Below are 72,089 nucleotides of genomic sequence, written 5' to 3' on the forward strand. Positions count from 1 at the left end.
AAATATCTAAGAATTCGCTTCACCGCCACTAAGTGACACTCCTTAGGATCGGATTGAAATCTAGCACACATGCATACGCTAAGCATAATGTCCGGTCTACTAGCACATAAATAAAGCAAAGAACCTATCATTGACCGGTATGCTTTTTGATCAACGGACTTACCTCCTTTGTTGAGGTCGGTGTGTCCGTCGGTTCCCATCGGCGTCTTTGCGGGCTTGGCGTCCTTCATCCCAAACCGCTTTAGCAGATCTTGCGTGTACTTCGTTTGGGAGATGAAGGTGCCGTCCTTGAGTTGCTTCACTTGGAACCCAAGGAAGTAGTTCAACTCGCCCATCATTGACATCTCGAATTTCTGCGTCATCACCCTGCTAAACTCTTCACAAGACTTTTGGTTAGTAGAACCAAATATTATGTCATCGACATAAATTTGGCACACAAACAAATCACCATCACAAGTCTTAGTAAAAAGAGTTGGATCGGCTTTCCCAACCTTGAAAGCATTAGCAATTAAGAAATCTCTAAGGCATTCATACCATGCTCTTGGGGCTTGCTTAAGTCCATAGAGCGCCTTAGAGAGCTTACACACATGGTCGGGGTACCGTTCATCCTCAAAGCCCGGGGGTTGCTCCACGTACACCTCCTCCTTGATTGGCCCATTGAGGAAAGCGCTCTTCACATCCATTTGGTACAACCTGAAAGAATGGTGAGCGGCATATGCTAGCAAAATACGAATGGACTCTAGCCTAGCCACAGGAGCAAAAGTCTCCTCAAAGTCCAAACCTGCGACTTGGGCATAACCTTTTGCCACAAGTCGAGCCTTGTTCCTCGTCACCACCCCGTGCTCGTCCTGTTTGTTGCGGAACACCCACTTGGTTCCCACAACATTTTGCTTCGGACGAGGCACCAGTGTCCAAACTTCATTGCGCTTGAAGTTGTTTAGCTCCTCTTGCATGGCCAACACCCAGTCCGGATCTAGCAAGGCCTCCTCTACCCTGAAAGGCTCAATAGAAGAGACAAAGGAGTAATGCTCACAAAAATTAACTAATCGAGATCGAGTAGTTACTCCCTTGCTAATGTCACCCAGAATTTGGTCGACGGGATGATCCCTTTGAATCATCGCTCGAACTTGGGTTGGAGGTGCCGGTTGCACTTCTTCCTCCATCACATGATTATCTTGTGCTCCCCCTTGATCACACGCCTCCTTTTGATGAACCTGTTCACCGTCTTGAGTCGGGGGATGCACCATAATTGAGGAAGAGGGTTGATCTCGTTCATCTTGTTCCTGTGGCCGTACTTCTCCAATCGCCATGGTCCGTATAGCGGCCGTCGGAACATCTTCTTCATCTACATCATCACAATCAACAACTTGCTCTCTTGGAGAGCCATTAGTCTCATCAAATACAACGTCGCTAGAGACTTCAACCAAACCCGATGATTTGTTGAAGACTCTATACGCCTTTGTATTTGAGTCATAACCTAATAAAAACCCTTCTACAGCTTTGGGAGCAAACTTAGAATTTCTACCCTTCTTCACTAGAATGTAGCATTTACTCCCAAATACACGAAAGTACGATACATTGGGTTTGTTACCGGTTAGTAGCTCATACGACGTCTTCTTGAGGAGGCGATGAAGGTAGACCCTGTTGTTGGCGTGGCAAGCAGTGTTAACGGCTTCCGTCCAAAAGCACTCGGGGGTCTTGAACTCTCCTAGCATCGTCCTCGCCATGTCGATGAGCGTCCTGTTCTTCCTCTCTACCACACCATTTTGCTGTGGTGTGTAGGGAGCAGAGAACTCGTGCTTGATCCCTTCCTCTTCAAGGAACTCCTCCACTTGAAGGTTCTTGAACTCGGACCCGTTGTCGCTCCTTATCTTCTTCACCTTGAGCTCAAACTCATTTTGAGCCCTCCTGAGGAAGCGCTTGAGGGTCCCTTGGGTTTCAGACTTATCCTGCAAAAAGAACACCCAAGTGAAGCGGGAAAAATCATCTACAATAACTAGAACAGGTCCGAAGAGGTCCATATGCAGCAGCTCCAGGGGTCTTGAAGTGGTCATCATGTTCTTGCTGTGATGTGCTCCTCCCACTTGTTTACCTGCTTGACAAGCTGCACAAGGTCTATCTTTTTCGAAATGCACGTTAGTCAAACCTATCACGTGTTCTCCCTTTAGAAGCTTGTGAAGGTTCTTCATCCCCACATGTGCTAAGCGGCGATGCCACAGCCAGCCCATGCAAGTCTTAGCCATTAAGCATGCATCTAGACCGGCCTCTTCTTTTGCAAAATCAACTAAATAAAGTTTGTCGTCTAATACACCCTTAAAAGCTAGTGAGCCATCACTTCTTCTAAAAACAGACACATCTACATTTGTAAACAGACAGTTATATCCCATATTGCACAATTGACTAACAGATAGTAAATTATATCCTAGTGACTCTACTAAAAACACATTAGAGATAGAGTGCTCATTAGAAATTGCAATTTTACCTAACCCTTTTACCTTGCCTTGATTCCCATAACCGAATATGATTGAATCTTGGGAATCTTTATTCTTGACGTAGGAGGTGAACATCTTCTTCTCCCCCGTCATATGGTTTGTGCATCCGCTGTCGATAATCCAGCTTGAACCCCCGGATGCATAAACCTGCAAGGCAAATTTAGGCTTGGGTTTTAGGTACCCAACTCATGTTGGGTCCTACAAGGTTAGCACAAATATCTTTAGGGACCCAAATGCAAGTTTTGTCTCCCTTGCATTTTGCCCCTAACTTCCTAGCAATTACTTTTCTATCCTTTCTACAAATTGCAAATGAAGTATTCAAAGCACAATAAATTGTAGAAGGTTCATTCACTACTTTCCTAGGAGCATGAATAACATTCTTTCTAGGCACATGATGAATAGCATTTCTCCTAGACATATTTCTACCATGCATAACATGAGAACTAGAAGCAGTCATAGCATAAGAGTCATAAGCATGTGAATCAAACACATCATGACCTCTAAAAGCATTTCTAGAATATCTCCTATCATAGTACATAAAAGCATGGTTCTTTTGCACATTACTAGCCATAGGGGCCTTCCCTTTTTCCTTGGCGAGAATGGGAGCCTTATGGCTTGTTAAGTTCTTAGCTTCTCTCTTGAAGCCAAGTCCATCCTTAATTGAGGGGTGTCTACCAATTGTGTAGGCATCCCTTGCAAATTTTAGCTTATCAAAATCATTCTTGCTAGTCTTAAGTTGAGCATTAAGACTAGCCAGTTCATCATTAAGCTTGGAAATTGAAACTAGGTGTTCACTACAAGCATCAATGTCAAAATCTTTACACCTAGTACAAATTTCAACATGTTCTACACAAGAATTGGATTTATTTGCTACTTCTAATTTAGCATTTAAATCATTGTTGACACCTTTCAAAGTAGAAATGGTTTCATGACAAGTAGATAGTTCAAAAGAAAGCATTTCATTTCTTTTAACTTCTAAAGTATAGGATTTTTGTGCCTCAACAAATTTATCATGCTCTTCATACAACAAATCCTCTTGCTTTTCTAAAAGTATATTCTTTTCATTCAAGGCATCAATTAATTCATTAATTTTGTCTATCTTAGATCTATCTAAGCCCTTGAACAAGCATGAATAATCTACTTCATCCTCATCACTAGATTCGTCCTCACTTGAAGAAGCATAGGTAGAGTTACGAGTACATACCTTCTTCTCCCTTGCCATGAGGCATGTGTGACGCTCGTTGGGGAAGAGGGTTGATTTGTTGAAGGCGGTGGCGGCGAGTCCTTCATTGTCGGAGTCGGACGAGGAGCAATCCGAGTCCCACTCCTTGCCTAGATGCGCCTCGCCCTTTGCCTTCTTGTAATGCTTCTTCTTTTCCCTCTTGTTTCCCTTTTCCTGGTCACTATCATTATCGGGACAGTTAGCAATAAAATGACCAAGCTTACCACATTTGAAGCATGATCGCTTCCCCTTGGTCTTAGTCTTGCTCGGCTGTCCATTGCGACCCTTTAGCACCGTCTTGAATCTCTTGATAATGAGGGCCATTTCTTCTTCATTAAGACCGGCCGCCTCAATTTGCGCCACCTTGCTGGGTAGCGCCTCCTTGTTCCCTGTGGCTTTGAGAGCAAAAGGTTGCGGCTCGTTGATCGGTCCATTCAAGGCGTCGTCCACATACCTTGCCTCCTTGATCATCATTCGCCCGCTGACGAATTTTCCTAGGACTTCTTCGGGCGACATTTTGGTGTACCTGGGATTCTCACGAATATTATTCACCAAATGAGGATCAAGAACGGTAAAGGACCTGAGCATTAGTCGGACGACGTCGTGGTCCGTCCATCGCGTGCTTCCGTAGCTCCTTATTTTGTTGATAAGGGTCTTGAGCCGGTTGTATGTCTGAGTTGGCTCCTCGCCCCTTATCATCGCGAACCGTCCAAGCTCGCCCTCCACCAACTCCATTTTGGTGAGCAAGGTAGCGTCATTTCCCTCATGAGAGATCTTGAGGGTATCCCAGATTTGCTTGGCGTTATCCAAGCCACTCACTTTATTATATTCATCCCTGCACAATGAGGCTAGAAGAACAGTAGTAGCTTGTGCATTCTTATGGATTTGCTCATTAATGAATATAGGACTATCCGAACTATTAAAGTGCATTCCACTATCTACAATCTCCCATATGTTAGGATGGAGAGAGAATAGGTGACTACGCATTTTGTGGCTCCAAAATCCGTAGTCCTCCCCATCAAAGTGTGGGGGCTTGCCGAGTGGAATAGAAAGCAAATGTGAATTTGAACTTTGCGGAATACGAGAGTAGTCAAAAGAAAAGTTAGAATTAACCGGTTTCCTTTGTTTGTCGTGGTCGTCGTCCTTTTGGGAAGAAGAGGACTCATCGCTGTCGTAGTAGACGATCTCCTTGATGCGTCTTGTCTTCTTCTTCTTCCCATCTCTTCGCTTGTGGCCCGAGCCCGAGTCATTGGACTTGTCATCCCTTGGCTCGTTGACGAAGGACTCCTTCTCCTTGTCGTTGATCACAATTCCCTTCCCCTTAGGATCCATCTCTTCGGGCGGTTAGTCCCTTTCTTGAAGAGAACGGCTCCGATACCAATTGAGAGCACCTAGAGGGGGGGGGGTGAATAGGTGATCCTGTAAAACTTCAAAACTTAAGCCACAAAAACTTGTTAAGGGTTAGCACAAGTATGGCCAAGTGGCTAGAGAGAACTCAAAACACGATAACCACAAGAAAGCAATCACAGAGTTGACACGGTGGTTATCCCGTGGTTCGGCCAAGTACAAAACTTGCCTACTCCACGTTGTGGCGTCCCAACGGACGAGAGTTGCACTCAACTCCTCTCAAGTGATCCAATGATCAACTTGAATACCACGGTGTTTTTCTTTCCTTTGATCTTTTCCCGTTTGCGAGGAATCTCCACAACTTGGAGTCTCTCGCCCTTACAATTGAGTTCACAAAGAAATACGGAGTAAGGTGGGAATGAGCAACGCACACAAGACTCGAAAATCAGAGCAACAACACGCACACAAGTCGCAACAAGAGCTCGCAACGCAACACAAAGAGTTCACAACTCCACAAGAGCTCTATATGCTATCACAATGAAACGAATGAGTGAGATTGATGTCTTGGTGCTTAGAAGAGTTGTAGGAATGCTTGGTGTGCTCCTCCATGCGCCTAGGGGTCCCTTTTATAGCCCCAAGGCAGCTAGGAGCCGTTGGGAACAAATCTGGAAGGCCATCTTTGCCTTCTGTCTCGTGGCGCACCGGACAGTCCGGTGCACACCGGACACTGTCCGGTGCCCGATTTGTTTCCTTAAACAGCGCATCCGACCGTTGCTGTCAGAGTCAGATCTGCGCACCGTTGGCGCACCGGACATGTCCGGTGCACACCGGACAGTCCGGTGCTTCCTTCCGACCGTTGGCTCGGCCACGTGTCGCGCGCCGATCGCGCGGCCGACCGTTGGCCCGGCCGACCGTTGGCTCACCGGACAGTCCGGTGCACACCGGACAGTCCGGTGAATTTTAGCCGAAGTCGCCAGAGAAAAACCCGAGAGCGGCCTCTTCGGCTGGGGCAGCCTGGCGCACCGGACACTGTCCGGTGCACCACCGGACACTGTCCGGTGCACCACCGGACAGTCCGGTGTCCCAGACCGAAACAGCCTCTTGGCTGTACACAGCCAAGTCTTCTCTTCTCTTCTTCTTTCTGTTTCTAACACTTAGACAAGATGTTAGTACACAAAACCAATGTACTAAGGCTTAGAAACATACCTTTACTTGTGATTTGCAACTTGTCCATCCATGGGCATATTTTCACATTTTGGCACCTGTGTTTGCACTTAATCACCAAAATACTTAGAAATGGCCCAAGGGCACATTTCCCTTTCACTCTCTCAGTCTGCCCACTGGTTTGGGGGTGGTAGGCCGAACTGTGAAGCAACTTGGTACCCAGGGATTTATGAAGTGCTTCCCGAAACTTGGCTACAAATTGCGGTCCACGATCTGACACTATAGACTTTGGAACCCCATCCAGACTAAGAATACGAGCAATGTATAATTGGGCATAGACAGCAACCGGGTGATCTGTCTTGACTGGCAGAAAATGGGCTATCTTGGTAAGTCGATCAACTATAATCCAAATAGAATCATACCCTTTTGCTGTCCTGGGCAATCCCACAATAAAGTCCATGCTTATATCCTCCCATTTCCATGTTGGGATAGGTAACGATTGCAATGGACCAGCAACTTTCATGTGTATGGCCTTGACACGTCTACAAGTGTCACATCTTGCCACATAGCGTGCGATTTCAATCTTCATCTTTGTCCACCAATAATGCCGTTTTAGATCATTATACATCTTAGTGCTTCCGGGATGAATAGAATAGCGACTAAGATGTGCTCCATCCAAAATTTGCTGGCAGATCTCATCATTTTTTGGCACAACTATGCGGTTGTTAAACCATACAACACCTTGATCATCTCTTCTAAAGCAGTTGGCTTTACCGGCCTCCATTTTCTCATGAATGTGTTTCATTCCCTCATCATTTCTTTGCGCGTCAATTATTCTTTGCAGGAGGACTGACTCAAGCTTCAAGTGATTTGCAGTTCCATGTTGTATCATTCCCAGGTTCAACTTCTCCATTTCTTGGCATAACGTAATGTTAGAAGTCTTCATCGTTAGACAATGGCAAGAAGCCTTGCAACTTAACGCATCTGCCACTACATTAGCTTTGCCTGGGTGATAATGAATCTCCAGTTCATAATCCTTAATAATCTCAAGCCATCTCCTTTGTCTCATATTAAGCTCTGACTGGGTAAAGATGTACTTCAAACTTTTATGATCTGTATAAATATGACAGACATTCCCCAGCAGATAATGACACCATATTTTTAGGGCATGAACCACAACAGCTAACTCTAGGTCATAAGTTGGATAATGTTCCTCATGTCGGCGCAACTGCCTTGAAGCATAAGCTATCAATCGACCCTCTTGCATTAGAACACAGCCTAGACCACTCCCTGATGCGTTACAATACACATCAAAGGGCTTTTCAATGTCCGGTTGAGCTAATACCGGAGCAGTGGTCAATAATACTTTCAGCTGCTCAAAGGCTTCATTACATCTTGAAGACCAATTAAATTTAGTATCATTTTTCAATAAACTTGTGATTGGTTTCACAAGCTTGGAAAAGTCTAGAATGAATCGGTGGGAATAACCAGCCAGTCCAAGGAAACTTCAGACTTGATGTACAGTGGTTGGGGGTTTCCACTCTAAAATATCCTTGACTTTGCTAGGATCCACCGCAATCCCCTTGGCAGATAATACATGTCCCAGAAATTGGATCTCCTCCAGCCAGAATGCGCACTTAATGAACTTAGCATATAATTGGTGCTCCCTTAAGCGCGTTAATACGATCCTCAAATGCCGAGTATGCTCCTCTTCATTCTTAGAATATATCAAGATATCATCAATGAATACCACCATGAATTTATCCAACTTGGGCATGAATACCGAGTTCATAAGATATGTGAAGTGGGCAGGAGCATTTGTTAGTCCGAAAGACATAACCAGATATTCAAATAATCCATACCGCGTAGTGAATGCGGTCTTGGGTATATCTTCGGGTCGGATACGGATCTGATGATAACCCGACCTGAGGTCAATTTTGGAAAATACCCGAGCTCCGATAAGTTGATCCAATAGGATGTCAATCTAGGGAAGAGGGTGCTTATTCTTGATGGTGACCACATTAAGGGGTCTATAATCCACGCACATCCGAAGTGTTTGGTCCTTCTTCTTGACAAAGATGGCTGGACAACCCCAAGGTGATGAACTTGGTCAGATGAATCCTTTTTCTAGTAGATCTTGTAATTGGGTCTTGAGTTCTGCCAATTCATTCGGAGGCATTCAGTACGACCTTCTAGAAATAGGAGCCGTACCGGGCTTCAACTCAATCACAAGTTCTACATCTCTTTCTGGAGGCAATCCAGGCAGATCTTCCAGAAAGACGTTCGGGAATTCACATACTACAGGAATATTTTGGATCTCCGGTATGATGGCTTCATATACTCTGCCAGTTGGTTTAGCTGGAATAGCTACAGGGATGGACAAGAGAACCTCTTCTTGGCCATAACTCAACCTGATGGTTCTCAGATAAGTGTTGAGGATAGCTTTATGTTGGACTAACCAATTCATGCCTAGAATTACATCTATATCTTGGCCTTTTAGAACAATCATGTTTGTAGGAAAGTCCCGTTCAGCCAATGTTATAGGCACATGGAAAGCCACTTCTTTAGTGAATATTTGTCCCCCAGATGAATGAATTATAAACCCTTCCCTTGATTCATTGTATGGAATGCAATGTTGCTCCACAAACTTCATGCTTATGAATGTATGTGAAGCACCAGAATCAAAAAGAATAACTGCAGGGTGATTGGCCACGAGAAACGTACCCATCATAACCGGTTCTCCTTCCGGTGTCGTGGCCACTTGCGTATAATAAATCCGCCCAGTTTTCTTCATATTTTTGCCCGCGGTATTGTTCGCCGCATTTCCCTTGCCTTGAGCGGAATTCCCTAAACTCTGCTGATTATTTGATATGTTCTGCTTCGAGTATGGACAGTCCTTGATAAAATGCCCGAACTTTCCACAATTAAAGCAGCCTGTTGAAGAGCTTTGGAGAGCAGGAAAACGAGTACCAGGGGCACCTGGCTGATTTATTGAGGTGGGGGCAGCAGCAGGACGGATAAAGACCGGTTGTTTGAAGGGGTCGGAGGGTCGACGTGGTGAAGAACGATTCTGATTAAAAGGTCGGATTACCAACCTTTGTCTCTTCTCAGGCCCCTGGTTGGGCCTGTCGCCTCCATAGCCCTTTGGTTTTCCCGGGCCTACATATTTGGCTTCAACTGCCAGCGCCGTGCTTACAGCCCTGCTGTAAGTAAGGTCGAGGCAAGTGGCCATTTTCCGCTGCAACCGGTCATTGAGGCCTCTCATAAAACAATTTTTCTTCTTCAGATCAGTGTTGACCTATCGATGGCATACTGGGATAAGTGGTTGAATTTATTGAGATACTGAGTGACAGTATCTCCACCTTGTTTGAGCTTCATAAATTCTTCTTGTTTCATATGGAGCACCCCATCAGGAATATAGTGCTCCCGGAAAGCCAGTTTGAATTCGTCTCAGGTAATTTGATGACCAGCAGGTTGGATAGCCACAAAATTTCCCCACCAAGTGCTGGCAGGGCCTCGCAACTGTTGCGCTGCAAACAAGGGCTTTTGAGTCTTCGTGCACCGGAGAAGCCCAAACTTTTGTTTGATAACCCGGATCCACTCATCTGCTTCAAGAGGATCTTCAGCATTGACAAACAGCGGGGGATGCGTTTCTGAGAAATCCAGATATGAAGTTTCGCAGGATCCTTGCGGATACGCTCGCCCGCCTTGCTGTTGCATTTGTTGTCCCGCCATTTCCCGCAGAAAGCGGGTGTTATCGGCTGTTGCGTTGACTAAGACAGCGATAGCCTCAGCCAAGGTTGGGGGTACTGGTGGTGGGTTAGGAGTAGCTTCCCTCCCACGGAAGGTTCCCGCACCATCCTGTCCACGAGTCCTGGACGACATCTGAGGCAAAGAACATTTGAAAAATATAATATGCCAAAGCAAACCATCCATTTTACATTACTTAAAAGAGTAATGATACATACTCAAATTTACAACAGGATTACATTACCTATTACACATTATCACTATTTTTATACTACACTATTCTAGCTTCTTATCACTTTTGGTAGCTTCGTTGTCGGGCGTAGGAGACCATTCGTCGACCAAATTCATTGAAGGAGGAGGCCTGAAAAGGTCCAGTTCCCCTCCAAGGGCTTCACCCGTTGCTCCAGAAGGTCTGGCTTCCATCCTGACAGGATCCGCAGGTACGTTAGGGTGCAGATGTGAATACAATACATGAACTTTCTCATGTAGTGTATTACAGTAAACCTGCAAGTTGTCCACGGCTGTGCTAAGCTCCTCCACGCGGGCTCGAGCTTTGGCTTCCTTGGCCCAAGCAAGTGAACATGAGTTAACAGCCCAACCGAGCGGTAAATCTCGTTCAGCAAGTTGGTCTTGCAGGTGGCGGATGTCAGTTCTCAATTTGTTTATTCGCTGACCATCCTTGACCCATACTTCGTTCCTGTGATGGAGCTTCGATCAAAGCTGTTCTACTTGAGCTTCCAGATCTCCGATTGGATCATTGCTACCACTACTACTGTCCTCATGCCTTGGAGCTAGTTGATGGCGAGGTATGCCAATTGGCCCGGTAGACTTGCACGCGGTTTTTCTTGTGCGCGGCGGCATATCTCCATGAGGGGTAAAATCTTATTAGTATAGTTTTTAGTATGATGCATGTATAATTACAGAATCAACCTTAGTTGATTCACAACCTTCTATACATTGCACTCTACTATCTGGTCTTTTAAAATAAGTGCTTCACAAGATGGTTAGAGAAGAAGGAAAGAAATTTTCTAGATAAGTCTTTGAAAACTCTTTTTGAAAATGTCTCATAACATCTGCAGAGATGGGCTTCGCTCCGTTACCAGCTGTGACAGAACCTCCCAAGTCATTAGGCCCACCTACAGTTGTCCTTGTCCAACAGACCTCAGACAACCCTGCAGGTGCACCTGATCACTTGATAAGTTCGGTATCTGAATTTCTTACCTTGCCCAAGAGCGTTTCACCCGTCACGCAGACATTACAATACATCAGAGGTACGAAAATGTGGAAGCAGTTACAATAACTTACTTTATTTTAAAGTAAGACAGAGTAATATTTATTACAGACCAGGACAAATATAAGAGTGTTGAGTATTATTATTACATAACCTGGGAGGCAAAAACCCTTCCTGAATAAACAGTAAAAAGTTTTTCTTAACGGAGGACCCTTCCTCCAGCAGCTTTAGTCTTGATTTTCTTCTTTGGGCACCACCTTGGAACAGAAGCAACAAAAGTTTGCTGCTTCTTCACCTAAAACAACATGGGACAAAGCCCTGAGTACGAAATGTACTTTCACAAGTCTTACCGTCAAAATAAAAGACTCTCAAGGATATGCTGGCTTTTGGGAGTCAAGGTATGGCTTATCAATAGTCAAAGACTCTGTTTGCATAAATGCTTACTAATAGTGGATCCTTAAAAATCCAGTTTTATTAGTCAGGTTAAGTAAAGTTACCTGTATCTAGGGTTCTTTCTACCCTAGTTTAAGCACATGACCTATACTAGCCAATTTCTTTTCAACCCTTCTTATTCACTGGAATGCTACGTGTAGGTTAGTGACCAAGTCTTCATGTCCGCGAAGTTACGGTGATCCAAATCGATTATACTCGGCTGAGGATCTCCAATCACACAACATATGTAGCACTTAACCCTTGCATATGTCAACTCGCCACCGGGGTTCTTAAGACCAGATCAGGTTCACGCCAACCGAGAGCACAGATACACCACCGTCGAGCCTCTTGCCACGGAGGGTACACACTACTCTCGCCATCTCTCCACTCCCATTGCGTGTTATCTTATTCTGGTATTAGTCTACCCGAGGCAAAGCTTACCCATGATGAGGCTTGTGACCAGTTAAAGGGTCCTCAGTCAGCAGGCCTACATCGACAAGGTCCTTAATCAACTCAGACGGAGACACTACACCGAGACTCTCTTCTCGTGCAAGTCACCCACCCGGTCTCTGCTTTATCATTTCAAACCCAAAGTTTGGTACCTGGCAGTAGTACATCTTTTCCGATGTTGAACCCATCATGGCCATGATGGATCCACCATCAAGTTTTGTTTTTGAAAAACATCCCACCCACTTTGAAGCATCATCTTTTTGTGAAAAAAACATTTTGTTTTCTAGAGCAAAGCTAAGCATAAGAAAAAACCTTTTTGTAAATCAGGGATTAAGGAGAAGTAATCAAATTCCAAGGAAGGAAATGCATCAACTGGTTTAGCACACAACTCCTATCACCTAATGCATCAAGTAAGTGAGAAAGATTTCAAAATAGCAAGGAGGTGGCAAATGCACTGGGGCTTGCCTTGAGTGATAGGTGAATCAGGCTCTGTTCCGCAGATATCAAAATAAAAGCAGTTTCCTGCCTGAGGTTCTTCAGGTGGTGGTGGTGAAGTCCTCGCTTCTTCAACTTCTATTTCCTCTTCGTTCTCTAGATATAACCATATATAATCATGAATGCTCATGTAATGCTCATGAAAATGCTAAGATAATAAAAGTTTATTATCTAATGTCTTGAATATAACTTTTGTGGCGGAACCGCCCGAATTATTCCAGCTTAAGTGCCCAAGTCGCACCCATAAGGGCAGCAACACACTTAAACAGGAATAACCCGTCAGTCCCTCGGATCTAGTCCGATAAAGCCACTTATCCAGGATCGAATACCACTAGCTCACTCGAAGGTGAGGCACAGAGAAATACAATAAAACATAATACCACAAATTTAATAAGTATCATTAGTGATTACATTATCGGAGTTTCAGAAATAATAACCATAAATTTTAATGCAGCGGAAATAACTAACGGAGAAAACCGAGTAACATGGCGAAGCCTGGCCACGCTACTCCTCCTGGTCCTCTCCTGCGGAAGCAGTAACCCACTCGACCATCTATCCCGGTGGCGGGGATGGAGGTCAAGTCACACCATCAACCAATCAACCTAAGGAGTACCTGCAAAAATTATGCCACAAGCAAGGCTGAGTATACTAATACTCAGCTAGACTTACCCGGTGTGAGGAGTCTACTCCTCTACCTCTAGACATGCAGCTGTTTGGCTGAGGGGTTTGGTTGCCAAAAGCACTAGCTGAGTCTAAAATCATGTTTTAGCTTTTCAAGTTTTAGTATGATCCTTTTTAAACTAGATGAGTACCTAGCTACTCATACATGATATCAAACATTTTTAAGCAATCAACCTTTTTGCCAGTCAACTCATTTCCACTTATTACTCAATGTAGCAGCATGGATCAAGCAGTCTCATTAGCTGCGAGAAGCAGACGATTCGAATCGAGTTTTTATCCTTGCAAGGTAAACCTAAACACACGACATGTAGGGGCACTCTGTCCCCACACATATCAACCGTCCCCATCGATTCCCTGGCAACAGATCAGGGCTCACCGCCTTGGCGTACAATGCCTCACTGACCCCGACTGGCCGTCGTGCAGTGACCGCACTTGTACCCACCATAACCGGAATGGGAGACCTCGTCTCAGGTCGCGTGAGGGGATATGTCTGCGGGCAGGTTCACTCAGGTACTAGGCTTACCGATTTACCATATTTCTCGGTATGTGTTTAGTACGTTCAAACGCTTGACTCACGGTACCACACCTTAATCCTTATTCCAATTTCCGTCTCGTAGACAACGCATCCCCATGGACCGTTGTCCACAGACCACCATCATTATGATATCAAAATGGATACAACCAATTCCTGACCTCGCGCGAGTGCTAGAAAAATCACTCGACTTCTACCGAGATCCTAATTAATAAAGCAGCTACTCGACCTAGCATACTAGTATTCATCTCAATAGGATTCCTGAGATCATGCAACTAGGTTTCCAAACAACTCCTACACTTAAGTGCACATTCAATCCTACAATCATTAGGTGTAGTAAAATAGTATATAAAACAGGTTATGCATAAAACCGGGGCTTGCCTTTAATTTAACACTTATATAGTGTTTGCTGGGGGAGGTACTCGCTTGGCGAGCATCCACTGTTTAAGTCCATCCTTCCTTGGGTCGTCCATCGACTGCACCTTGTGGGTGGCACCACCTCACTGGCTCGATCATCATCTCTCGGTCCTATATGAGATGCAAGATGCATATGGATGAATATAATGAAAGTAGCACAAAAGTAGCACAAGATATACAAAGACACAGTGGCGAACTAAACATTAATTTGGAAGACACCGTAGACAACCATATGCTAGCATTCGTTATCTAAACGTTATCGGCGTCCAACACTAACACCTTTAAAAAGACAATACCATTTTATTTATTTACGCACACAACTACGACATCACAAGTAACCACACACACTAGCGTTAGCGCACTACATATCGTCGAGCGCACAACATTAACACCACTAAAAGACAACAAACATTTTGGACAGTTACGCAACACAATACTACATCACAATTTACTAGAGAAAGAAACGCATAAAAACATGACACATATGTTATCTCAAGCTTAGCCATGGTAATTCTATATGAATTTAGTGCCAACCAATCATTTTTAGCCAAAAGGGTGAACTAACAATTAAATGGGTGCTTGCAGATTTTTAGGACAGCAGCTACTTGTTTTAATCATAACTTTTTAAATATTAATCCAAAACTAGCAAACTAAGATTTTCTGGAAAGCTTAGAAGGTGCTCTACAACTTTGGTATTTTCATCACAACATGATTTAACACTTAGCAAGGTCAAAACATGCCAATACAACAGTGCTGTCTAAATTTGGACAGATTCAGACTTGCAACTTCAAAAATCCACAACTGAAGATTTAGACATCCAAACAAAGTGATCTTAGACTTTCTGGAAAGCTAATTAAATGTTCTACAAATTATTTATAAACATCACTGGCTGGTTTAATATGTATCGAGAGTAAAATACACTATGAAGGCTGTGCTGTCCAGAACTGGACAGATTCAGTCTTCAGACTTTAAACATCCATAACTTAAGTTTCAGACCACTAAAAAGAGTGATCCAAGACTTTTTGGAAAGCTCAGCAAAAGTACTAAATAACTTTTATAATCACTAAGAAGTGATTCAAGGTTTAATCAAATCAAACATTACAGTTTTCGAAATCTGTCCTGACAGAGGACAGAACACAGCAACCAGTTTGTAAAGTTCATAACTCTTAAACTATCAGGCCTGTGTTTATGAAATTTTAACACAAGCAAGATAAGAAAAGCATCTACAACTTTCTTATAATGACCATGACCAGATTGTAACATTAAATTAGGCAAACAATGCAGTTTCTGAAATCTGTACAGAATTTGGACAGATTCAGTTACTGAATTTGTAAAAATCCTAACTCCTAAACGATCAGACTTATGCCTGTCAAATTTTAACACTAGCAAGATAATCAAGTTATCTACCACTTTTCTATAGCACATATCTACAGAAAACACAATTTAGTTCATCAAACATACAGCACACCGAAAACAGTGCGTGCAGTCCAAAACAGCAGTCAATAAATTTCAGCTCCTATATAATTCAAGAATCAGTCGTGTTCTAGAGACTTGAATTATTCTAACACTTCACCGTTGATTAGAGTTAAATTAGTCAAATTAGGACCATCAAGTTGACTCATAAATTTTATCCAAGTCATTTTGTGCGCTAGATTTACCATACTCAATTAACCACGCGTTCTCCACGATAATCAACATCGAAGCGCTTTTCACCCAATAATTTGCATTTTAGCTTAGACCTCCCATGAGCACTACTAATCTTCATCCACGACCATAATCATACGTATTTAGACTTCAAAAGCAAATCACCGTGACTACGAGCTTACCTAAACCCATCTATTAATTCGGCTAACTAGCGCAACAACATAGGCCACTATACATCCGACACGTCGGCTTGCCTCTTATTATCGCCATTCGAGATGACCCATATATAACAATCATTTAACGAATTTGACTCCTACTCAACATTAGTTGGCGAATCTCAGCATACGACTTAGCAACCCATTTAGACATTGCAACTCAAAACATGGGTGGGAGTAGGTTAATTAACGTTTCTTAACCTTTTCTCAACTTAAACAAGACAACACACAAGTCACTTAGAACACCATATTTTAGGGGGTCTAACATAGAGGCATTAACGTCTGGCATAAAACTCCATAAGACTTACTTGCTACTGAAGGACCTAAAGCACTTAGGTGCATATGTTATCGGATTGTTCTTCAATTTTAACCAGGACCGACTTATGAATGCTACTTGCTTCCCATAATTCTTGGGCTGCGATAACACTCGTATAAGACATCTAATCGATCAACAAGACATTTATTTATCCAAAGGGGCATGGAATGTGATGATTGGCAAAGCGAAGCATCACATTGCCATACCACAAAAATCATGACAACACCGAGATACTACCCACGAATCGTTTGAAAATTAAACTTACTTCTCGCCTGCCACTACATCACCCTTAATCGCACAACCATCATGAGCATCCTTCACACGATCATATAATAGTGATCGAAGCGTCGTGTCACAATACATACATCTTTCCTCGTTGCGAGTATAACCACATCGCGGCATATACCCGCACACCTCAAACAAACATCTCACGCCACCACTACTATATCACACCACGGCACTCACACACCTACGTGCACTAATTAAATCCTCGCATCCCATGTATTTCCAGCTTACTCACCACATTAGACAACACAACATGTTTTCTTACCTAACCGTGAAGGCAACCTTGCTACGGCATATAACCAAAACATTTTTATACCCACACACATTCCAACACCAATGTACACCACATCGACCAAAATATACTTATACAAACTACAAATTGCACACATCAAACAACACATCGCATAAATTCCTATCGAAATATAAAAACATCCGAGTTCTTTTCTACTTCTTTTTCTTTCGCCACGAACTTCAATCCATACCAATACATTTTCTTACACATATACACACATGCACAACATCGACCAAGCTTAAACAGATTAATCCACAAAATACCAAGTGAACAACCTGGACGAATCGAGGCTAGTCACATGGGCTGTCCACAAGGCTTGGCGTTTCGTCGAACGAGCCAAGCGCGAAGCACGGTGTCGACCACTAGCTGCGATAACACAAAACATTGTTGACGACAGTTCCTTGAACATCATAAACGCCGGAAAAACAGCGAGGACAACGGGGTTCTCACCGAGGGTCGACGGCGTCGTGGACGGAGCTGTCTACAACACCAAGCCTTTCATAGGCATTTTGTCGAGCACTCGCAGGGCATGCGCAGCGCGGGGCTGCAGGGGGTGGCGCCATGGGGAGGGAATAGTAGGGCTGCTGCTGGGGAATGCCCATGGGAGGAGGGGCTGGAACTTGGGCGCCGGCCATGGAAGTCGCAGGTGGCGCCATGGGAGAAAGGAGCTGTGGGCGCCGAGCAGCGAAGGGGAGGACGCCGTTGGAGGAGGAAGGAGAGCGCGGGGAGGGTCGTTGGCTTCCTGCGCGACGTCCATCGCAGGGGGATCCGGCCATGGAGGGAAAAGACCATGCTCCCTGCGCGCTGCTTCATAGAATGGGGAGCGCGAGCAGAGGAGGCCGGATGGAGCACAGGGAGTTGGATTCTATGGCTGTTGGCCGAGCTCCTAGCAGTGGGGATTGCTGGCGACCGCAAAGCAGAAGGGGGCGCTGGGAGAGGGAGAGCAGAGGCGCCACACCATGGACGCCGGCGAGCTCGCTGCTCGAGCTCGGACCAGAGGAGATGCCGCGCCCTGGCTGGAGCAGAGGTGGCGTTGGGGGAAGAAGACAGCGTGGGGAGGAGGAAGAGAGTGGCGGCTGAAATTTTTTGAGGGGTGGGAGTGCAAAATTGCCAAGTGCAAGGGGAGAGGGAACCTATTTATAGACATGGGCTAGGGTTAGGGTTTCTTAATGGGCCTAATGGGCTAGAATGGGCTTGGCCCAAAACGCTAAATCGTGCCGCGCTAATTTATTTTCCGGAATAAAAATGCTCTCGCGGAATTCGTCGCTACGGAGAAACAGAGCGAAAAGAGTTCGGACGAACGGAAGGTTGAGCGATTAATTCGACCGAGAGTTAGATTTGAATTTGCTCGAAAATAACTCCCTACATGTGATTTGAAAATAAATCGTCTTGAGATACGGCCGGCTTTCGGATTTTTGATTGAAGGAGACAAACCGCGATATTTAAAAATCGTCGCCGATGTTGATTTTTTTTAAATCGGATTGGATACCGAGATATTAAGACGAATCGGATAAGAAATTATTTGAGGACAACCCATTGGAGATTCCGCTTTTGAAATTTTCTCGCGCACTATTTTAGAAATAAATGTTTCTCTCAAATTTTGATCGGCTTTGGATTTTTAGTCGGAGAAGGCGAATCGTGACATTTTAAAATTGCTGCCAGAGTGGGTTTTGAATTCGGTTTAGACACAAAGATACTAGGCTGAGTCGAGTAAGAATTTATTAGAGGACGATATACTGAGTATTCCGTCTGAGAGTACGGACCCGGATTAAAATAGTCGGACATCGATCGAGGTTCGAGGAATTAGACTCGGGCTCAGATCAAATAACAGTCGTCGGGAGCTTGATTTAAAGAGCTTCAGATGAGATTTATAAATCAAGATTGACCATCGAGTTTGCATTCGTTCCACGAATAAAAGTTTTAACACGCTCCAAAATTGTTTGTTTCTCGCGATCGAATAACTCCGAATTCGGTGAACTTCCATGAGAAAGCCTGATAGACAGAGATAGACACGATCGAGAAATAGAAATTTTCACTGAGCATTCAAGATTAGGATAATTCTTCCGACATAACCCAAATTAGACACCTGGGGTGTCACAGCCTTCCCCCCTTAAAAAGAATCTCGTCCCGAGATTCGAATGAGGATATTCAAGGGTGGAGAAGCATGTAACTCCCAGACTGAAGATAGAGGCAAATTCATGAGATGGGATTTGACAAGATAATGAAGATAGATTTGGATAGAATATCGCGGCATGCTGAGACAAAATGCAGCGATCACTTGAGAGAATGTCCACAAAAGATAGCACATCAGTATAGTCTCGTAAGGGATCACAACTATTAACCACGATACCAGCGCGTGCCGAGCAGCTCAACCATGTGTGCACCATAGTAGGCTCTCGGTCTCGTCGCGGCACTATCAGTTGTTAGCCATAATACCATTACCAAACACAACCAATGAGAAATCCACATAGCACAGATAGATGGAGCCCATGAGAGTATGGCTCAGAAAATAAGAATGTGACCGAAGTTGAAGCAGAGATTGCTGGCAAAAAGAGCATCACATGAGAATTTTCTTCAACTCGGAGAACTATTTTATGATCAACACGTAGATTATCAGGCCAGAGATTAGTACAAGATGGGATATGAGAAGGAAGCACTCAAGAGATCATGTTGATGAACTTGTAGAGACATGAGAGAACCACAAGATGACAACAACATCCCTTGAACCAAATGGATACATTGTTTAGAGATAAAATTGATAAAATAGTGTCATGATCCTCGGAGAAGGGGTATGAGAATGACCAGAATTGAGAGATTTTGGCAAGATCAACATCTGATACTTGAGAACGGGTTATAGCAGATAACCAGATAACGGGCAGAATCATTAAGGGATCCAGAGATTCGGATGAATAAGCCACAACATGATTCACAAGGAAAGAGAGTACTAGATCCAGGTGATAAGAGAGGTCGTCAACAAGATCAGCTGGATGATCAACAGGAATGCTATGAAGTTTTAGGTGCAAGGATTTATGGAAAGAAACATGGCCTTGATAGGGTTTGCGCAACTAGACACCAACAACAAATATATTTTTTTGACACAGGTGCACAAGGAGACTTGGGTTGGTCTAGCGGTCAAGCTGTGGGGGTCTATAAGCTGTGCAGGTGTAACTTCAAAGGTAAAACACTCAAGGGGGCTAGAAAATACCAACACAAGTAGGATTTTTTTTAAGAAGGTTTCACTTGCTAAACTCAAGGTTGTTTGGAGTGGGGGGTCTTTTTATGGGCAAAACAAGCAACATTTTTTTTTGGCAAAAAGGGTTAAACAATTGCAATACCACCTAGATAGCAAGACAAGAGAAACACATAACACGCCTAACATGATTTACCAATCCAACACAAGGTAAGGCATTTCTTATAGCTCCTAACATAACAGTACATTACATTATTCACAAGTTCTTATTATTGGAATAAAGGTGAGAGAAGCATGTTGGTGCACAAGAGACAATGATGCGACAATCATGATGCATGCTCATTCTAGTCGTCTTCTCAGACCTAACTACTTTTCGGGTGCTTCTACAGCATCCTTCCTAATAGTAGTAGTAGCCTTTATGGCCTATATAAATAGCCACCTAGCTACCCATCTATTTCCTAAGGCTTCACGTCCTAGGTCTAACTTATCGTCCTGATATCTATCCAACTTTGGTTTCTAAGCAAGTTTTACTTTAGAAAAGGTTGGTAATCATGACTTATTGACTTCTCTGTACTGGTATTCGCTCCGATACCAGCTGTGGCGGAACCGCCCGAATTATTCCAGCTTAAGTGCCCAAGTCGCACCCATAAGGGCAGCAACACACTTAAACAGGAATAACCCGTCAGTCCCTCGGATCTAGTCCGATAAAGCCACTTATCCAGGATCGAATACCACTAGCTCACTCGAAGGTGAGGCACAGAGAAATACAATAAAACATAATACCACAAATTTAATAAGTATCATTAGTGATTACATTATCGGAGTTTCAGAAATAATAACCATAAATTTTAATGCAGCGGAAATAACTAACGGAGAAAACCGAGTAACATGGCGAAGCCTGGCCACGCTACTCCTCCTGGTCCTCTCCTGCGAAAGCAGTAACCCACTCGACCATCTATCCCGGTGGCGGGGATGGAGGTCAAGTCACACCATCAACCAATCAACCTAAGGAGTACCTGCAAAAATTATGCCACAAGCAAGGCTGAGTATACTAATACTCAGCTAGACTTACCCGGTGTGAGGAGTCTACTCCTCTACCTCTAGACATGCAGCTGTTTGGCTGAGGGGTTTGGTTGCCAAAAGCACTAGTTGAGTCTAAAATCATGTTTTAGCTTTTCAAGTTTTAGTATGATCCTTTTTAAACTAGATGAGTACCTAGCTACTCATACATGATATCAAACATTTTTAAGCAATCAACCTTTTTGCCAGTCAACTCATTTCCACTTATTACTCAATGTAGCAGCATGGATCAAGCAGTCTCATTAGCTGCGAGAAGCAGACGATTCGAATCGAGTTTTTATCCTTGCAAGGTAAACCTAAACACACGACATGTAGGGGCACTCTGTCCCCACACATATCAACCGTCCCCATCGATTCCCTGGCAACAGATCAGGGCTCACCGCCTTGGCGTACAATGCCTCACTGACCCCGACTGGCCGTCGTGCAGTGACCGCACTTGTACCCACCATAACCGGAATGGGAGACCTCGTCTCAGGTCGCGTGAGGGGATATGTCTGCGGGCAGGTTCACTCAGGTACTAGGCTTACCGATTTACCATATTTCTCGGTATGTGTTTAGTACGTTCAAACGCTTGACTCACGGTACCACACCTTAATCCTTATTCCAATTTCCGTCTCGTAGACAACGCATCCCCATGGACCGTTGTCCACAGACCACCATCATTATGATATCAAAATGGATACAACCAATTCCTGACCTCGCGCGAGTGCTAGAAAAATCACTCGACTTCTACCGAGATCCTAATTAATAAAGCAGCTACTCGACCTAGCATACTAGTATTCATCTCAATAGGATTCCTGAGATCATGCAACTAGGTTTCCAAACAACTCCTACACTTAAGTGCACATTCAATCCTACAATCATTAGGTGTAGTAAAATAGTATATAAAACAGGTTATGCATAAAACCGGGGCTTGCCTTTAATTTAACACTTATATAGTGTTTGCTGGGGGAGGTACTCGCTTGGCGAGCATCCACTGGTTAAGTCCATCCTTCCTTGGGTCGTCCATCGACTGCACCTTGTGGGTGGCACCACCTCACTGGCTCGATCATCATCTCTCGGTCCTATATGAGATGCAAGATGCATATGGATGAATATAATGAAAGTAGCACAAAAGTAGCACAAGATATACAAAGACACAGTGGCGAACTAAACATTAATTTGGAAGACACCGTAGACAACCATATGCTAGCATTCGTTATCTAAACGTTATCGGCGTCCAACACTAACACCTTTAAAAAGACAATACCATTTTATTTATTTACGCACACAACTACGACATCACAAGTAACCACACACACTAGCGTTAGCGCACTACATATCGTCGAGCGCACAACATTAACACCACTAAAAGACAACAAACATTTTGGACAGTTACGCAACACAATACTACATCACAATTTACTAGAGAAAGAAACGCATAAAAACATGACACATATGTTATCTCAAGCTTAGCCATGGTAATTCTATATGAATTTAGTGTCAACCAATCATTTTTAGCCAAAAGGGTGAACTAACAATTAAATGGGTGCTTGCAGATTTTTAGGACAGCAGCTACTTGTTTTAATCATAACTTTTTAAATATTAATCCAAAACTAGCAAACTAAGATTTTCTGGAAAGCTTAGAAGGTGCTCTACAACTTTGGTATTTTCATCACAACATGATTTAACACTTAGCAAGGTCAAAACATGCCAATACAACAGTGCTGTCTAAATTTGGACAGATTCAGACTTGCAACTTCAAAAATCCACAACTGAAGATTTAGACATCCAAACAAAGTGATCTTAGACTTTCTGGAAAGCTAATTAAATGTTCTACAAATTATTTATAAACATCACTGGCTGGTTTAATATGTATCGAGAGTAAAATACACTATGAAGGCTGTGCTGTCCAGAACTGGACAGATTCAGTCTTCAGACTTTAAACATCCATAACTTAAGTTTCAGACCACTAAAAAGAGTGATCCAAGACTTTTTGGAAAGCTCAGCAAAAGTACTAAATAACTTTTATAATCACTAAGAAGTGATTCAAGGTTTAATCAAATCAAACATTACAGTTTTCGAAATCTGTCCTGACAGAGGACAGAACACAGCAACCAGTTTGTAAAGTTCATAACTCTTAAACTATCAGGCCTGTGTTTATGAAATTTTAACACAAGCAAGATCAGAAAAGCATCTACAACTTTCTTATAATGACCATGACCAGATTGTAACATTAAATTAGGCAAACAATGCAGTTTCTGAAATCTGTACAGAATTTGGACAGATTCAGTTACTGAATTTGTAAAAATCCTAACTCCTAAACGATCAGACTTATGCCTGTCAAATTTTAACACTAGCAAGATAATCAAGTTATCTACCACTTTTCTATAGCACATATCTACAGAAAACACAATTTAGTTCATCAAACATACAGCACACCGAAAACAGTGCGTGCAGTCCAAAACAGCAGTCAATAAATTTCAGCTCCTATATAATTCAAGAATCAGTCGTGTTCTAGAGACTTGAATTATTCTAACACTTCACCGTTGATTAGAGTTAAATTAGTCAAATTAGGACCATCAAGTTGACTCATAAATTTTATCCAAGTCATTTTGTGCGCTAGATTTACCATACTCAATTAACCACGCGTTCTCCACGATAATCAACATCGAAGCGCTTTTCACCCAATAATTTGCATTTTAGCTTAGACCTCCCATGAGCACTACTAATCTTCATCCACGACCATAATCATACGTATTTAGACTTCAAAAGCAAATCACCGTGACTACGAGCTTACCTAAACCCATCTATTAATTCGGCTAACTAGCGCAACAACATAGGCCACTATACATCCGACACATCGGCTTGCCTCTTATTATCGCCATTCGAGATGACCCATATATAACAATCATTTAACGAATTTGACTCCTACTCAACATTAGTTGGCGAATCTCAGCATAAGACTTAGCAACCCATTTAGACATTGCAACTCAAAACATGGGTGGGAGTAGGTTAATTAACGTTTCTTAACCTTTTCTCAACTTAAACAAGACAACACACAAGTCACTTAGAACACCATATTTTAGGGGGTCTAACATAGAGGCATTAACGTCTGGCATAAAACTCCATAAGACTTACTTGCTACTGAAGGACCTAAAGCACTTAGGTGCATATGTTATCGGATTGTTCTTCAATTTTAACCAGGACCGACTTATGAATGCTACTTGCTTCCCATAATTCTTGGGCTGCGATAACACTCGTATAAGACATCTAATCGATCAACAAGACATTTATTTATCCAAAGGGGCATGGAATGTGATGATTGGCAAAGCGAAGCATCACATTGCCATACCACAAAAATCATGACAACACCGAGATACTACCCACGAATCGTTTGAAAATTAAACTTACTTCTCGCCTGCCACTACATCACCCTTAATCACACAACCATCATGAGCATCCTTCACACGATCATATAATAGTGATCGAAGCGTCGTGTCACAATACATACATCTTTCCTCGTTGCGAGTATAACCACATCGCGGCATATACCCGCACACCTCAAACAAACATCTCACGCCACCACTACTATATCACACCACGGCACTCACACACCTACGTGCACTAATTAAATCCTCGCATCCCATGTATTTCCAACTTACTCACCACGTTAGACAACACAACATGTTTTCTTACCTAACCGTGAAGGCAACCTTGCTACGGCATATAACCAAAACATTTTTATACCCACACACATTCCAACACCAATGTACACCACATCGACCAAAATATACTTATACAAACTACAAATTGCACACATCAAACAACACATCGCATAAATTCCTATCGAAATATAAAAACATCCGAGTTCTTTTCTACTTCTTTTTCTTTCGCCACGAACTTCAATCCATACCAATACATTTTCTTACACATATACACACATGCACAACATCGACCAAGCTTAAACAGATTAATCCACAAAATACCAAGTGAACAACCTGGATGAATCGAGGCTAGTCACATGGGCTGTCCACAAGGCTTGGCGTTTCGTCGAACGAGCCAAGCGCGAAGCACGGTGTCGACCACTAGCTGCGATAACACAAAACATTGTTGACGACAGTTCCTTGAACATCATAAACGCCGGAAAAACAGCGAGGACAACGGGGTTCTCACCGAGGGTCGACGGCGTCGTGGACGGAGCTGTCTACAACACCAAGCCTTTCATAGGCATTTTGTCGAGCACTCGCAGGGCATGCGCAGCGCGGGGCTGCAGGGGGTGGCGCCATGGGGAGGGAATAGTAGGGCTGCTGCTGGGGAATGCCCATGGGAGGAGGGGCTGGAACTTGGGCGCCGGCCATGGAAGTCGCAGGTGGCGCCATGGGAGAAAGGAGCTGTGGGCGCCGAGCAGCGAAGGGGAGGACGCCGTTGGAGGAGGAAGGAGAGCGTGGGGAGGGTCGTTGGCTTCCTGCGCGGTGTCCATCGCAGGGGGATCCGGCCATGGAGGGAAAAGACCATGCTCCCTGCGTGCTGCTTCATAGAATGGGGAGCGCGAGCAGAGGAGGCCGGATGGAGCACAGGGAGTTGGATTCTATGGCTGTTGGTCGAGCTCCTAGCAGTGGGGATTGCTGGCGACCGCAGAGCAGAAGGGGGCGCTGGGAGAGGGAGAGCAGAGGCGCCACACCATGGACGCCGGCGAGCTCGCTGCTCGAGCTCGGACCAGAGGAGATGCCGTGCCCTGGCTGGAGCAGAGGTGGCGTTGGGGGAAGAAGACAACGTGGGGAGGAGGAAGAGAGTGGCGGCTGAAATTTTTTGAGGGGTGGGAGTGCAAAATTGCCAAGTGCAAGGGGAGAGGGAACCTATTTATAGACATGGGCTAGGGTTAGGGTTTCTTAATGGGCCTAATGGGCTAGAATGGGCTTGGCCCAAAACGCTAAATCGTGCCGCGCTAATTTATTTTCCGGAATAAAAATGCTCTCGCGGAATTCGTCGCTACGGAGAAACAGAGCGAAAAGAGTTCGGACGAACGGAAGGTTGAGCGATTAATTCGACCAAGAGTTAGATTTGAATTTGCTCGAAAATAACTCCCTACATGTGATTTGAAAATAAATCGTCTTGAGATACGGCCGGCTTTCAGATTTTTGATTGAAGGAGACAAACCGCGATATTTAAAAATCGTCGCCGATGTTGATTTTTTTAAATCGGATTGGATACCGAGATATTAAGACGAATCGAATAAGAAATTATTTGAGGACAACCCATTGGAGATTCCGCTTTTGAAATTTTCTCGCGCACTATTTTAGAAATAAATGTTTCTCTCAAATTTTGATCGGCTTTGGATTTTTAGTCGGAGAAGGCGAATCGTGACATTTTAAAATTGCTGCCAGAGTGGGTTTTGAATTCGGTTTAGACACAAAGATACTAGGCTGAGTCGAGTAAGAATTTATTAGAGGACGATATACTGAGTATTCCGTCTGAGAGTACGGACCCGGATTAAAATAGTCGGACATCGATCGAGGTTCGAGGAATTAGACTCGGGCTCAGATCAAATAACAGTCGTCGGGAGCTTGATTTAAAGAGCTTCAGATGAGATTTATAAATCAAGATTGACCATCGAGTTTGCATTCGTTCCGCGAATAAAAGTTTTAACACGCTCCAAAATTGGTTGTTTCTCGCGATCGAATAACTCCGAATTCGGTGAACTTCCATGAGAAAGCCTGATAGACAGAGATAGACACGATCGAGAAATAGAAATTTTCACTGAGCATTCAAGATTAGGATAATTCTTCCGACATAACCCAAATTAGACACCTGGGGTGTCACAACTTTCCTTCACGGATCTCCGAAAAACTAGGGTTTTTGGAGTCTATAGTGAAGTTCATAGGGCAGGGGGCTAGGGTTTTGGGTTCTAAGTATCAAACATGGTCCAAATCATACCAAACTTTACCCAAGGCTTCTAAATATTACTTAAAGCTTGTCTAAAAAGTTTGATGAATTTTGGGATTATAAATTACTCTATAAAATTCCAGAAGTATGGATTTTGGCTATTTTAAATGCCCCAAAATTCCTTATTAGAACTAAAATCCTGAAACTATTTTTATAAAATACTATGGAAAATTAGGAGCCTAGTAAAATTGGTCTGGTATTTTTAGCATTTTTCTTCAGTTTTGTAGAAATTCTTAAACCCTGTTAGAAAAAGAAAAGGAAAAGCAATGAACATTGTTGGACTGGAACTGGGCAGGAGCCGATGAGTATCACGAGTGTATATAGGTGCTGAAACACGATTAAAACGAGCAAGAGCAAACCTGAGACGAGCTGACCACGGGGCGCGGGGGAAAACGGCGTCGCGACGGTTCCAGGTGGAATTGGGAGGTGAGATTAGGGCTACACGACCGTAAAGGACTATGGTTTCACCGTGCACTACCAATTTTGGGAGAGGTGGAGAGGATTCCACGAATTTGGGCTTCAACTGAGCTCACTGATGGAGATGTGAATACCTCGTCGTGGTCCATGGTGCTATTTATAGCCACGGCGGTCCGGCTAACGATTAGCGACCGTGGATTGCATTGTTCACGCATGGATACCATGTAGAGAAGAGGCACAATAAGGGAAAAATGAGGCATGGGTGACACCGCGGCGGAAGCGACCGAGCCACGGCGACCGCCGGTGGGATATCTCCGGCCACGCACGACTGAGTTCGCGGGATGGTGCCACGTCCGAAGTTATCTCTCCGCGATCAAATCCCTTTCACCAGATCACTCGAGCACATCTGATTCAACAGTGCCTTAGATCTTTTATCTGCGTTCTTCAGATATTTGCAGAGTTTTGATCTTCAGCGTTTTACTGAACCGACCACCTTCCATCCTCTCTATCTCCTAATTCTTGTTAAGAACAGGGTGATCTTCATTAATAAAACTTGTTCACCAAACAACAGTCTTTAAGTTTACTATAAGGTTCATGGTTCAATTCTGTACAGATTTTCAGATTTGGTGCTCTCAATTCGACTGCATTTCATTGGGGCCATACCTATCTGAACCCAATTTTCAGATTTGCCCAACTTACTCGACATCACAACTTCACCCTTATTTATCTCCAATTTCTGTTGAGCACCAGTGATCTTTCACTTAATCAAACTTGTTCTCCTATGATAGCTCTACAAACTTCATGTGTTGACATAGGGCAAAATCTTCATAATTTGGAAGATATAGGGCTTCAAAGTTGAGCCAATTCACTGAAATTCAGACATAGCCATTGGAGCACAAATGTGGTCTTTTTGCAAATAAGCCCAAAACTTATGGTTTCATTTGCAAATCTCCAAATATTTGAACCATATGACTTAGGATACCCTATTTCCATGATTTTTGCACTTAGGTCCCAAAATGTGCACATTTTGCATATAACACCTTAGGGTTTCAATCTAGGGTTTTCCAGGGGTCTATTAGGACTTTTGGTACTTCTAGGGTTCTGATGCTACTTAAGTCCATCCATGGTGACATTTTATGATCATTACCAATAGGTTTTAAAACTTTCCCTTATTTAGACTTTATTTACTCTTCTGAGTCCAGTTTAGGGTTAAGTATCCAATTCTAGGGTTTTACCCACAACCAGTCACATCCACACAACTTGTTTGAAATTTTTGCCTAGTAAATGCATTCTAGGTGTAACAAACACATGATATGCCAATGCTTATGATGTTATGCTCAGGTTTTAATGGCAGTAACACCATGGGTGTTACATTTTCTTTCCAAAAGAAAACATCATTAATACCATCAGGGATCCAAAAGATTTTAATATTAAATTCAACCACTGATTAGACTACGATATTTGAATTGTTATGATGAACATTGTGCTACTTGTCACTTCCGGTAAGAAAGTTTCTATTATTTATTTAGTAGCTCTAATTTAAGTATATGAATCTATGAGTATAAATTTCTTGACAACTTCTAAAATTCATAAAAGGTTGACTACTCATCTAGTGTTTTCATCACTAACACATGGTGATGCGTCACGATGCCCGATCTTCACGACGTAGGATCAATCTTCAGATAACTAGCTTCAAAGAAGCCAAGATAACTTGCTGCAAGCAGCGATAACTAGTGCAACCTAACAAATAAAACTCGAAGCCAACCACCGTCTTTAACCGGCAGCCTGAATCAAGGATTCACCCAACCACACTCTCAAAGAACCAACCAACACAGCCTACAATCAATCGAGGAGACCTCGAAGGGAGTAGGAGCACCACTTGGGAGCGGATGAAGCCGCCGCTTCTGCAATCCCGCGAAGGAATTCACAAGAGCAAAGGGGTAGAGATCACTCTCAATATTTGTTAGCACACAGCTGAACAAAGGGGGTTCTGTTTTAGATTATCAAAAGCTGCCTTACATCATAGACATAGGGGGTATTTATACTAGTAACAACCAGCCTTAGAGAGGTATAAACATGAAACAAAAGTATTTTCACGTGCTAATGTGAAGGAGCCTCTTCGGGAGATCTGCAGAGCTGAATTCCGCGTGGCTGTTTGACTTCTGCGCAGTCTTCAGTATTTTGATAATAACTTCTTCTAAGAATCTCCAAATGACGTGGGGCTGGATGCGTTGGAAAGCTAACTTGATAAGATTTCTCACCATGTATAGCATGCTTAATGAAACTTCGTAGAATGATGCAGTTTAATATGAAAACTTGGTCATCAAGCAGACTGTTGACCTTCTGACCAGTCAGCACTAAAGTAGGTCGGCTGCCTTTCTGGTAGATTTGATTAAGTCGGCCTTAGAAGCATTGGAAACTAGACTTCAAGAGCTTTCCAAAAAGTACTTATGGGCCTTCATAGCTTTTGGGAATCAAAAGATATAACAGTTTCTTCTGGACGGTTCTGTAGCGCTGAGCTGACTCGGACATAGCTCTTCTTGCTGATTCACCTTTGATATGTTTTGTCCTTCCTCTTTGGTAAACCTAAGTAATATCAGCATACACGACTTAGGTAGCATAAAATTCTCATTAGTGTTTAATTGAAATTCATAAAGTAGCGTGTGCACCTCTTGCTGTAGCTTCTTAGCTCGGCTACGTGTAATTGGTCTATCAAAGACTTGGGTTGGTGATGATGTTGGTTGTTCTTGAGTTGATGTAGTATGACTTGGGGGTTGTAACGTGTTGCTTAATGGCGTGGTCGTATCACATGGTCTACCAAATTCTGTCATTCTTCTTTCTGATCTAGAATTCTATCATAAACATGATTAATACGTTAATTCATCACACATATACTCAAAATCAATCGTTTACATACATGAATTCCAAATCACAAATTTTCCAAAACACAACAAATAATTACAAAATTCATGAATTAGTGCAAAACATGATTTTGGAGTTATTAAAAAATATTTGGGTTGTCTTCAACCTTGTGATGAACGGAAGGGTTCGGTCGTGGTGAGGTGAGGCACGGCCAGAGACGGGCAAAGACGGCGTGGACGGGGCTCGGCGTTGGGCGCGGACAGCGAGGTGCAGATGGTCCAACTGGGGTGCTGCGTGGTCGCGTCGACGACGGACGGTGAGCGCGGACGGAGCTCCGGCAGCGAGGGGAGGAAGAGCACGGAGGGGCTCGGCTGCAGGGGCTCGGTCGAGGTCACGGCTTGGGGCAGGCGGACGGTTCGTCGAGGTGCGGTGGCGGACACCGGCTTGGGGCGCGGATGGTCCGACGATCGGCAGGGCGTCGCGATCGACGATGAACTAGAGAGCGAGGAGAGCGAGGGCAAGCTCAGGGCGGGGGAGAGAGGGAGAAGCTCGGCCGATTTATATAGAGAGGGAGAGGGGAGAGGACAGGGTGCCAGGGGGAAGAGAAACGGTCGGCGACCATCAAAACGCCATTGATGGCGCGTCTTTAATGGGAGCGAGAATGGGGGAGGGGAGAGGAGAAACAGCGGCTTCAGTTTCCGGTGCCTGGAGGTGGACGGGCGCGGCGCGGCTCGGGGTCGGCGGCCGGGGTGCTGCGCGGGGTCGGGCGCCGAGCGGCGGGGGCACGTCGTGCGGGCGCGGCCTTGGCGGGTGCGGCGCCTGGCGGCAGCATGGGAGGATAAGGGAGGGAGAAGAGAGAGGGTGGGCTAGGTGGGGCCCACCTGGCGGTGAGGGAGGGGAGGTGATGGGCGTGCGACTGTTGGGCCAAATGGGCCGAATTGGCCGGTTTAGATTAGGGTTTCTGAATTTTTTATTTTTTTTTCTTTTTTTTGGTAGAGAAAGAATATATATATATATATATAATATAATTAAAAATCCAGAATAAATATAGTTTTATTATTAACTTAATAAAACTTATTTCGTAAAATAAATTATTTTTAGAGAATTTCATTATTTAAATAAATGGCTCTTCTCATAATGGAATAAAATCAAACAAATAGAATTTTGTATTTACTTACAAACTAAAATTATTAATATACATATGTTCCAAAAACATTATTTTAGCAATTCATTATTGTTTTGTAAAATGAGATTTTCTTCACAAGGTCAAATCCATAAATTGGATTTGCAAATCAATTCAAACAAAATATATGCTTCGACATGAGTCCATCAAACACTTGGTAAATTTATCCAATCACGAAATTATTTAATTTATTTATATTACCATTTTATTATTAGAAATCATAAGTATTTTTCCTTTCTATTGAAAACTAATAACTTAACTTGTTTGCTTTTATGTGATGGATTTAGGGTGTTACACTAAGCCTCCACGGCGGAGGTTCGTCTGAGCGCCCCAACCCGTTCCCCAGGTGCATCATCTACATAGCCGAAACGTTCTCTGCGAAGCGGAAGGAACTATGAATCTGTTAGAGGCGTATTACCGGTGGGTGTGGCGATGATACATGCCAGCGACGATGAACGGCGGCTCCGCGGCAGGGGTACGATCCCGACAGGAGATTTCGTCCACCCCGAGCATCACATCGCCAAATTGTGGGGGGCATCGGTTCCCCCATATCCCGACGATCCTCCCCGACCACCTAGTCGACCTAGATTGACGGCGAGCCGGAATACGGCGGTGGCGGCCGATCTTGCCCGACGACGCTCTCTCCAGCTTCTCTCTCTCTGTTGGTGCATCCAGATGGTTGAGGGGATGGGGACACCGCAGGGCCTGGCTTTATGGCTGAGGTACGGAGTTTGGTTGGGGATGCGATGGGAGGGGAGGATCCACGTGAATTTCGCGATTAGGTGTGACCGCGAGAAGCACGTGTTCTGTTGAAGGAGGACCCGGCGAGAACCGCGAGAAGCGCATGTTCTGTTCCAAACTTCAAATTTCTAATTATACTCTAAAATCCCAATGTGAATTAAGCACCCATTGTTTGCATTATTATTTTTTATCTTATTTTATTTATTCATTCATTTATTATCCTACATAAGAAAATATGTTTGGATATGTAGCAAACATATAATTATTTTAAGAAAAATTATTAAAAGACGTTCTAACAATAATACTTATAAACTTCAACAAAGGATAATTTATATAAGAATCTTTTTAGTGAATCTTCATTATAAAATTTTTATTTTAGGAGATGTGACTTCAAAAATTATGAAAAATTATAATTCAAGATCTTTGGAAAATTTTACTAGATTCTCAAAATGAGAGTTAGGGTGTTACACAGACGGTCTGGCCATGCCTAGGTGCCAAATCTGGTTCTTAATAGCACCATCGAGAACATTAGCATTGCATACAAACTGTGCAAGACCACTATACAATAGAACATATGTAGATACTAGGTACGTGCCCGTGCGATGCCACGGAACACAAAATTATGAGCCTCCAACGGGCTTAGGGCCCTGGCGACGGGCACAATTAGAGCACAAGTTTTCAGCTAACGATCATTGGAGTAAGTGTCCACATCAGTGAAGATTCGTTCGCCTGTCAAGTGCTGTAGCAGCAGGCCAAGAACAGCAATGAAGTGGGGGGGGGTTCACTTGATGACAGTGCCTCCATAACTTCCCTATCAAACTAATTGTTGTTCACCTCACGGGTATGCTCCTCTTGTATGATAAACGAACATTAGAAGAAACAATAACCATTAATTAGAAAGAATACCCATAAGTTATTATGAATTTGCTACACAAGTAAACATAAGGCTGACAAGTTGGACTGGAACAAGCGATGATCACTTGACCATAATGTGCTTAATGGTTTGCTACTGACAAATAAAACAGTAAAAAATATTGCTAGGAAGATAGATTGAAATGGTTCTGTCAAACAAAAACAACAGGCAAACAATATCGACCATGTCCCACTCCCACCAATATAAAAAGGGAACCTTTTGGGGAATAAGAAACCATTGGAAATCCACAATTTTGCTATGATAATCATTTTTTGGTTGTGCAAACCACTCGTTTAGTAGCATTGGTGTCGATCCTGCATCCAACAGTTGAACAACAACACAATAGTAACGAGTAGAAAAGGTAATAACTAAATTCTCCTCCATATGGAACATTGGAAACGGTATGGATCTGATTGGCCAAAGCACTGGTAGCATGAACGACCTCTCGCTCTTGAAGTCACGCATTACCTCAGCTTCTGGTTGGTCAAAACCGCAGCGGACAGTTGCTGCATCGGCGGAGGAGCACCAACTTGAGGAGGCGGTGCGACTGTAGACGTTGAACCTAGCATAAGCATGTGTTGTGGCCAATATGATCCGACCAATGCGATACATGTCAATGTGCCATACATGGTGTGAAAAACGAAATCCATACCTTTGCAGTGAAGACCATGGGTCACATGATCATAGTAGTGGTAGCTCCTAACACTCGATCTTGATTCGGTGAAAACTTTTGGGTGATTTTCCTAGGTTCGTTGCGGAACGTATATAGTGCGATGGAATATATTATTTGTATAATTTAGCAATCATGCATAAAATGGGGAAGCAGGACAACTGAAAGGAGCTAGGAAAAGTTCTTAACCTCATGGTACCTTGCAAGAAATTCACTTCCAACTCTTAAAGGTCTAGTACTCGATATGCATTGCACTGTAGCAACCTTATTCTCCTGAATAGCAGGACTATTCCATTTGTAAAGAAAAAAACATAATCAACTCCCAAAAATAAAATCTGAGATGAACCACAAACGGTGATAAAGTAACCTATTTTTATTAATGAAACTTGAACAGTAAGAATTCACAATTGGCAACACAATCATTGGGTCTAGTTTTTTGTGATAAATATAAATGAATATGTCAAACAGAAAATACGTATCGGCACCAAAGATAGTATACCACTCGTTTCTTAGTGCTATGCATTGTATATAATCAGCCCATGGGGATCAATGCAATACAATCTAATCCTGTCACAATACCTCCTCTAACAGGAAGGAGTATACATTTGTTGTCCAATTTGAAGATCAGCAGATTCACAATGAATCATACAAAGTTCACTGTCCTTCGAAACTAAATGTGTCCTTAACTACTACTTGTGTGGAAATGTGAATAGCTAAGTGACTGTGAGTGATAAGAAAGTGAAGAGCAAAAACTCACAATGAAAGAGTAATACGTGAATGGAGTGGCTGGCCAGTAGTCTACAAAGTATAGACATAATACATATAAAGATCCAAAAGACCAACCCAACACAAGACACAAGTACAATTCAATCATGGTTCAGTTTTTGCGAGAAACCTATTCATGTGTGCAGCTTGCCAGAGATGCAATACATCAAGCAAAAAAATGCCCAAAAACGAGGGAAGTTAATTCTCATACCAGCCAGGATGTTTCATTCCGGTACTCTGGTTTTATGTCCAAGTTTTCAGGCCTTACAAATTGCTATAGCAAAGACATTTTTCTTAAAAAGTTCTTCATCACTCTTCACATCTTCTGGGACTGATGCGAATACCTGATTAAACAGCTTTGTCATAACATATTTCTCAAGTCCCTAAAAGAGAAGTCAAACGTTGTCATATGCTACGAAGAGCAAAAAGTCCAGCACATATAACTATTACTCAGTATACAACATAATAAAATGATAAAATATTAGTAGATATACGGTATAATATAATGATAAACTATTAGTCTGTATACAATGTAATAAAATGATAAATTATCCTTTTTTGCAAGATGCAGTGCCGGTTTTTAAAAAACCCCACTATCTTCTATAGTCGACTGTTGGAGGTGCCCTAAATTTACATTTTAAAAATGCTTAGAGCTAGGCTATAAGTGTGTGGTAGTAAAAGATTTTGGAGAACAAACAAGATCCGTTACCAGCCCTGATGTAGTGACGGTTTCCAATTAATCAACTGATACAAACGGCTCCTATCACAGGCAGAGAATGCTTCAATAACACATGCTCAGTCGAACCCCATGGACTCAAGCTGAATATAAAAAACAAATCAAAAGATGATCTTGTGACCTCAAATATCTATGAGGTAGGAGGATCGCAGAGCTCAACAATGCCATGCTTACCCGTCCAATGGCCTCCTGTACCTCTGGTGTAACACTAATAACATGAGGCATTTCATCCTCCTTAGGTTGGTCTAGGAATTCCCTAGAGATTTTGAGGAAATGGATAGAAAAATGAGATAACACTATCTATTTATAAAATCGCTAAACAACAATTAACAAAATACCAAAAATGTATGACAATTGGCAAGTTATAATGAAGTAGACAAAACCCAAAACGAAGGGGAAAATAGTTAAATTTAATCAAATAAGAGAATGATTGCCCCTCTCCGCCCTCAAAGGGCTCATTTAGTAATTGAAGACACTCATCATGATTCTATCAATAAACCTTAGATTTTGAGGATTCTTCTTGCTCAATTCAACCAGCATAGGCTATAACGTGCTACCAGCAAAATGTTCAGGCAGGTGCTACATAAGAGGCCATAGAATGTAATCCCAAACAAAGAATACAAAAGCTGCAAAATTTATGGATTTGTATGGACCATTTCCCGAACTGCTTGAAACTGTAAAATAATTGACATGCTATTAATTATAATTACAACAATGAGGTTAAATCAAAGTAATATCACCACGCCAATCCCAAGTATAGGTCGATGTGGATCTGGGGCTAAAATTAAGGAGAGGGGTACAATGACCATGGTGCACATCAATCTTTAGTGTGCATTTAAGTAGGAGTATACAAGGAAGGATGAAGCAAAAAGTTGAGATGGAGTTATTTTGGATTTTTATTTGGTGTATATTTTCTAATACTATATTTTTGTATGTAGGGGGAATAAAAGAGAATTAACCCAAAAATCTTAAACAACAAAAAATAAAGAAAATCAATACCTGTTGATCCTTTCTATGAACAACAACTTCAGATCTGAAAATGTAGCTAGAGTTTGAGTGCTTGGTTTCACATAGTAGGAGCAGAATACTATGTTGCCTGCTACATCATATTTGTGACACCCCAGGTGTCTATTTCGCGTTATGTCGGGAGATTAATCCTAATCTCGGATGCTCAGTAAAAATTTCTATTTCTTGATCGTGCCTATCTCTGTTTATCAGGCTTTCTCTTAGAAGTTCACCGAATTCAGAGTTAATCGATCGCGAGAAACAACCAATTTTGGAGCGTGTTAAAACTTTTAATCTCTCGGAACGAATGCAGACTCGAAGATCATTCTCGAATTATAAATCTCATCTGAAGTTCATTAAATCAAACTCTCGATGACTGTATCTGATCTGAGCCCGAATCCAATTCCTCGAACTCCGATCGATGTTCGACTATTTTATCTGGATCCGTACTCTCACACGGAATACTCGATATGTCGTCCTATAATCAATTTTATCCGTTTCGGCCAAATATCTTATGTTCGAACCGAACTCAAAACCCCGTATCGACGGCAATTTTAAAATGTCACGATCCGATTTCTCCGACTAAAATCCAGGGCCGATCAAATCTCAGGGCAATTAAATTTCGAATCACGCGTAGAAAATTATTTTCGAGCGAAATCAAATCCAACTCTCGGCCGAATTAATCGCTCAATCGTCCGTTCGCCGAAAACTCTAATTCGCTCTGTTCTCCGTAGAAACAAATTCCGCAGGAGCATTTTTATTCCGGAAAAATATTTAGCGCAACTCGATTTCGCGTTTTGGGCCAAATCCAGCCCAGCCCAATAGGCCCACTAAGAAACCCTAACCCTAGGGCTGCTTCTATAAATAGGGGTGCTCACTTGGCAAATTTTCACTCCCACCCCTGCATTTTCCCTAGCCGCCACTCTCTCTTCTCCCTGTCTTCTTCTCCCACGCACACAGCCAGCGCGCAGGGAGCACGGCTCCTTTCCTCTCCATGGTCGGCGCCCCCTCCATGGCGAGCAGCAAGCTGGCGCCCCTGCTCCTTCTTCCTCGGCGCTGAAGCTCCTCCCTGGATCCATGGCGTCCAAGCCCCCTATGCCCTCTCTCCCATGGCGTGAGGCCCCTACTCCTATCTCTCTACCAGCGCCCTCCCTGCTGGGCGTGTCCTCTGCTCCACAACCCAGCCATGGTGGTCGCCGAGCTCCCTCTCCCAGCCAGCGCCCTCCCTGTTCCTCTTCCCCGCAGCACAGTCCGCTCTCTATCCATGGATGCAGCAGCCCATCCTCCTTCCCCCAAAGCAGCGGCAGCAGCTTCCTTGGACGGCGCCCAGAAATTCCAGCAGAGCTCGCCCCATTTTTTTTCTCTTTCCTCCCTGGCCGAAAGATTCCCCTGCTGTTAGCTCGGCAACCATGGCGTGCAGCCCCGGCAGCGAGCTCCTCCCTTGCTTTGCTGTCGGACGTCCCTGCCACTACCTCGCTCCCTCGTCGCGCAGCGAACTCCATCGCCAACCTGCGCAGCAAGCTGCGCGCTGCAGCAGCAGCCATGAGATCCTGTCCGTGTCGCCAGCGTCGACCCGATCTGCGCAGCGGTGCCGGTCCACCGCAGCAGCCCCATGTTGCGCCGTTGATCTGCGCGGTTCGACTGTCTCTGCGTCTCGCTTTGCCGAATCTGCGCAGCGCCGACGTGCCACCGTGGGAACCCGTGGTGAGACCCCGCTGTCCTGCGCTTTTTGTGTTCGATTAAAAGGCCGCACCAATGAATCACATAATAAATTGTGTAATGATTGTGTATGTCGTTTAATCGCAGCCCTTGTCGACGTCACACCTTGCGCATCGCTCGTCGGCAAAGAGCCCAAACTAATGGCATGCATACGCGGCACGAGTCGGCCAGGTTGTTCGCCTTGTATGATCGCGATTTATTTTACTTACGTATTCGGTCCATGATGTGTCTGCGTGTTTATATGCGTGTGAAAATAAATTGTATGAATGAACACGTATATAGAAGAAAATGAAGTAGAACAAGAACTCGAATGTTTTTATATTTTTGGTAGGATCACATTTGCGGTTAGAGAAAAAGAGGTTGTTCAATGCGTGCGATTTGTAGTTTGTCTAATTATGTTTTGGTTGATGTGGAGCACATGGGTGTTCAATTATGTTTAGGTATAAAATGTTTTGGGTTATATGCAGTGGCAAGGTCGCATTCACGTTTTGGTAAACACGTGTGTCGTGCTTGTTTTATATGATAAGTAAGTTTGGAAATATATGTGATGCGAGGATTTAATTAGTACGCGTATGTGTGTGGTGTCGTGGTGTATTTTGGTAGTGGTGGCGTAAGATATTTGTTGAGGTGTGCGGGTATATGCCGTAATATGGTTATACTCGCAACAAAGAAGTGTGTATGTCTTGTTAACACAACGTTTAGGTTGTTGTCGTATAGCCGTGTGAAGAAGGCTCGCGATGGTCATGTGACTAAAAGGTGATATAGTGGCAAGCGAGAAGTAAGTTCAATATTTTTAAATGGTTAGTTAATAGCACCTATCGACATCGTCATGATTTTTGTTGTATGGCGGATCGATGCCTTGTCGTCGTAGCCTTAGGAAATTTTCTGGAATGCGCTAGTGCTCTACTAATGGGTTGAATGAACTTGAGATGTATTACAATAGCTGTGTGTCGTGTCGGTCATCCAAAAAGGGCGAAAGGTGGTGTGTGATGGTAATTGGGAAATGGTCACGTCATTAGTCAACTCATGTCAAGTAGGAGTCGATGGCGTAAGTGATTGTGATATAAATAGGTGTGGTGTCTCGGACTGCGTTAATAATAGGCAAGCCGATGTGTATGTCGTATGGCGGGCTATGCCATCCCTTTGGTTAATCGACTAGTTAGATGGCGTTGGTTAAGCTCGTAGTTACGATGAATTACTTGTTGTGGTCTAAATGCGTATGGTTATGGTCGCAGGTAAAAATTAGTAGTGCTCATGTGGTGTCTAAGTTAAAATGTGGACTAATGGGTGAAAGGCGCTTCGATATAAATATGTGCCGGATTTGATGATTGTGGTGAATGCGTTTGTTAAATGAATGTGGTAATTTTAGTGCACTAAATGATTTGGATAAAATTTGTAAGTCTACTTGTTAGTGCTCAATTGATTGTTTTAACTCTAACAAATGGTAAAGTGTTAGAATAATTCAAATCTCTAGATCATGGCAATTCTTGAATTATATAGAAACTAAAATTCGTTGATTGCTGTTTTGGACTGCACGCGCTGTTTTAGTTGTGCTGTATGTTTGATGAACTAAATTGTGTTTTCTGTAGATATGTGCTATAGAAAAGTGGTAGATAACTTTATTATCTTGCTGGTGTTAAAATTTGACAAACATAGGTCTGACGGTTTAGGAGTTAGGATTTTTACAAATTCAGTAACTGAATCTGTCCAAATTCTGTACAGATTTCAGAAACTGCATTGTTTGCCTAATTTAATGTTACAATCTGTTCATGGTCATTATAATAAAGTTGTAGATGCTTTTCTGATCTTGCTTGTGTTAAAATTTCATAAACACAGGCCTGATAGTTTAAGAGTTATGAATTTTACAAACTGGTTGCTGTGTTCTGTCCTCTGTCAGGACAGATTTCGAAAACTGTAATGTTTGGTTTGATTAAACCTGGAATCACTTCTTGGTGATTATAAAAGTTATGTAGTGCTTTTGCCAAGCTTTCCAAAAAGTCTTGGATCACTATTTTTGGTGGTCTGAAGATTAAGTTACATGTGTTTGAAGTGTGAAGACTGAATCTGTCCAGTTTTGGACAGCACAGCCTTCATAGTGTATTTTACCCTTGATACATGTTAAATCAGCCAGTGATGTTTATAAATAATTTGTAGAACATTTAATTAGCTTTCCAGAAAGTCTAGGATTACCTTGTTTGGATGTCTGAATCTGTAGTTGTGAATTTTTGAAGTTGCAAGTCTGAATCTGTCCAAATCTGGACAGAACTGTTGTGTTAGCACTGTTTGACCTTGCTAAGTGCTGAATCCTGTGGAGGTAAAAATATCAAAGTCGTAGAGCACTTTTTAAGCTTTCCAAAAAGTCCTAGTTTGCTATTTTTGGATTCATATTTTAAAAGTTATGATTAAAACAAGTGACTGCTGTATTGCTGTCCAAAAATCTGCAAGTGCCCATTTGATGATTGAGTTCACCCGTTTGGCTAAAAATGCTTAGTTAGCACTTAGCGGGCATAGACTCGTAATGGCTAAACATAGACTAACATGTGTTCCATGATTAAGGTGCTTGCTTGCTATAGTTGATTGTGATAGATGAGTCCATCGACATTGATGCATCGGTCCTCTGCTAAACTTGTGTTGTGATGCTTTTGTATGATCACTAGAAGAGCTAAGGGAAAAGTCGTAGCGAACTTATAGACTTAACTAATATAAGGTTGGATAACTAATGGATGATTAAAGTGAACGTGGTAAACACTTGTGCTCATGCTTGTGTGGTCATGTTTGTATTGGTTAAGTAAAGTAAGTGTCGTCATCTTTCCAGTGGTAGTAACTACGTATGCCCGACGACGTGTAGATAAGTAAAACTAACATGTGGTTGTCTGCGGTGTCTTCCAATTTAATGTTTAGTTTGCTACCGTCTATTTTGGGATTGTCTTGTGATATATTTCATCATATTCATACATATGCATCCTGCATCTCATTTAGGACAGAGAGATGATGATCGTGCAGTGATGTGGTGACAACCACAAGATGCAGTTGGTGGACGACCTGAAGAATGGTGGACATGACCAGTAGATGCTCGCCAAGCGAGTACCTCCCCCAGCAAACACTATCCAAGTGTTAAATTAAAGGCAAGCCCCGGTTTATGCATAACCGTTATATATGCTATTTTACTGCACTTAATGTTTGTAGGCTTGTACTGTGCACTTAAGTGTAGGAGTTAACTGAAACCCTAGTTGCATGAACTCAAGATTCCTATTGAGATGAATACTAGTATGCTAGGTAGAGTAGCTGCTTATTTAATTAGGATCTCGGTAGAAGTCGAGTGATTTTTCTAGCACTCGCGCGAGGTCAGGACATTGATTGTACCCACTTTCATATTGTACTGATGTTGGTTTGTGGGCAACAATCCATGGGGATTGGTTGTTCACGGGATGAAAATTTGAATAAGGATTAAGGTGTGGTACCGTGAGTCAAGCGTTTGAACGTACTAAGCACATACCGAGAAATATGGTAAATCGGTAAGCCTAGTACCTGATTGAACCTGGCAGTGGACTTTACCCCTCACGCGACCTGAGACGAGGTCTCCCATTCCGGTTATGGTGGGTACAAGTGCGGTCACTGCACGACGGCCAGTCGAGGTCAGTGAGGCATTGTACGCCAAGGCGGTGAGCCCTGCTCTGCTGACGGGGAATCGATGGGGACGGTTGATATGTGTGGGGACGGAGTGCCCCTGCATGTCGTGTGTTTAGGTTTACCTTGCAAGGATAAAAACTCGATTCGAATCGTCTGCTTCTCGCAGCTAATGAGACTGCTTGATCCATGCTGCTACATTGAGTAACAAGTGGAATGATGCGGAGATGATATAAGATGTTGATTGCTAAAATGTTTGCTACTTTGTATGAATAGATAGTACATTTTTAGCCTTAAGAGAGTCACACTTAACTTTGACTAAGTTAAAATCTTGATTTAGAAACTCAGCTAGTGCTTTTGGCAACCAAACCCCACAACCAAACAGCTGCATGTCTAGAGGTAGAGGAGTAGACTCCTCACACCGGGTAAGTCTAGCTGAGTATTAGTATACTCAGCCTTGCTTGTGGCACAATTTTTGCAGGTACTCCTTAGGATGATTTGTTGCTGGTGTGACTTGGCCTCCATCCCTGCCACCGGGATAGATGGTCGAGTGGGTTACTGCTTCCGCAGGAGAGGACCAGGAGGAGTAGCGTGGCCAGGCTTCGCCATGTTACTCGGTTCTTCTCCGTTAGTTATTTCCGCTGCATTAAAATTTATGGTTATTATTTCTGAAACTCCGATAATGTAATCACTAATGATAGTTATTAAATTTGTGGTATTATGTTTTATTGTATTTCTCTGTGCCTCACCTTCGAGTGAGCTGGTGGTATTCGATCCTGGATAAGTGGCTTTATCGGATTAGATCCGAGGGACTGACGGGTTATTCCTATTTAAGTGTGGTCTAGCCTCTAAGGCGGGACTTAGGCACTTAAGTCAGAATAATTCGGGCGATTCCGCCACAGCTGGTATCGGAGCGAATACCAGTACAGAGAAGACAATAAGTCATGATTTCCAACCTTTTATAAAGTAAAACTTGCTTAGAAACCAAAGTTGGATAGATATCAGGACGATAAGTTAGACCTAGGACGTGAAGCCCTAGGAATAGATGGGTAGCTAGGTGGCTAGCTATTTAGGCCATAAAGGCTACTACTACTATTAATAAGGATGTTGTAGAAGCACCCAAAAATTAGTTAGGTCTGAGAAGACGACTAGAATGAGCATGCATCATGATTGTCGCATTATAATTTTCTCTTGTGCATCAATATGCTTCTATCACCTTTATTCCAATAATAAGAACTTGTGAATAATGTGATGTACTGCTATGTTAGAAATGCCTTACCTCGTGTCAGATGGGTATGTCTTGTTAGGTTGTGTTATGTGTTTCTCCTGCCTTGCCATCTAGGTAGTATTGTAATTGTTCAACCCTTTTTGCAAAACATTTGGTTGCTTGTTCTATTCATAAAAGACCCCCTTCCCCAAATCATCTAGTGGTTCCCTAGTGAAACTCTTTAAAAAAATCAAATCACGTGTTTGTTTTGGTGTTTCTAGCCCTTGTGTGTTTTACACTTGAAATTGCACCTACCCAACTTGTAGATTCCCATAGCTTGACCCCTAAATCGCTAAAGCTTCCTTGTGCACTTGTTGTGTCAAAAAAAATTGTTGTTAGTATCTAGTTACGCAAACCCTATTAAGGCCGTGTTTCTTTCCATAAACCCTTGCCCCTAAACCTTCATAGCATTTCTGTCGATCATCCTAGCTGATCCTGTTTGCCTACCTCTCCTTTCGCCTGGATCTAATAATCCTTTTTCTTGTGAATCATGTTTGCCTTATCATCCAAATCTCTGGATCCCTTAATGATTCTACCTCGTTATCTGGTTATCTGCTATGACCCGTTCTCGAGCATCGGATGTTGATCTGCCTAAATCTCTCAATTCTAATAATTCTTATACTCGTTCTTCGAGGGTCATGACGTCGTTTTACCAATTTTATCTTTAAACGGCGTATCCATTTAGTTCAATGGATGTTGCTCTTATCTTTGGATCTCTCATGTCTCTAAAAGCTTATCAATCTCGATCTCATGGTTGGTTCCTCCTCATATTAAATACCGTATCGATCTTTGGTTGATAATCCCCGTGATGATCATTAAAATAGTTCTCTGAGATGAAGAAAATCCTCATGTGATGCTCTTTTGCCAGCAATCTCTGCTTCAATTCTGATCACATTTTTTTATTGCTGAGCCATACTCTCATGGGCTCCATCTAATTATGCCAAGTGGATTTCATTGGTTACGTTTGGTAATGGTGTTATGACTAACGACCGATGGTGCCGCGACGAAACCGAGAGCCCACTATGGTGCACACATGGTTGAGCTGCTCGGCACGCGCTGGTATCGTGGTTAATAGTCGTGATCCATTACGAGACTATACTGATGTGCTATCTTTTGTGAACATTCTCTCAAAGTGATCGCTGCATTTTGTCTCAACATGCCGCGATACTCTCCCCAAATATATCTTCAGTATCTTGTCAGATCACATCTCATAAATTTCCATCTATCTCCAACCTGGGAGTTACAAGCTTCTCCACCCTTGAAGATCCTCATTCGAATCTCGGGACGAGATTCTTTTTAAGGGGGGAAGGATGTGACACCCCAGGTGTCTATTTCGCGTTATGTCGGGAGATTAATCCTAATCTCGGATGCTCAGTAAAAATTTCTATTTCTCGATCGTGCCTATCTCTGTTTATCAGGCTTTCTCTTGGAAGTTCACCGAATTCAGAGTTAATCGATCGCGAGAAACAACCAATTTTGGAGCGTGTTAAAACTTTTAATCTCTCGGAACGAATGCAGACTCGAAGATCATTCTCGAATTATAAATCTCATCTGAAGTTCATTAAATCAAACTCTCGATGACTGTATCTGATCTGAGCCCGAATCCAATTCCTCGAACTCCGATCGATGTTCGACTATTTTATCTGGATCCGTACTCTCACACGGAATACTCGATATGTCGTCCTATAATCAATTTTATCCGTTTCGGCCAAATATCTTATGTTCGAACCGAACTCAAAACCCCGTATCGACGGCAATTTTAAAATGTCACGATCCGATTTCTCCGACTAAAATCCAGGGCCGATCAAATCTCAGGCAATTAAATTTCGAATCACGCGTAGAAAATTATTTTCGAGCAAAATCAAGTCCAACTCTCGGCCGAATTAATCGCTCAATCGTCCGTTCGCCGAAAACTCTAATTCGCTCTGTTCTCCGTAGAAACGAATTCCGCAGGAGCATTTTTATTCCGGAAAAATATTTAGCGCAACTCGATTTCGCGTTTTGGGCCAAATCCAGCCCAGCCCAATAGGCCCACTAAGAAACCCTAACCCTAGGGCTGCTTCTATAAATAGGGGTGCTCACTTGGCAAATTTTCACTCCCACCCCTGCATTTTCCCTAGCCGCCACTCTCTCTTCTCCCTGTCTTCTTCTCCCACGCACACAGCCAGCGCGCAGGGAGCACGGCTCCTTTCCTCTCCATGGCCGGCGCCCCCTCCATGGCGAGCAGCAAGCTGGCGCCCCTGCTCCTTCTTCCTCGGCGCTGAAGCTCCTCCCTGGATCCATGGCGTCCAAGCCCCCTGTGCCCTCTCTCCCATGGCGTGAGGCCCCTACTCCTATCTCTCTACCAGCGCCCTCCCTGCTGGGCGTGTCCTCTGCTCCACAACCCAGCCATGGTGGTCGCCGAGCTCCCTCTCCCAGCCAGCGCCCTCCCTGTTCCTCTTCCCCGCAGCACAGTCCGCTCCCTATCCATGGATGCAGCAGCCCATCCTCCTTCCCCCAAAGCAGCGGCAGCAGCTTCCTTGGACGGCGCCCAGAAATTCCAGCAGAGCTCGCCCCATTTTTTTTTCTCTTTCCTCCCTGGCCGAAAGATTCCCCTGCTGTTAGCTCGGCAACCATGGCGTGCAGCCCCGGCAGCGAGCTCCTCCCTTGCTTTGCTGTCGGACGTCCCTGCCACTACCTCGCTCCCTCGTCGCGCAGCGAACTCCATCGCCAACCTGCGCAGCAAGCTGCGCGCTGCAGCAGCAGCCATGAGATCCTGTCCGTGTCGCCGGCGTCGACCCGATCTGCGCAGCGGTGCCGGTCCACCGCAGCAGCCCCATGTTGCGCCGTTGATCTGCGCGGTTCGACTGTCTCCGCGTCTCGCTTTGCCGAATCTGCGCAGCGCCGACGTGCCACCGTGGGAACCCGTGGTGAGACCCCGCTGTCCTGCGCTTTTTGTGTTCGATTAAAAGGCCGCACCAATGAATCACATAATAAATTGTGTAATGATTGTGTATGTCGTTTAATCGCAGCCCTTGTCGACGTCACACCTTGCGCATCGCTCGTCGGCAAAGAGCCCAAACTAATGGCATGCATACGCGGCACGAGTCGGCCAGGTTGTTCGCCTTGTATGATCGCGATTTATTTTACTTACGTATTCGGTCCATGATGTGTCTGCGTGTTTATATGCGTGTGAAAATAAATTGTATGAATGAACACGTATATAGAAGAAAATGAAGTAGAACAAGAACTCGAATGTTTTTATATTTTTGGTAGGATCACATTTGCGGTTAGAGAAAAAGAGGTTGTTCAATGCGTGCGATTTGTAGTTTGTCTAATTATGTTTTGGTTGATGTGGAGCACATGGGTGTTCAATTATGTGTAGGTATAAAATGTTTTGGGTTATATGCAGTGGCAAGGTCGCATTCACGTTTTGGTAAACACGTGTGTCGTGCTTGTTTTATATGATAAGTAAGTTTGGAAATATATGTGATGCGAGGATTTAATTAGTACGCGTATGTGTGTGGTGTCGTGGTGTATTTTGGTAGTGGTGGCGTAAGATATTTGTTGAGGTGTGCGGGTATATGCCGTAATATGGTTATACTCGCAACAAAGAAGTGTGTATGTCTTGTTAACACAACGTTTAGGTTGCTGTCGTATAGCCGTGTGAAGAAGGCTCGCGATGATCATGTGACTAAAAGGTGATATAGTGGCAAGCGAGAAGTAAGTTCAATATTTTTAAATGGTTAGTTAATAGCACCTATCGACATCGTCATGATTTTTGTTGTATGGCGGATCGATGCCTTGTCGTCGTAGCCTTAGGAAATTTTCTGGAATGCGCTAGTGCTCTACTGATGGGTTGAATGAACTTGAGATGTATTACAATAGCTGTGTGTCGTGTCGGTCATCCAAAAAGGGCGAAAGGTGGTGTGTGATGGTAATTGGGAAATGGTCACGTCATTAGCCAACTCATGTCAAGTAGGAGTCGATGGCGTAAGTGATTGTGATATAAATAGGTGTGGTGTCTCGGACTGCGTTAATAATAGGCAAGCCGATGTGTATGTCGTATGGCGGGCTATGCCATCCCTTTGGTTAATCGACTAGTTAGATGGCGTTGGTTAAGCTCGTAGTTACGGTGAATTACTTGTTGTGGTCTAAATGCGTATGGTTATGGTCGCAGGTAAAAATTAGTAGTGCTCATGTGGTGTCTAAGTTAAAATGTAGACTAATGGGTGAAAGGCGCTTCGATATAAATATGTGCCGGATTTGATGATTGTGGTGAATGCGTTTGTTAAATGAATGTGGTAATTTTAGTGCACTAAATGATTTGGATAAAATTTGTAAGTCTACTTGTTAGTGCTCAATTGATTGTTTTAACTCTAACAAATGGTAAAGTGTTAGAATAATTCAAATCTCTAGATCATGGCAATTCTTGAATTATATAGAAACTAAAATTCGTTGATTGCTGTTTTGGACTGCACGCGCTGTTTTAGTTGTGCTGTATGTTTGATGAACTAAATTGTGTTTTCTGTAGATATGTGCTATAGAAAAGTGGTAGATAACTTTATTATCTTGCTGGTGTTAAAATTTGACAAACATAGGTCTGACGGTTTAGGAGTTAGGATTTTTACAAATTCAGTAACTGAATCTGTCCAAATTCTGTATAGATTTCAGAAACTGCATTGTTTGCCTAATTTAATGTTACAATCTGTTCATGGTCATTATAAGAAAGTTGTAGATGCTTTTCTGATCTTGCTTGTGTTAAAATTTCATAAACACAGGCCTGATAGTTTAAGAGTTATGAATTTTACAAACTGGTTGCTGTGTTCTGTCCTCTGTCAGGACAGATTTCGAAAACTGTAATGTTTGGTTTGATTAAACCTGGAATCACTTCTTGGTGATTATAAAAGTTATGTAGTGCTTTTGCCAAGCTTTCCAAAAAGTCTTGGATCACTATTTTTGGTGGTCTGAAGATTAAGTTACATGTGTTTGAAGTGTGAAGACTGAATCTGTCCAGTTTTGGACAACACAGCCTTCATAGTGTATTTTACCCTTGATACATGTTAAATCAGCCAGTGATGTTTATAAATAATTTGTAGAACATTTAATTAGCTTTCCAGAAAGTCTAGGATTACCTTGTTTGGATGTCTGAATCTGTAGTTGTGAATTTTTGAAGTTGCAAGTCTGAATCTGTCCAAATCTGGACAGAACTGTTGTGTTAGCACTGTTTGACCTTGCTAAGTGCTGAATCCTGTGGAGGTAAAAATATCAAAGTCGTAGAGCACTTTTTAAGCTTTCCAAAAAGTCCTAGTTTGCTATTTTTGGATTCATATTTTAAAAGTTATGATTAAAACAAGTGACTGCTGTATTGCTGTCCAAAAATCTGCAAGTGCCCATTTGATGATTGAGTTCACCCGTTTGGCTAAAAATGCTTAGTTAGCACTTAGCGGGCATATACTCGTAATGGCTAAACATAGACTAACATGTGTTCCATGATTAAGGTGCTTGCTTGCTATAGTTGATTGTGATAGATGAGTCCATCGACATTGATGCATCGGTCCTCTGCTAAACTTGTGTTGTGATGCTTTTGTATGATCACTAGAAGAGCTAAGGGAAAAGTCGTAGCGAACTTATAGACTTAACTAATATAAGGTTGGATAACTAATGGATGATTAAAGTGAACGTGGTAAACACTTGTGCTCATGCTTGTGTGGTCATGTTTGTATTGGTTAAGTAAAGTAAGTGTCGTCATCTTTCCAGTGGTAGTAACTACGTATGCCCGACGACGTGTAGATAAGTAAAACTAACATGTGGTTGTCTGCGGTGTCTTCCAATTTAATGTTTAGTTTGCTACCGTCTATTTTGGGATTGTCTTGTGATATATTTCATCATATTCATACATATGCATCCTGCATCTCATTTAGGACAGAGAGATGATGATCGTGCAGTGATGTGGTGACAACCACAAGATGCAGTTGGTGGACGACCTGAAGAATGGTGGACATGACCAGTAGATGCTCGCCAAGTGTAACACCCGGATTTTAGGGGTCCAAAACCCGGGGTTAACATAAACACCAGGTATGCTGGGACCAAGTCTCAAACATATGATGTATAGTGGCACAGGATCGAATGTCACAACTTTATATATAACAGGAGTTCTATACAAATAAATAGTTACATTATAAGGAGACAACGGTCCAGCAACCCAAAGTTGACCGGGAGACGACGACCTAGACCACTCACGAACTCATCGCAGCATCCTCCATGGGCATCATCCTGCAGTACCTGGTCTTGACCTGTGGTGTATGTGAGACAGCAAGAGTGAGCTCACATACGTTCATCGCTCAACAAGTTGTGGGGAATAATGTGCATGAACTCGCCAAAGGTGGGAGCTCACGTGAAGTGTAAGGCTTACCAAAGAAGATGGTTAGAGCTGAGCATTGCTTTTAAAGTTGGTCAAAATTTTATTAGCAGTTACTAAGTATAAGTAAATACCAACCCAATTAAATAGTAGAACAAAGGTAACCACATCACCTGCAATGCAATGCATATGACAAATTGAGTTTAGTTCCATAAATTAATCATGTGAGTGTCCGAGCCGCTCATGACCGTGAGCACGGCTAGTATACCAGTTTTACACTCTGCAGAGGTTGCGCATCTTTACCCACAAGTCGTGTATCCCATGTCGCCAGGGTTTGCAAGGCCCTTAGACACTTCCGAGGTGAATGGCTAGGGATCCACTACGAGGCCTTTACAAAGTTCCACTAGCTTCCGAAAACCCGCTACAGTTTATAGGAAGATCCAGTACAGGAATCCCTTGCAGGACCGCCATCGCAGCAAAATCCTCCCGAGGGCACTTCCCGCACTGACCTCTCCCCTACTGCCCTTGCCCCTTTCGGGTAAGGTAGTCTTCCACTAGCTTTCCTAATTAATCAGCCAAGGGCGTCCCATTAAACCCTTGTGGTAGCACTGTTTTCCCGGGTGGTTCTCCATGTTCCAATTAACATAATGATCTTAACATGAACCATAAATAACAACTGATAACAAAAGTATAATCATGAATAGTGTAATCTTCATACCCAAAACCACATATAGCACTAGCAAGTACTACCCAGAAAGTTCAGTGGTGAACAAGGTATAAAGATAATCAAACTAGGTAACCTATTGGGTCCCATCAAAATTAACCTATGCAGATCATTATGATTAATTAGAACATGAGTAGGTGAAAAGAAGTGATCAAGGGCACAACTTGTCTGGGCCTTGAGAATCCAGGTACCAGGATAATCTTCAGATGACTCGTGACCTCGCACTAGTCGTAGCAATACAAACAAACAGTGTATAGGCAAAATTAACATTACACCAAACATATATGCCAAAATAATCTACATATTAAAATAAGATCACAGGAAAAAGAATTATTAATTTTGGAGTTGTAGAATTCAAGTTATGATTTTCCTAAGGTTTAATGTGATTAAAATATGATTAAATGATAAATAAATTTCCTGACAGAGTTCATGTCAAAACAGTGATTCTAAATGGTAGAGAATATTATTACAAAATTTTAGGAATTGGAATGACTCAATTTGGAGCTAAAATGAATTAGTTATGAATTAATTAAGTTTCTGGATTTATTTTAACACTAAAAATCATTTTCTAAATCATTTTCTATGATTTTCCTATTCACTGGACTGGGCCTCAATTATAAGAAAAGTCAGGGGGCTCAGCGCAAGAAACCCGAGACACGGGGAACAGTGCCCGAGGGACGGCGGGTTGATTCACTGAAACCCGAGGGTCTCATATGAAAAACGACCCGTCCGAAGGGTATGATATGATCTGGGCCGTCCGATCGCGCGCCAACCGCCCAGATTAGATCACCAATTAAACGAACCGGTACGCATCACAGGCCGCACGATGGAACTTCAACGACTCAGATTTAAATAACCTATACGGATTTACTACCGGCCGATCGAGATCGGACGGCGCGCGATCCCCGGTCGAAGCGGTACGCATCAGGCTCAATCGCGACCGAAGATGCTCGATCCAACGGCGAGCACGTATCTCTCCCCTACCCTTGACCAACGCGGCGGCGCCAATAATCCCTGGCGGCGCAGCCCGTCGGCGAGGCCACGGTCGGCGACTTGGTGCTCTAATCCACAATCCTACGGGCGCTATGCTACGAGCAGTACAAGGCGAAAGACGTGGAGAGGACCATACCGCGAATCGCGCAGTCATATGCCCTGGCCACGACGCATGGCGGCACCGCCGCGAACCATTTGCTCCGGTGAGCAATTGAAGCTGCCCCGATGTTCGGTCCTGCCCGACCGATGCACAAACGACTTCCCCGGGTCCCGGCGACGCTACTTGACCACAAATCGGAGGCGGGGCGCAAGCACAGAGGAGGTTCCTCCAACGGCGGCCGCGGGGCGGCAATGGCGGGCGCGGCTGCGTGGTGGGCTGTGTTGGGGAAATAGGGCACGAGCGGCAGGGTCGAGGGACCGCCAATTTGTAGACGCGGTAAGGAACAGAGCGGCGCAACGGCCCCGAAATCTACGGCGAGGCCCCGCCATGCTCGCGCGTTTGTTGCGGTGAAGAAGATGGAGTCCGGTGTCCGTGAGTCTGTCTGGTGGGCCCGTGTAGCAGCCACACGTGAGAATGGAGGAGCGAGCGCGAGCCGCGCGCGGATACGCCTGACGAAACGGCCCACCCGTCAGTGACAGAGTAAAGGATGCGAGCGTGAGAGAAAGAGAGGCTGACGTGAGGGCCCCGCATGTCAGCGAAACAGATGAGAGGGCGCGTGCGGGAGTAGAAATTTGGGCCGCGAGGGAAAGAAAAGCCAGGTGGGCCGAATTCCAGGTTGCGGCCCAACAGCAGGTTTTATTCTTTTTCCTTTTTTTCTTTTCTATTTTCTTTTCTCCATTTTCAAATCCAATTTGAGTTCAAGTTTAAATTCAAACTTTTGTGAATAACTGGTCCTCAGTTTGAATAGTATAATTTAATATTATAAGTGTGAAGGATGTTTATTCTGATTTTATTTTATTTTATGTAGGATTTTTCTTAGTTCTTCCCTTCTCTTTTACTTTCTATTTTCTATTCCAAATTCAGAATTTGGGTGTTACAAATCCTACCCCCCCTAAAAATAATCTCGTCCCCGAGATTTGTAAGAAAAGGGAATACAAAAGGATTGGTTTGCAATTTAGCTTTTAATTTCTAAATCAAGGGTCTCTCTTTTTATTATTAGTAAGTGATAGGAGAGCATGGGTATCATATGTATGTCCACTTTATTATGTAGGATAGAAGATGTCTTTAGGGTATATATAGGTTTGGGACAAGAAAGAGTAGGATAAGAAAAAAAAAACTCCATCCAAGATTGTGGATCTTGACTCATCTTGGTGACCTCACTTGATCCTTGAAGACTTGAGTTGGTGCTCACCCTTCCTTGATGAAGTTGATCATATTCTTCGGTCTTGTCTTATTGATTAGGAGTTAGTGTATATTATCGGGCTAGAGAATATGGTCAAGATAGGTATGGTTGAGATAGACTACATGATGTAGGTCAAAAGTTTGTGTGATGTTAGGTGGGGATAGGCAGATCATGCAATCCATCATTACTCTATTGGTTGGGTTGTTATGTAACTTGTTATATAGGTCAAGTTGTTGGGTATGGCCAAGTTGATATAAGTCTCCAAATTAGGCTTAAGTGATTTTAGGAGTATGGTCTTATCCTTTCTACCAGCATTAAGTAACTCACACTAGCTTAGATCATATTGGGTTAGATAGAATCCAGATTAGGTTGGTATGACTAGTTTAAACTAGTTAAGATTAGCTAGATCAACCAGGGTAGGATAAATATTATAAGGGTATGTTAGAATCTTTTAAGATAGGATGGATTATATGATATAGGTAGGCCATTGTTCAAGGATAAGTTGGTATAAGACATTAATTTAGGTTAAGATATATTTGTAGAGACAGTGTCTAACCTATATCACCAACTTAACTAACTTGTTAATATCTCACTTTAGATTGGGTCATATTTAGATTAGATAGAATCTGGATTAGGTTGGATATAACTAGATTAGACTAGATAATATCTAATTACTTTGGATTAGATCCTGGTTGTTACTAGGGTAGGGTAAATATGCTTATTAGGGCCAGATGAATCCATAAGGATAAGGTAGAATCTTTTGAGGTCAGTTAGATCTATTAGGATAGGATAGAATCTTTTCAAGATAAGGTGAGTATCTTTTAGGATAAGATGGATCTATTAAGATAAGGGAGAATCTTTTAAGATAAGATGAATTGGTTAGAATGAGATCTTTTAGGATAAGATAAATCTCTTAAGCTAGATAGGTTCCAATGGGGATAATCTAGGCTGTCTAGTTATTTTATAAATATATTTTTATACCTATGTGTATTTGCAGATGTAATTGTGGACATTACTCCACAACTAATCACACTCAATCAAAAATCCAAATCAGACAAATATCATAAGGACAAACATTCAAGCATATAAATATTTACAAAAAAAAAAATAGTTTTGTTTTTGTTCCTAGGATTAGGTCTCCTATTCCTAAAGTCACTTTAGGCACTAGATTTCAAAGTGTGAAATCCACATTTGTCTTTAGAATGAAAAGGTAAGAATAATCAGAGTAAAGCGGAAATAGACGAGAAAAGATTAAGAAAAGTTTAGAAAAGAATCAGAGTAGCAAAGGTAAGGTTAATCAGAGTAAAACAGTAGAAGGTGAGACAGGATCAAGGAAAGTATAGAAAGAATCAGAGTAAGGTAAGTAGATAATGGTTGTCCAGTTCTATCTAGGTTTCGTCCTACAGTCAACATTCCTCTGATACCACTTCTGTAACACCCGGATTTTAGGGGTCCAAAACCCGGGGTTAACATAAACACCAGGTATGCTGGGACCAAGTCTCAAACATATGATGTATAGTGGCACAGGATCGAATGTCACAACTTTATATATAACAGGAGTTCTATACAAATAAATAGTTACATTATAAGGAGACAACGGTCCAGCAACCCAAAGTTGACCGGGAGACGACGACCTAGACCACTCATGAACTCATCGCAGCATCCTCCATGGGCATCATCCTGCAGTACCTGGTCTTGACCTGTGGTGTATGTGAGACAGCAAGAGTGAGCTCACATACGTTCATCGCTCAACAAGTTGTGGGGAATAATGTGCATGAACTCGCCAAAGGTGGGAGCTCACGTGAAGTGTAAGGCTTACCAAAGAAGATGGTTAGAGCTGAGCATTGCTTTTAAAGTTGGTCAAAATTTTATTAGCAGTTACTAAGTATAAGTAAATACCAACCCAATTAAATAGTAGAACAAAGGTAACCACATCACCTGCAATGCAATGCATATGACAAATTGAGTTTAGTTCCATAAATTAATCATGTGAGTGTCCGAGCCGCTCATGACCGTGAGCACGGCTAGTATACCAGTTTTACACTCTGCAGAGGTTGCGCATCTTTACCCACAAGTCGTGTATCCCATGTCGCCAGGGTTTGCAAGGCCCTTAGACACTTCCGAGGTGAATGGCTAGGGATCCACTACGAGGCCTTTACAAAGTTCCACTAGCTTCCGAAAACCCGCTACAGTTTATAGGAAGATCCAGTACAGGAATCCCTTGCAGGACCGCCATCGCAGCAAAATCCTCCCGAGGGCACTTCCCGCACTGACCTCTCCCCTACTGCCCTTGCCCCTTTCGGGTAAGGTAGTCTTCCACTAGCTTTCCTAATTAATCAGCCAAGGGCGTCCCATTAAACCCTTGTGGTAGCACTGTTTTCCCGGGTGGTTCTCCATGTTCCAATTAACATAATGATCTTAACATGAACCATAAATAACAACTGATAACAAAAGTATAATCATGAATAGTGTAATCTTCATACCCAAAACCACATATAGCACTAGCAAGTACTACCCAGAAAGTTCAGTGGTGAACAAGGTATAAAGATAATCAAACTAGGTAACCTATTGGGTCCCATCAAAATTAACCTATGCAGATCATTATGATTAATTAGAACATGAGTAGGTGAAAAGAAGTGATCAAGGGCACAACTTGCCTGGGCCTTGAGAATCCAGGTACCAGGATAATCTTCAGATGACTCGTGACCTCGCACTAGTCGTAGCAATACAAACAAACAGTGTATAGGCAAAATTAACATTACACCAAACATATATGCCAAAATAATCTACATATTAAAATAAGATCACAGGAAAAAGAATTATTAATTTTGGAGTTGTAGAATTCAAGTTATGATTTTCCTAAGGTTTAATGTGATTAAAATATGATTAAATGATAAATAAATTTCCTGACAGAGTTCATGTCAAAACAGTGATTCTAAATGGTAGAGAATATTATTACAAAATTTTAGGAATTGGAATGACTCAATTTGGAGCTAAAATGAATTAGTTATGAATTAATTAAGTTTCTGGATTTATTTTAACACTAAAAATCATTTTCTAAATCATTTTCTATGATTTTCCTATTCACTGGACTGGGCCTCAATTATAAGAAAAGTCAGGGGGCTCAGCGCAAGAAACCCGAGACACGGGGAACAGTGCCCGAGGGACGGCGGGTTGATTCACTGAAACCCGAGGGTCTCATATGAAAAACGACCCGTCCGAAGGGTATGATATGATCTGGGCCGTCCGATCGCGCGCCAACCGCCCAGATTAGATCACCAATTAAACGAACCGGTACGCATCACAGGCCGCACGATGGAACTTCAACGACTCAGATTTAAATAACCTATACGGATTTACTACCGGCCGATCGAGATCGGACGGCGCGCGATCCCCGGTCGAAGCGGTACGCATCAGGCTCAATCGCGACCGAAGATGCTCGATCCAACGGCGAGCACGTATCTCTCCCCTACCCTTGACCAACGCGGCGGCGCCAATAATCCCTGGCGGCGCAGCCCGTCGGCGAGGCCACGGTCGGCGACTTGGTGCTCTAATCCACAATCCTACGGGCGCTATGCTACGAGCAGTACAAGGCGAAAGACGTGGAGAGGACCATACCGCGAATCGCGCAGTCATATGCCCTGGCCACGACGCATGGCGGCACCGCCGCGAACCATTTGCTCCGGTGAGCAATTGAAGCTGCCCCGATGTTCGGTCCTGCCCGACCGATGCACAAACGACTTCCCCGGGTCCCGGCGACGCTACTTGACCACAAATCGGAGGCGGGGCGCAAGCACAGAGGAGGTTCCTCCAACGGCGGCCGCGGGGCGGCAATGGCGGGCGCGGCTGCGTGGTGGGCTGTGTTGGGGAAATAGGGCACGAGCGGCAGGGTCGAGGGACCGCCAATTTGTAGACGCGGTAAGGAACCGAGCGGCGCAACGGCCCCGAAATCTACGGCGAGGCCCCGCCATGCTCGCGCGTTTGTTGCGGTGAAGAAGATGGAGTCCGGTGTCCGTGAGTCTGTCTGGTGGGCCCGTGTAGCAGCCACACGTGAGAATGGAGGAGCGAGCGCGAGCCGCGCGCGGATACGCCTGACGAAACGGCCCACCCGTCAGTGACAGAGTAAAGGATGCGAGCGTGAGAGAAAGAGAGGCTGACGTGAGGGCCCCGCATGTCAGCGAAACAGATGAGAGGGCGCGTGCGGGAGTAGAAATTTGGGCCGCGAGGGAAAGAAAAGCCAGGTGGGCCGAATTCCAGGTTGCGGCCCAACAGCAGGTTTTATTCTTTTTCCTTTTTTTTCTTTTCTATTTTCTTTTCTCCATTTTCAAATCCAATTTGAGTTCAAGTTTAAATTCAAACTTTTGTGAATAACTGGTCCTCAGTTTGAATAGTATAATTTAATATTATAAGTGTGAAGGATGTTTATTCTGATTTTATTTTATTTTATGTAGGATTTTTCTTAGTTCTTCCCTTCTCTTTTACTTTCTATTTTCTATTCCAAATTCAGAATTTGGGTGTTACACCAAGCGAGTACCTCCCCCAGCAAACACTATCCAAGTGTTAAATTAAAGGCAAGCCCCGGTTTATGCATAACCGTTATATATGCTATTTTACTGCACTTAATGTTTGTAGGCTTGTACTGTGCACTTAAGTGTAGGAGTTAACTGAAACCCTAGTTGCATGAACTCAAGATTCCTATTGAGATGAATACTAGTATGCTAGGTCGAGTAGCTGCTTATTTAATTAGGATCTCGGTAGAAGTCGAGTGATTTTTCTAGCACTCGCGCGAGGTCAGGACATTGATTGTACCCACTTTCATATTGTACTGATGTTGGTTTGTGGGCAACAATCCATGGGGATTGGTTGTTCACGGGATGAAAATTTGAATAAGGATTAAGGTGTGGTACCGTGAGTCAAGCGGTTGAACGTACTAAGCACATACCGAGAAATATGGTAAATCGGTAAGCCTAGTACCTGATTGAACCTGGCAGTGGACTTTACCCCTCACGCGACCTGAGACGAGGTCTCCCATTCCGGTTATGGTGGGTACAAGTGCGGTCACTGCACGACGGCCAGTCGAGGTCAGTGAGGCATTGTACGCCAAGGCGGTGAGCCCTGCTCTGCTGACGGGGAATCGATGGGGACGGTTGATATGTGTGGGGACGGAGTGCCCCTGCATGTCGTGTGTTTAGGTTTACCTTGCAAGGATAAAAACTCGATTCGAATCGTCTGCTTCTCGCAGCTAATGAGACTGCTTGATCCATGCTGCTACATTGAGTAACAAGTGGAATGATGCGGAGATGATATAAGATGTTGATTGCTAAAATGTTTGCTACTTTGTATGAATAGATAGTACATTTTTAGCCTTAAGAGAGTCACACTTAACTTTGACTAAGTTAAAATCTTGATTTAGAAACTCAGCTAGTGCTTTTGGCAACCAAACCCCACAACCAAACAGCTGCATGTCTAGAGGTAGAGGAGTAGACTCCTCACACCGGGTAAGTCTAGCTGAGTATTAGTATACTCAGCCTTGCTTGTGGCACAATTTTTGCAGGTACTCCTTAGGATGATTTGTTGCTGGTGTGACTTGGCCTCCATCCCTGCCACCGGGATAGATGGTCGAGTGGGTTACTGCTTCCGCAGGAGAGGACCAGGAGGAGTAGCGTGGCCAGGCTTCGCCATGTTACTCGGTTCTTCTCCGTTAGTTATTTCCGCTGCATTAAAATTTATGGTTATTATTTCTGAAACTCCGATAATGTAATCACTAATGATAGTTATTAAATTTGTGGTATTATGTTTTATTGTATTTCTCTGTGCCTCACCTTCGAGTGAGCTGGTGGTATTCGATCCTGGATAAGTGGCTTTATCGGATTAGATCCGAGGGACTGACGGGTTATTCCTATTTAAGTGTGGTCTAGCCTCTAAGGCGGGACTTAGGCACTTAAGTCAGAATAATTCGGGCGATTCCGCCACAGCTGGTATCGGAGCGAATACCAGTACAGAGAAGACAATAAGTCATGATTTCCAACCTTTTATAAAGTAAAACTTGCTTAGAAACCAAAGTTGGATAGATATCAGGACGATAAGTTAGACCTAGGACGTGAAGCCCTAGGAATAGATGGGTAGCTAGGTGGCTAGCTATTTAGGCCATAAAGGCTACTACTACTATTAATAAGGATGTTGTAGAAGCACCCAAAAATTAGTTAGGTCTGAGAAGACGACTAGAATGAGCATGCATCATGATTGTCGCATTATAATTTTCTCTTGTGCATCAATATGCTTCTATCACCTTTATTCCAATAATAAGAACTTGTGAATAATGTGATGTACTGCTATGTTAGAAATGCCTTACCTCGTGTCAGATGGGTATGTCTTGTTAGGTTGTGTTATGTGTTTCTCCTGCCTTGCCATCTAGGTAGTATTGTAATTGTTCAACCCTTTTTGCAAAACATTTGGTTGCTTGTTCTATTCATAAAAGACCCCCTTCCCCAAATCATCTAGTGGTTCCCTAGTGAAACTCTTTAAAAAAAAATCAAATCACGTGTTTGTTTTGGTGTTTCTAGCCCTTGTGTGTTTTACACTTGAAATTGCACCTACCCAACTTGTAGATTCCCATAGCTTGACCCCTAAATCGCTAAAGCTTCCTTGTGCACTTGTTGTGTCAAAAAAAATTGTTGTTAGTATCTAGTTACGCAAACCCTATTAAGGCCGTGTTTCTTTCCATAAACCCTTGCCCCTAAACCTTCATAGCATTTCTGTCGATCATCCTAGCTGATCCTGTTTGCCTACCTCTCCTTTCGCCTGGATCTAATAATCCTTTTTCTTGTGAATCATGTTTGCCTTATCATCCAAATCTCTGGATCCCTTAATGATTCTACCTCGTTATCTGGTTATCTGCTATGACCCGTTCTCGAGCATCGGATGTTGATCTGCCTAAATCTCTCAATTCTAATAATTCTTATACTCGTTCTTCGAGGGTCATGACGTCGTTTTACCAATTTTATCTTTAAACGGCGTATCCATTTAGTTCAATGGATGTTGCTCTTATCTTTGGATCTCTCATGTCTCTAAAAGCTTATCAATCTCGATCTCATGGTTGGTTCCTCCTCATATTAAATACCGTATCGATCTTTGGTTGATAATCCCCGTGATGATCATTAAAATAGTTCTCTGAGATGAAGAAAATCCTCATGTGATGCTCTTTTGCCAGCAATCTCTGCTTCAATTCTGATCACATTTTTTTATTGCTGAGCCATACTCTCATGGGCTCCATCTAATTATGCCAAGTGGATTTCATTGGTTACGTTTGGTAATGGTGTTATGACTAACGACCGATGGTGCCGCGACGAAACCGAGAGCCCACTATGGTGCACACATGGTTGAGCTGCTCGGCACGCGCTGGTATCGTGGTTAATAGTCGTGATCCATTACGAGACTATACTGATGTGCTATCTTTTGTGAACATTCTCTCAAAGTGATCGCTGCATTTTGTCTCAACATGCCGCGATACTCTCCCCAAATATATCTTCAGTATCTTGTCAGATCACATCTCATAAATTTCCATCTATCTCCAACCTGGGAGTTACAAGCTTCTCCACCCTTGAAGATCCTCATTCGAATCTCGGGACGAGATTCTTTTTAAGGGGGGAAGGCTGTGACACCCCAGGTGTCTATTTCGCGTTATGTCGGGAGATTAATCCTAATCTCGGATGCTCAGTAAAAATTTCTATTTCTCGATCGTGCCTATCTCTGTTTATCAGGCTTTCTCTTGGAAGTTCACCGAATTCAGAGTTAATCGATCGCGAGAAACAACCAATTTTGGAGCGTGTTAAAACTTTTAATCTCTCGGAACGAATGCAGACTCGAAGATCATTCTCGAATTATAAATCTCATCTGAAGTTCATTAAATCAAACTCTCGATGACTGTATCTGATCTGAGCCCGAATCCAATTCCTCGAACTCCGATCGATGTTCGACTATTTTATCTGGATCCGTACTCTCACACGGAATACTCGATATGTCGTCCTATAATCAATTTTATCCGTTTCGGCCAAATATCTTATGTTCGAACCGAACTCAAAACCCCGTATCGACGGCAATTTTAAAATGTCACGATCCGATTTCTCCGACTAAAATCCAGGGCCGATCAAATCTCAGGCAATTAAATTTCGAATCACGCGTAGAAAATTATTTTCGAGCGAAATCAAGTCCAACTCTCGGCCGAATTAATCGCTCAATCGTCCGTTCGCCGAAAACTCTAATTCGCTCTGTTCTCCGTAGAAACGAATTCCGCAGGAGCATTTTTATTCCGGAAAAATATTTAGCGCAACTCGATTTCGCGTTTTGGGCCAAATCCAGCCCAGCCCAATAGGCCCACTAAGAAACCCTAACCCTAGGGCTGCTTCTATAAATAGGGGTGCTCACTTGGCAAATTTTCACTCCCACCCCTGCATTTTCCCTAGCCGCCACTCTCTCTTCTCCCTGTCTTCTTCTCCCACGCACACAGCCAGCGCGCAGGGAGCACGGCTCCTTTCCTCTCCATGGCCGGCGCCCCCTCCATGGCGAGCAGCAAGCTGGCGCCCCTGCTCCTTCTTCCTCGGCGCTGAAGCTCCTCCCTGGATCCATGGCGTCCAAGCCCCCTGTGCCCTCTCTCCCATGGCGTGAGGCCCCTACTCCTATCTCTCTACCAGCGCCCTCCCTGCTGGGCGTGTCCTCTGCTCCACAACCCAGCCATGGTGGTCGCCGAGCTCCCTCTCCCAGCCAGCGCCCTCCCTGTTCCTCTTCCCCGCAGCACAGTCCGCTCCCTATCCATGGATGCAGCAGCCCATCCTCCTTCCCCCAAAGCAGCGGCAGCAGCTTCCTTGGACGGCGCCCAGAAATTCCAGCAGAGCTCGCCCCATTTTTTTTTCTCTTTCCTCCCTGGCCGAAAGATTCCCCTGCTGTTAGCTCGGCAACCATGGCGTGCAGCCCCGGCAGCGAGCTCCTCCCTTGCTTTGCTGTCGGACGTCCCTGCCACTACCTCGCTCCCTCGTCGCGCAGCGAACTCCATCGCCAACCTGCGCAGCAAGCTGCGCGCAGCAGCAGCAGCCATGAGATCCTGTCCGTGTCGCCAGCGTCGACCCGATCTGCGCAGCGGTGCCGGTCCACCGCAGCAGCCCCATGTTGCGCCGTTGATCTGCGCGGTTCGACTGTCTCCGCGTCTCGCTTTGCCGAATCTGCGCAGCGCCGACGTGCCACCGTGGGAACCCGTGGTGAGACCCCGCTGTCCTGCGCTTTTTGTGTTCGATTAAAAGGCCGCACCAATGAATCACATAATAAATTGTGTAATGATTGTGTATGTCGTTTAATCGCAGCCCTTGTCGACGTCACACCTTGCGCATCGCTCGTCGGCAAAGAGCCCAAACTAATGGCATGCATACGCGGCACGAGTCGGCCAGGTTGTTCGCCTTGTATGATCGCGATTTATTTTACTTACGTATTCGGTCCATGATGTGTCTGCGTGTTTATATGCGTGTGAAAATAAATTGTATGAATGAACACGTATATAGAAGAAAATGAAGTAGAACAAGAACTCGAATGTTTTTATATTTTTGGTAGGATCACATTTGCGGTTAGAGAAAAAGAGGTTGTTCAATGCGTGCGATTTGTAGTTTGTCTAATTATGTTTTGGTTGATGTGGAGCACATGGGTGTTCAATTATGTGTAGGTATAAAATGTTTTGGGTTATATGCAGTGGCAAGGTCGCATTCACGTTTTGGTAAACACGTGTGTCGTGCTTGTTTTATATGATAAGTAAGTTTGGAAATATATGTGATGCGAGGATTTAATTAGTACGCGTATGTGTGTGGTGTCGTGGTGTATTTTGGTAGTGGTGGCGTAAGATATTTGTTGAGGTGTGCGGGTATATGCCGTAATATGGTTATACTCGCAACAAAGAAGTGTGTATGTCTTGTTAACACAACGTTTAGGTTGCTGTCGTATAGCCGTGTGAAGAAGGCTCGCGATGGTCATGTGACTAAAAGGTGATATAGTGGCAAGCGAGAAGTAAGTTCAATATTTTAAACGGTTAGTTAATAGCACCTATCGACATCGTCATGATTTTTGTTGTATGGCGGATCGATGCCTTGTCGTCGTAGCCTTAGGAAATTTTCTGGAATGCGCTAGTGCTCTACTGATGGGTTGAATGAACTTGAGATGTATTACAATAGCTGTGTGTCGTGTCGGTCATCCAAAAAGGGCGAAAGGTGGTGTGTGATGGTAATTGGGAAATGGTCACGTCATTAGCCAACTCATGTCAAGTAGGAGTCGATGGCGTAAGTGATTGTGATATAAATAGGTGTGGTGTCTCGGACTGCGTTAATAATAGGCAAGCCGATGTGTATGTCGTATGGCGGGCTATGCCATCCCTTTGGTTAATCGACTAGTTAGATGGCGTTGGTTAAGCTCGTAGTTACGGTGAATTACTTGTTGTGGTCTAAATGCGTATGGTTATGGTCGCAGGTAAAAATTAGTAGTGCTCATGTGGTGTCTAAGTTAAAATGCGGACTAATGGGTGAAAGGCGCTTCGATATAAATATGTGCCGGATTTGATGATTGTGGTGAATGCGTTTGTTAAATGAATGTGGTAATTTTAGTGCACTAAATGATTTGGATAAAATTTGTAAGTCTACTTGTTAGTGCTCAATTGATTGTTTTAACTCTAACAAATGGTAAAGTGTTAGAATAATTCAAATCTCTAGATCATGGCAATTCTTGAATTATATAGAAACTAAAATTCGTTGATTGCTGTTTTGGACTGCACGCGCTGTTTTAGTTGTGCTGTATGTTTGATGAACTAAATTGTGTTTTCTGTAGATATGTGCTATAGAAAAGTGGTAGATAACTTTATTATCTTGCTGGTGTTAAAATTTGACAAACATAGGTCTGACGGTTTAGGAGTTAGGATTTTTACAAATTCAGTAACTGAATCTGTCCAAATTCTGTACAGATTTCAGAAACTGCATTGTTTGCCTAATTTAATGTTACAATCTGTTCATGGTCATTATAATAAAGTTGTAGATGCTTTTCTGATCTTGCTTGTGTTAAAATTTCATAAACACAGGCCTGATAGTTTAAGAGTTATGAATTTTACAAACTGGTTGCTGTGTTCTGTCCTCTGTCAGGACAGATTTCGAAAACTGTAATGTTTGGTTTGATTAAACCTGGAATCACTTCTTGGTGATTATAAAAGTTATGTAGTGCTTTTGCCAAGCTTTCCAAAAAGTCTTGGATCACTATTTTTGGTGGTCTGAAGATTAAGTTACATGTGTTTGAAGTGTGAAGACTGAATCTGTCCAGTTTTGGACAGCACAGCCTTCATAGTGTATTTTACCCTTGATACATGTTAAATCAGCCAGTGATGTTTATAAATAATTTGTAGAACATTTAATTAGCTTTCCAGAAAGTCTAGGATTACCTTGTTTGGATGTCTGAATCTGTAGTTGTGAATTTTTGAAGTTGCAAGTCTGAATCTGTCCAAATCTGGACAGAACTGTTGTGTTAGCACTGTTTGACCTTGCTAAGTGCTGAATCCTGTGGAGGTAAAAATATCAAAGTCGTAGAGCACTTTTTAAGCTTTCCAAAAAGTCCTAGTTTGCTATTTTTGGATTCATATTTTAAAAGTTATGATTAAAACAAGTGACTGCTGTATTGCTGTCCAAAAATCTGCAAGTGCCCATTTGATGATTGAGTTCACCCGTTTGGCTAAAAATGCTTAGTTAGCACTTAGCGGGCATAGACTCGTAATGGCTAAACATAGACTAACATGTGTTCCATGATTAAGGTGCTTGCTTGCTATAGTTGATTGTGATAGATGAGTCCATCGACATTGATGCATCGGTCCTCTGCTAAACTTGTGTTGTGATGCTTTTGTATGATCACTAGAAGAGCTAAGGGAAAAGTCGTAGCGAACTTATAGACTTAACTAATATAAGGTTGGATAACTAATGGATGATTAAAGTGAACGTGGTAAACACTTGTGCTCATGCTTGTGTGGTCATGTTTGTATTGGTTAAGTAAAGTAAGTGTCGTCATCTTTCCAGTGGTAGTAACTACGTATGCCCGACGACGTGTAGATAAGTAAAACTAACATGTGGTTGTCTGCGGTGTCTTCCAATTTAATGTTTAGTTTGCTACCGTCTATTTTGGGATTGTCTTGTGATATATTTCATCATATTCATACATATGCATCCTGCATCTCATTTAGGACAGAGAGATGATGATCGTGCAGTGATGTGGTGACAACCACAAGATGCAGTTGGTGGACGACCTGAAGAATGGTGGACATGACCAGTAGATGCTCGCCAAGCGAGTACCTCCCCCAGCAAACACTATCCAAGTGTTAAATTAAAGGCAAGCCCCGGTTTATGCATAACCGTTATATATGCTATTTTACTGCCCTTAATGTTTGTAGGCTTGTACTGTGCACTTAAGTGTAGGAGTTAACTGAAACCCTAGTTGCATGAACTCAAGATTCCTATTGAGATGAATACTAGTATGCTAGGTCGAGTAGCTGCTTATTTAATTAGGATCTCGGTAGAAGTCGAGTGATTTTTCTAGCACTCGCGCGAGGTCAGGACATTGATTGTACCCACTTTCATATCGTACTGATGTTGGTTTGTGGGCAACAATCCATGGGGATTGGTTGTTCACGGGATGAAAATTTGAATAAGGATTAAGGTGTGGTACCGTGAGTCAAGCGTTTGAACGTACTAAGCACATACCGAGAAATATGGTAAATTGGTAAGCCTAGTACCTGATTGAACCTGGCAGTGGACTTTACCCCTCACGCGACCTGAGACGAGGTCTCCCATTCCGGTTATGGTGGGTACAAGTGCGGTCACTGCACGACGGCCAGTCGGGGTCAGTGAGGCATTGTACGCCAAGGCGGTGAGCCCTGCTCTGCTGACGGGGAATCGATGGGGACGGTTGATATGTGTGGGGACGGAGTGCCCCTGCATGTCGTGTGTTTAGGTTTACCTTGCAAGGATAAAAACTCGATTCGAATCGTCTGCTTCTCGCAGCTAATGAGACTGCTTGATCCATGCTGCTACATTGAGTAACAAGTGGAATGATGCGGAGATGATATAAGATGTTGATTGCTAAAACGTTTGCTACTTTGTATGAATAGATAGTACATTTTTAGCCTTAAGAGAGTCACACTTAACTTTGACTAAGTTAAAATCTTGATTTAGAAACTCAGCTAGTGCTTTTGGCAACCAAACCCCACAACCAAACAGTTGCATGTCTAGAGGTAGAGGAGTAGACTCCTCACACCGGGTAAGTCTAGCTGAGTATTAGTATACTCAGCCTTGCTTGTGGCACAATTTTTGCAGGTACTCCTTAGGATGATTTGTTGCTGGTGTGACTTGGCCTCCATCCCTGCCACCGGGATAGATGGTCGAGTGGGTTACTGCTTCCGCAGGAGAGGACCAGGAGGAGTAGCGTGGCCAGGCTTCGCCATGTTACTCGATTCTTCTCCGTTAGTTATTTCCGCTGCATTAAAATTTATGGTTATTATTTCTGAAACTCCGATAATGTAATCACTAATGATAGTTATTAAATTTGTGGTATTATGTTTTATTGTATTTCTCTGTGCCTCACCTTCGAGTGAGCTGGTGGTATTCGATCCTGGATAAGTGGCTTTATCGGACTAGATCCGAGGGACTGACGGGTTATTCCTATTTAAGTGTGGTCTAGCCTCTAAGGCGGGACTTAGGCACTTAAGTCGGAATAATTCGGGCGGTTCCGCCACAATATTATTAACACATACTATAATAATGAGCTACAAAAACCTAAAAATATTGTATATCATGTTGTTTACATAGTAATCAGAATGTGAACATTTAAATCATAGTGTTGTGTGCCACCACTTGTTATCTTGCCAAAGTTGTGGCTTGACTGCTTGACAAACATTTTGTGAAGATGAATAGATCTACAAAAGTTATGCAACCTTTGGCAATGATTTATCAAACATATGACATATCTTACGCCATTGGTTCTCAGGCACCAGATAGGTTGTACCATACAATACACATCAAATACATAAATATGTTTGTCGATGAATCAAATAACTAATGAATGAACTGTTCTTCAAAAAGAAATAATATCAAAAGTTGTGTTTCATGAGAGAGAGAGAAGCACAGAAATTGCTACTCTGATAATGGATCATGTACCTGACTGAGTAGATTAGAAGTCTTGTCTTAGAGTTCACTCAACTTTTCTCCATGGCCCAAAGTCTAAAAATACAAGAGGCAAAATGATAAATTTATAAGTGATTGGCAATTGAAACTAACAGAAAAATGAATGCTTAAGTCATGGTGGAATTCAACAAATAAGTAGAACTATGCTAACACCTACAGAAAAAATTGTTTCTATATGATTACAAGTTTGCAACATCCATAGCAGTCGTAAGAACACGTCGATGATTCTCATGCAGTGCACTCAACTTGCAAAAAACACTATCAAGGACAATGATCTGAACTATGAAGAACACTTCATTCATTAGTTAATTGATTATGAAGAATAGTTCATTCGTACCAACCTTCTGATATGCTTAGATAACTGATAGGGAAACACTGAATTAAAAGTCACATGAGGTATCTGCACATTAGATTAGAGATTTTTTAAGAAAAGAGCAATATACCAATTGCAGCAGATCGTAGAATCAGGAACCAAATATATGTCAAACAGTTCTTCAGATACAAATACATGGTATGTCACAGCTGAAAACTAATGCCAGTCAAGTTTTCGATGTGTCAAAACATCACACGTCATCCAGAATACAACTGATAAAGATAAATTGCACAGATGGCATATTGCAGGTTGGCCTAGCAAATGGAGATAATCAATCTTATAGCTAAACCCAAGGCACTACATAATGGGAGAAAGGAATGTTTTCAAGCACCACGACATCGAATGCTTCTGATTTGTAAAGTGAACACCCACACATATGAGCACTTGTTAAAGATTTGAGAAGGGAAAAATATTGGAACAAAAAAGATTGATCGAATGGAGCATCTTGCATAAATAACTAACTAACTGAAATTGAGGAGAAATAGTAAAGTGTAAAGGGAATGGAAAAAGAATGATTTTCTCTTTGTTGTGTCGCTGAAAGATGGAGGATAAGATATTGTGTGTGGTGCCCCCCTTCTCGACAACCTCAGCGTCGTTGACGATGTCAAAGTTCCAACATTCGAGCACGACCAGCTATAGCTTTCCGGCTTCCAACCATTCTGCAACAATAGTCTATACCCATGACTGGGAAGATGGGGGATAAGATAGTGTGTGTGGCACAACCCTTCTCGACGCCCTCGGCATCGGTGATGATGTCGAAGTTCCAGCAATTGAGCACGACCCGCTATAGCTTTCTGACTTCCAGCCATTCTACAACAATAGCCTGTACCCGTGACTGGTTCTCTTGAAAAAAATACGAGGCATGAAGAAGTACTACAGACAAGCAGGTAAGGAGTCGTAATAGAATGCAACAATGAGTCAGCATACTTATTTTCCAAACTATGGAAGAATAATAATCTGGAACATCCGGAGGTTTTCCCAAAAAATTATAATGGTAGAAACAAAGGAACAAACCTGAAAATCTTTTGTGTTGTTGGGATATCTCTGTCTCTCTCTCTATCCCAAATCCTCACATGTCCAATCTCACATGCACATATCTCCCCACAAGTGCCTTCAGATACGGTCAAATTGGAAATTGTATGTAGCCTTGCCTTTCTAGGACTGAAACATATTCATAAGTAACTATGAATAGAATCAAACATTACCTCTAGGGTATTTTTTAAGGAAGAAGCCAGGATTGTATTATGCTAAACATTGTAAATTTAATACCAAGTGATATTTATTTATGCAGTGGCATAATCCCCCTTCACCAGAGAAGTACTAATTTTGGGACTCGATCTTTTGAGGTTGTTGGTTCAGAATAGAATTGCCGAGTTCCATACTGAGCTGGAGCTTTTACCTGTCAAGGCAGTTGAGCATCATTGCAGCAAGCATGCAGAAGAGCTTGAGTGTTCCTTCATGGAGGGTGCCAACAACCAAGTGTTAAGTGTTTGGCAGGTTGTCCCACATGAGACCTATGTTTACTTCATGGATCTTATCACCAAAACAGTTAGGTGAGTGGGCTGTTGTTACTCTAGATTATTTGATTGTTTGATTTTGTCTTATTGTGTTTTCCTGCTCTCACAGAGATGAGATCGCTGGGTGCAGCGAGAAGTGTATGATTCCCTATCTGTAAGTGATGCAAAGCAAATGCTTATGTTCAGTTCTGACCAATTTCTGCACGATTAAATCCTTCTCTATGTATTTCTATGTGAAATCATATGATAGTCACTGTAAAGTATAATGCTGTGAACATCGTTAATAGGAGCACCATGATGACGTTTGATAGGGGCAGATTGAAGGACATGTCGTGGAGAACAATGGTCAGTACCTGTTCAAGACGCTGAACCGAAAATGGAAGGAGGGGTAGACATGTGGAGGCTAGGGTCACTACCGTCGTGGTTGCCTCCCTTTTTCCAATGGATGACATCGCCCCGTGAGCAAGAAAGCAGACACATTTTCTTGTCCTAAGGGCGGCGTTGCTCCCAGATCCAACCCGAGTGGAGCAAAACCTCGCCGAAGCGAGTAGTGGAGGTTACGGCACGACATTGCGGTGAACCGAGCGGGAGCATGTGTGGGGAAGGGAGAGCGACGAGCCCTGATCCGAGGCTAGGCAGACCCGCACCTCAGGAGACCTTGGTGGCCTTGTCCTTGATGACAGTGACCTCGTCGACGGCACCGACCTCGCGGTAGGTCGGCCTTGGTCACGTGCTTGAAGATGCGCCATAGCCGAGGCACCCTTGGGAGTCTGCGCTCGAGGAATGATTTCGATCTCAAGCAGGAGCGAGCCTCCAAGGGAGAATAAGCACTGGCGCCGGGGAGGGAGTCTGACCTCTTGCCTCGGACAGAGGTTGGGGCCGTGGCGGGGGCATTGGCGGCGCGGGAGGCAAAGATGCCGTTCTGGGCAGGTGATGCGGGGGCGCGTTGATGGACCGCATCAACAATGGAGGCGGGGGCATGGTTGTGCCAGGAGTCTACACCATTGACTTAATAAGTAGTATAGTGTAGATATAGGCGCTATATACAACATATAAACGAGCAAACGACTATATACTAATAGCTAACACGATCTATGATAATTCTATGCCTAATCGGTTCCTAGAGAGGCGAACCGTATCCTAAATTACAACACATCGGAGAGTAGAGGAGTCAATGATGGGCATTTACCTTGCCAACTAGCACTAAGTCCCATTCAAACCACGCCCGCTTGCGGGGACGGCCGGTGGCCAAATGGACCGCTCCGACAATGCACTTTGACACCATCGTTGTGGCTTGTGGTGCTCTCCTTAGAGCGGGAGGAATTGGGGAAACGTTAAGAAGAACTCTCGAAGGGTGGGCGGGGGCTAGAGGGGCGTCTAGTCACAGGTTGACTGGATCCTCTGCCTTAAAACCTCTAGACATTACCGCAGAATGGCCAGTGACGTGCGAGGTCGGTCTTAGTCTGCCTCACACATCACCTCACACGTTATGACAGAAAAATGCTTTCGGATGCGGGGGTCGGGAATCTTGACTCGAATGGAGGTGAATCAGATGCGAACATGCAGTAGATGGTTGGTTGGCCAGCAGCGTAAGTCTCATAACAACAAATGTTTATGTAATTTTATACAGTACAATGTCCATGCATTGCGATAGTACAATATGGATTAAAAATATGCTTCAGCTTCCTCCAACATCAGTTGCATTTAATAAAAATGTCAACCATATTAATAGATATAAGAGATGAATATATGCACATTGTGTCGGAGACCATAATTAGGGGTACCCCAAGACTCCTAAACTCGGCTGGTAATCACCATCAGCACAAGCTGCAGAGCCTGATAGGCACAATTCAAGTCAAGGCCCCATCCACTCAAGGGACGCGATCTCACCTCGCCCGAACCCAGCCTCGAGCAGGAACAGTAAACCCAGGCGAATTCACGCCTCGCCCGAGGGCCTCCTCAAGCAACGGGCGCACCCTCGACTCGCCCGAGGCCCAGCTCGGACAGGCTTCGCAGTGAAGCAACCTTGGCCAGATCGCCTCGCCAACCGACCGTATCGCAGGAGTATTCAATGCGAGGATCGCCTGACACCTTATCCTGACACACGTTCCTCAATCGACAGGGCCGAAGTGGCCGCAGTCACTTCGCCCCTCCACTGACTGACCTGACAGGAAAACAGCGCTGCCTGCCCCACTCCGACTGCTGTGCCACCCGCCAGGGTGAGGCTGACAACAGCTAAGTCCGGCCTCAGGCGCAACAGGAAGCTCCGCCTCGTCCGACCTCAGGGCTCGGCCCCCGCCTCGGCCTCGGAAGGTGGTCTCCGCCTCGCCCGACCCCAGGGCTCGGCCCCTACCTCGGCCTCGGAAGACGGTCTCCTCCTCGCCCGACCCCAGGGCTCGGCCTCCACCTCGACCTCGGAGGAGTCACCGCCTCGCCCGACCCCAGGGCTCGGCCTGACCACGCCACAGGGGGTACATCATTACCCTACCCCTAGCTAGCTCAGGCTACGGGGAACAAGACCGGCGTCCCATCTGGCTCGCCCCGGTAAACAAGTAATGATGGCACCCCGCGTGCTCCCATGACGACGGCGGTTCTCAGCCCCCTACGGAAGCAAGGAGACGTCAGCAAGGTCCCGTCAGCCCCGACAGCTGTGCTTCTACAGGGCTCAAGCGCTCCTCCGATGGCCACGACATCACATGCACAGGGCACTAGCACCTCTCCGACAGCCACGTCGGCATGTACATAGGGCTCTGGCTCCTCTCTGCTGGACACGTTAGCATATTGCTACATCCCCTATTGTACACCTGGACCCACTCCTTACATCTATAAAAGGAAGGTCCAGGGCCCTCGTACGGGAAGGTGGCCGTGCGGGAGGACGGGCTGACGAGCAGGCTCTCTCCCTCTCTCGCGAACGCTTGTAACCCTCTATTGCAAGCGCATCTGCCCTGGGCGCAGGATAACACGAGTCGCAGTTCCCTTTCCCCCCTTGTGTTCCATCTCGTGCCGACCCATCTGGGCTGGGACACGCAGCGACAATTTACTCGTCGGTCCAGGGACCCCCCGGGGTCGAAACGCCGACACATTGTTTTTTTTTACCGAATAATTAGTTTTTTTTTGTTTTTAAATAATTAGGGATCTACTATGTGGACAAACACTGATACAAAGGGCAATGGCTTTGTGGCCCAAGGGAAGGAGGGAGGTGCGACGCATGTGCTACTTGGGCTAATTCTGCCATCCTATTACTTGGGGTGTAAGTAGACATACGACCTACGCGCTTTGTGCATGACGCATGATGACACTGAATACTGATGCTTTATATTAGTAGAGATAGAGATATAAATAACTATGGAGATCACATAGTTTAATGAAAATCACTCTATCTAATTTAGGTTTAACATATGTGAAAGGGAAATGGACTTAATCATTTCCTATAATCAATTTTGGTGGTTGACGTCTATCACAAACCACGTGGACTAACGAGTTTGCCCAGATGT

At 43.5% G+C, this 72,089-nt stretch overlaps 3 protein-coding genes across 6 annotated transcripts; all 3 read left to right on the forward strand.

Moving 5' to 3' along the window:
* Nucleotides 1-37,365: 37,365 nt before the first annotated feature.
* On the forward strand, nucleotides 37,366-41,296 carry LOC109940966 (uncharacterized). 2 transcript variants are annotated; one of them, XM_020541379.3, is made up of 3 exons: nucleotides 37,366-38,156; nucleotides 38,259-38,342; nucleotides 41,151-41,296. In XM_020541379.3, the coding sequence occupies exons 1-3, from the start codon at nucleotides 37,721-37,723 to the stop codon at nucleotides 41,183-41,185; spliced, it is 555 nt and encodes a 184-aa protein (XP_020396968.1). In that variant the 5' UTR covers nucleotides 37,366-37,720; the 3' UTR covers nucleotides 41,186-41,296. The 2 variants fall into 2 exon arrangements, with proteins under 2 accessions (XP_020396968.1, XP_035816799.1); XM_035960906.1 differs by having other exon boundaries at nucleotides 41,156-41,184.
* Nucleotides 41,297-45,168: 3,872 nt separating this feature from the next.
* On the forward strand, nucleotides 45,169-49,227 carry LOC103632336 (uncharacterized). Of its 2 annotated transcripts, none has more exons than XM_008654147.3 (3): nucleotides 45,169-45,974; nucleotides 46,077-46,160; nucleotides 48,969-49,227. In XM_008654147.3, exons 1-3 carry the CDS (start codon nucleotides 45,347-45,349, stop codon nucleotides 49,001-49,003), a joined length of 747 nt encoding a protein of 248 aa, XP_008652369.2. In that variant the 5' UTR covers nucleotides 45,169-45,346; the 3' UTR covers nucleotides 49,004-49,227. The 2 variants fall into 2 exon arrangements, with proteins under 2 accessions (XP_008652369.2, XP_035816800.1); XM_035960907.1 differs by having other exon boundaries at nucleotides 48,974-49,069.
* Nucleotides 49,228-60,911: 11,684 nt separating this feature from the next.
* LOC103633863 (COPII coat assembly protein SEC16-like) lies at nucleotides 60,912-64,855 on the forward strand. 2 transcript variants are annotated; one of them, XM_020541297.3, is made up of 3 exons: nucleotides 60,912-61,716; nucleotides 61,819-61,902; nucleotides 64,710-64,855. In XM_020541297.3, exons 1-3 carry the CDS (start codon nucleotides 61,089-61,091, stop codon nucleotides 64,742-64,744), a joined length of 747 nt encoding a protein of 248 aa, XP_020396886.1. In that variant the 5' UTR covers nucleotides 60,912-61,088; the 3' UTR covers nucleotides 64,745-64,855. The 2 variants fall into 2 exon arrangements, with proteins under 2 accessions (XP_020396886.1, XP_035816801.1); XM_035960908.1 differs by having other exon boundaries at nucleotides 64,715-64,743.
* The last annotated feature ends 7,234 nt before the right edge of the window (nucleotides 64,856-72,089 follow it).

This window comes from Zea mays, chromosome 7, assembly GCF_902167145.1.
Source record: "Zea mays cultivar B73 chromosome 7, Zm-B73-REFERENCE-NAM-5.0, whole genome shotgun sequence".
Classification (NCBI taxonomy): Eukaryota; Viridiplantae; Streptophyta; class Magnoliopsida; order Poales; family Poaceae; genus Zea; species Zea mays.

Excerpts from the sequence above, each read along its gene's own strand:
- LOC109940966 (XM_020541379.3), top strand. The coding sequence starts at position 37,721 with ATGCAGCAGCCCATCCTCCTTCCCCCAAAGCAGCGGCAGCAGCTTCCT. Across the intron at positions 38,157-38,258 it reads TGCCACCGTGGGAACCCGTG|CCCTTGTCGACGTCACACCT; the intron begins GTGAGACCCCGC and ends GTTTAATCGCAG. Across the intron at positions 38,343-41,150 it reads ACGCGGCACGAGTCGGCCAG|GACAGAGAGATGATGATCGT; the intron begins GTTGTTCGCCTT and ends CATCTCATTTAG.
- LOC103632336 (XM_008654147.3), top strand. The coding sequence starts at position 45,347 with ATGGCGTCCAAGCCCCCTGTGCCCTCTCTCCCATGGCGTGAGGCCCCT. Across the intron at positions 45,975-46,076 it reads TGCCACCGTGGGAACCCGTG|CCCTTGTCGACGTCACACCT; the intron begins GTGAGACCCCGC and ends GTTTAATCGCAG. Across the intron at positions 46,161-48,968 it reads ACGCGGCACGAGTCGGCCAG|GACAGAGAGATGATGATCGT; the intron begins GTTGTTCGCCTT and ends CATCTCATTTAG.
- LOC103633863 (XM_020541297.3), top strand. The coding sequence starts at position 61,089 with ATGGCGTCCAAGCCCCCTGTGCCCTCTCTCCCATGGCGTGAGGCCCCT. Across the intron at positions 61,717-61,818 it reads TGCCACCGTGGGAACCCGTG|CCCTTGTCGACGTCACACCT; the intron begins GTGAGACCCCGC and ends GTTTAATCGCAG. Across the intron at positions 61,903-64,709 it reads ACGCGGCACGAGTCGGCCAG|GACAGAGAGATGATGATCGT; the intron begins GTTGTTCGCCTT and ends CATCTCATTTAG.